This window comes from Echeneis naucrates, chromosome 17 (assembly GCF_900963305.1).
Source record: "Echeneis naucrates chromosome 17, fEcheNa1.1, whole genome shotgun sequence".
Taxonomy (NCBI): domain Eukaryota; kingdom Metazoa; phylum Chordata; class Actinopteri; order Carangiformes; family Echeneidae; genus Echeneis; species Echeneis naucrates.
Window position 1 is genome coordinate 17,530,696 of NC_042527.1, and position 61,062 is coordinate 17,591,757.

The 61,062-nt window shown below is 43.2% G+C and overlaps 4 protein-coding genes across 4 annotated transcripts; all 4 read left to right on the forward strand.

Moving 5' to 3' along the window:
- Window positions 1-1,271: 1,271 nt before the first annotated feature.
- Window positions 1,272-6,382, forward strand: tmem200cb (transmembrane protein 200C, genome duplicate b). Its single transcript, XM_029525400.1, has 2 exons — window positions 1,272-1,381; window positions 4,198-6,382. Exon 2 carries the CDS (start codon window positions 4,231-4,233, stop codon window positions 5,746-5,748), a length of 1,518 nt encoding a protein of 505 aa, XP_029381260.1. The 5' UTR covers window positions 1,272-1,381; window positions 4,198-4,230; the 3' UTR covers window positions 5,749-6,382.
- A 9,089-nt stretch (window positions 6,383-15,471) lies between these two features.
- On the forward strand, window positions 15,472-51,724 carry epb41l3b (erythrocyte membrane protein band 4.1-like 3b). Its single transcript, XM_029524479.1, has 22 exons — window positions 15,472-15,610; window positions 23,209-23,390; window positions 26,443-26,586; window positions 31,167-31,271; window positions 31,468-31,510; window positions 31,635-31,710; window positions 31,869-32,087; window positions 32,759-32,846; window positions 34,406-34,558; window positions 35,164-35,261; window positions 35,672-35,847; window positions 36,280-36,485; window positions 38,908-38,961; window positions 39,812-39,847; window positions 41,023-41,208; window positions 41,908-41,964; window positions 44,197-44,274; window positions 45,773-45,856; window positions 46,713-46,811; window positions 47,402-47,482; window positions 47,836-47,951; window positions 50,630-51,724. The coding sequence occupies exons 2-21, from the start codon at window positions 23,220-23,222 to the stop codon at window positions 47,944-47,946; spliced, it is 2,265 nt and encodes a 754-aa protein (XP_029380339.1). The 5' UTR covers window positions 15,472-15,610; window positions 23,209-23,219; the 3' UTR covers window positions 47,947-47,951; window positions 50,630-51,724.
- LOC115057390 (uncharacterized) lies at window positions 42,203-43,204 on the forward strand. Its single transcript, XM_029524478.1, has one exon. The coding sequence runs from the start codon at window positions 42,461-42,463 to the stop codon at window positions 43,112-43,114; it is 654 nt and encodes a 217-aa protein (XP_029380338.1). The 5' UTR covers window positions 42,203-42,460; the 3' UTR covers window positions 43,115-43,204.
- A 2,328-nt stretch (window positions 51,725-54,052) lies between the features above and the next one.
- LOC115057738 (zinc finger and BTB domain-containing protein 14-like) lies at window positions 54,053-56,988 on the forward strand. Its single transcript, XM_029524932.1, has 2 exons — window positions 54,053-54,162; window positions 54,946-56,988. Exon 2 carries the CDS (start codon window positions 54,969-54,971, stop codon window positions 56,139-56,141), a length of 1,173 nt encoding a protein of 390 aa, XP_029380792.1. The 5' UTR covers window positions 54,053-54,162; window positions 54,946-54,968; the 3' UTR covers window positions 56,142-56,988.
- Window positions 56,989-61,062: the final 4,074 nt, after the last annotated feature.

The window sequence follows — 61,062 nt, forward strand, 5'->3', positions numbered from 1 at the left end:
CTTCAATAGTACTCGGGGAATGACGATCAGCTGAAAAAAGTGACTGACGGGGTTGACTGGTTGGACGGATTTTCGAAACGCAGATTTCAGAAGTTTAAGATAAAAGAGTGTACATGAAGTGAATAATATACTTTTACATCTGAGCTCTGATGTGTAAACTAGCTTCAGATGTAAGTGTCCTCATTGTTTCTGCAGGACGTTGGGGGGATATCTTAGTCTCTCTCAGACCACATTTTTATATTTTGGGACAGTGTTTTGCAGGAATGTCCTAAGATGCCATAAGCCCCTGTCAGAGGCTCAGAAACATCTGTTGTGTGTCACAGTATCTTTCTATATTGCACGAGCTTAGAGCTGCACTGAAAGCTGCCCCAGACCTCCAGACCTCCAGAGCACCGGTTGACACCACGGATTAAAGGCAGCTCTTTAAAAACCCCCTCCTGGATTAAATCACAAGTCCGTGTATACATTGAATCTGACTGCGGCATGCACACTGGAGCCTGCGCCGCTCCTTCCTTTAATTTATGCCATAAACAAAACACTTTTCTGGGTCACAAATTCACAGTCAACTCTCTGGAGCATCAGCACCAAGCTTTGTTATTCAGTCCCCCCCCCCCTTCCCCATGCCCAGTGTATAGCTGCTGCCTCTGTCTCAAGAGTCACATCTCTGAAACACATCTGGACTCTGTCATATTTAATTTTGCAGAACATCGGGATGCAACGTATCAGCAATTATGAAAATGTAATCCAAGGGGGAAAAGTAGAAGGAAGGACATGATGCAAGAGTTGATGCATTTGGTAGATGTAAATTTGTCTTTCTCAGATTTCACCTTGCACTATATACAATTTCAAACCTTTAACAGCAATTGTTTTTATGCACTTTTTTTTAGGCTATTTATCACAGTATCACAAGTATGCACATGAGAAAAAGCAGCTTGTGCTTTCAATTTGTCTTGTTTAACATGACAGTTCCCTTTGTGTGAACAAAAGAAGCCTGCATAGCAAAAAATAATTCATATAAAAATAAGCAAAGTAGAATTCAGTCTTGTTGGTGATTTGTATGACCACACACAAAAAAAAAAATCTATATGGAGAGAGAACAACAATAACAAAAAGGAAAAAAAAAAAGCCAAACATCTGGAAGTGTTGGGAGTATAACATGTATTCTGATAGATGTGTTGAGCGCCTCTCGTTTTTCACGTTGCCCAATGATCAGCGCCGGTGGAAACGCAGTTGGCCCGCCCCTGCCGGTCTATTGTGGATCCGCGTTCAAGTGGAGACCGCTCTTCCAGCTTTGGCACCAAAGTGGCGCACCACGACATGCGGATCCGAGCGAGCAGTGCGCCCTCCGAAGATGCCTGACTGTCGAGATCAACAATATCTGGTGAGAGACGCGCTGTTGGTTTGTTTTTTTTTTGTGCTGTCTGGTGTTTATTTTAAGGTGTACATCACCATCACCTCCTCCTGAGCCTTTACCTCCAGCTCAACAACCGAGCTTCTTCCGTGTCTTTTTACAATCGTATCTGATTGCTGGCGGACTCCAGGGGTCCAAGTGAAAGCAGGTTTGTCAAGTCTCTCCCCCCCCCCCACCCACAACCTTTTTTTTTTTTATGTGACTGATCGGTTTTTAGTGGATTTGCAAACGGATGCATCGACAGACAAGAGTTTGGACATCGTGGAAGGCGTTGGACTTGAAGCAATACGCACTCCAGCCCTTTCACTTTCAGCGAAATGAGGATTGTGTTGAGATATTTCGGTTTGTCTTTCACATCCGGTTCCTCATCTGCCACATTCATCAGGAGGATAAAGTATAATAATAATAATGATGATGATGATGAAGGGGTAGAGGGTTGAGATCAGGGCAATTATCTGGTTAAACTTTTTTTAAGGATGTGTTGTTGCCATCAGATGCTCATTTCTGATAAGTTAGTGTGATTGCTATGCGTCGGTTGAATTGTGAGCACACAGCGCTGAGTTGTAGTGTTAGTTATGAAAGCATGGGCTTCGTCAGGCCATGAAGAGGTGTGGATGTTTGTCATCTGTCTGCACTTTGTGAGCCCCCCCCCCCAAAAAAAAAAAAAAAAAATTATATATATAGTGTTTGGCTTTGTGTTTGAGCGCGATGCGTCGCTTTGGCTCTGGATATTTTCAGCTGCTCACCTCCAGCTTTTTTTTTTTTTTTTAAATACATAGATACATATTCTCCTCAGCAGAAAGGAAACAGATGCGTTTTAATGTCAACAGTCGATTACCCATGCAGCATTGCACGAAAAAATATACGCCCCCACAGCTCTTCGGATGGACCTAACGCAAAAAAAAAAAAAAAAAACTGATCCAGGATCGTGATCCCCGATCCTGATCCTCTGATCTGTCCTGTCAGATGTGTACCTTACATTGGGGAAGCCACCGGAATAAAAAATAAATAAATAAATGAATTTAAAAAAGCCTGAGGAGTTGGCAGCTTCCTGTTCAGCACCGCAGACAGAGACACAACCCGACTTGTCCACACCCACTTCTGGTCCACGTTACACACACACACACACACACACACACACACACACACACACACACACACACACACTTACAGTGAGGTCCTCCTACGCTTTATCAGCCTCAGTGCAGGTTGACTTGCTCTCACCGTTTGAGTGCCTATTGGAGGTGATACAGAGAGGACGTGGCTAAAAACAGCAGCTCAGGGCCGGTGTGCTGTTTGCTGATCTTCAGGTGCAGCACAGCTCCGTGTTCTGGTCTACTTCCTGCTCCTCATAACTTGCATCATAAAGGGATTTGAGGGGGGCCTTCACTGACCCGGAGCAACCTTGGAGGATCACTTATTAATTGCTGCTCTGAAAGGAATTTATGAAATAAGTTATTCATGAGCCCCAGACCTTAAGTCGTACACAATTAGATGTGATTAGTCAAATTAAACACGTAGCCACCAGCATCACCAAACCAGATTCTGGCCTAATTCATCAGCCCCTGTCCTTTGATTATAATTCACCACATGTGGCGGAACCCCATCAGCAGATGTCCGTAATCAGGATCGGTGTTGGTGGACCACAGCCTCTTGTGGTTGGTCTGTGCAACGTAATCAGACAAATGCAAACAGCCTAATGTGGCAGAAAGCACACTGGAGCGTAAACACATGGCTAATAGCTCATCTTTGCCTTTACGATGTTGCTGTTACGTGACGCACGGCTGTGCTGTTTGATGGTGGAGGTGATTTGGGTGGAACGCAGGAGGGAAAGTGTTGGTGGAGTAGAGACTGACGGGAGAAAGGGAGCGTAAGGAAGTGAGGGTGAGGTGGAGAGAACATGCCTGCTGGCCTCCTGTCTGGACACATTACATTTTCAATGGCAGATATCGCACCAGCACAGCTGAATGTAGATAAATGGCACTCCTTGTTCTCTGCTGTCAACTTGGGTATTTGTCTCTGTTTTGCCTACATCATCATATTTATAGATTCAGCAGCAGCAGCAGCAGCAGCAGCAGATGGATGTTATCTGTTGCTCTTGTGTCCATCTGATGACTAATATTGCATCTGCCTTTAGCTGGATTTGTGCAAAGCAGCAATGTTTGCACTACCTGTGGGATAATCTCTGCTACAGGGCCGGATAAATCTGCTAGTGGAACATGGGGCAACAGGAGCCGTAGCCCCCCACCCCATTTCGTCCCCCTTTCTCAATACTCATATGAAAGTCTCTAAAATACCCCGACATATGCTGAGACATATGTGAGATAACATTTTTCTAACTGAGCTAATTAACCACTAACCATTTTTAACCAGAGGAAAGGGGGGAAATACAGAAGGCTCCTGCGTGAAATAACTAAAACTTTGCCGACTTTGGTAGAAACACCTGCTCTGTGATTGATTTGGGCTTTTGGGGCCTCTAAAGATTCAAAAACGAAATCGTTGTGCCTTAAAACTTAAATTTTAAATTCACATCAGTGGATGCCACAAGCCAAATTTGAAATTAATTATGATCCAACAAAGTCGAGCAAATAAAGGGCTCTAATGGTTATTGCCAGCTTTGCCTGCTGGGTAATCCGTCCGCGTACGTATTATAAATCTGGATTACATTTATAATCTCTTGTGGAATGAACATATTTAATCTGCTGCTGTTTCTATATGCCTAAACCTTCTGCCGATCCTATATATCATTAACCTAATGTTCTTCTTTGGGATTTGTGTCCTGCCAGGTTGAGTGACGAGCCTGTTGTTCCACCGCCGCCATGATAGCCACCGGTGGCCTGTTGCGCATGAACAGGCGCCAGGATTCCCTCCGCTCTAAAAACCGAGCGGAAAACAAAAGGAAGCGGAAATCCAAGAAAAAGAAGAAGAATGATGTGGTGGTGGTGAAAGGGAAGCTCAATCTGTGCTCCCCAGCAGGTTTGGTTGCCGCTGTTGGAGTTATAGTTCTGATGGTGGGGATTTCTATGGCGGTCCTGGGCTACTGGCCCAGCCAGAGCCAGCACGAGTATCAGGAGCGCCGCAGAATCGGAGCATACCACGCCAACAGGGCCAGTTACTCCAAAAGTCCGCCTGTTCCCTCCAACGCGACCCGTGAGAACCCTCCATCCAACCAGAGCCATTTCAACAGCAGTGCCCCAAACCCCTCCACCCACTGTGGCTTCCTCTGTGACTTCCTGGATAATTACCTGTACTCAGACAATCTGAAAGTCTTTGGACCATTGGTGATGGGAATCGGCATTTTCCTCTTCATTTGTGCCAACGCAGTCCTCCACGAGAACCGGGACAAGAAAACTAAGATCATCAACCTGAGGGATATCTACTCCACAGTGATAGATCTGCACAGCATACGGTCCAAGGAGTACTCCCCCCTGAACGGCTTGGTGAACTACACTCAGTCCAGGGGTGCCGAGGGCCCGTCCAGCTCCTTCCCGCCGAGCGGGATGCTCGCTCGCAGCTCCTGGCCCTCCACTGGACTCGGCTTTCAGGGGGAGTTAGGTGGGGAGGAGTTGCTTAGACACTCGTCTTTAGCCAGCAGGCCTCGAAGCTGGTCCAGAGATGTCCAGACCTTCACAGACACTGTCTACAGCATCTACAAAGACTACAGCAACAGCCAGGCGCCGCAGCCCCGACAATGGGAGACCACTTCCATCGTCACCTCCTCTGTGAACGCTTTCACCCTCCCCGTGATCAAACTGAACAACTGCGAGGTGGAGGAGTCTGAGAAAGCCAGGGCAGAGGGGCGTTCGGGGGAAGGGGTCGTAATCGAGGCCGCTGCTCCGTACATTTGCGAGGAGGGACAGGACGAGACTGACACCAAGGAGAACGAGGCCTCAGCGGCAGACCCCGCACCGCCACATCAGAGCCATGAGGACACAGCCACAGACTCGGCTGGCCAACAGATGGCGCCGCAGGCCCTCCCGCCGCCACAGTGGACCCAGCTGTTTCCTCCATCACCTGTTGCCAGGGCGATGGGGTCACGGCTGTCGCTCAACTCCCTCACGGATCAGCCCAGGTCTGCGCGACGCTGCAGCCTGTCCGTGTCCGTGTGTAGTCACGGCGACAAGGGCCGGCGCTTCAGCTGTCCTCGCCTGGAGCGCACCAACAGTAAGGGCTACATCAAACTGACTGATCTGGGGGGCGATTCCTTCGAAGCCCCCGACACAGACACTTCTTTAGTGACCACGGAACAGGAAGTAGCAGCAGACACAGCAGCAGCGGAGGAAGACGCTCAGGGAGAGGATGACCTGGTGGCACCCGGCACCTCTGCAGAATACTAAACTAAATATGATTTCTTCTTCTTTGCTAATGAGCCTCTTAAAACTCTTTGATGTCTTGTTCTTTGCTTCGTACCGTTTTCTCTGACTGCTGACGTGAAGCTGGCCATTACAGAGGAAAAATGTGGAGAGTAAGCAACTAAGGACTATTAAAACATAGCCATGAACACTCCTGAGCAAGGTTCTACATCCACAGTTCAATATTCAGATGTAATTTTTCTATTTTTTTCAATGTAGCAAGAGCAATACTAAAGACTCCTATTAAGATTTAGCAAAGATTTGTATTTAAAAAAAATCTGAACTGATGAGTTTTATGTTTTCTTTTGTATAAGAGTAGGGCGAACATTGTAGCTTGTAGAATTGCCAAAACTGTCACTGCAAACTACTGTCCAACATGTTGTACTGTAGCATTGATACATGCCGCAGAAAACGAAATAGTCTCGATATATTTCTCTACATTGTTGTGTAAATACCACGTGAATAGGTGAGCTGAATTGAATCTCAGGTAGACGATTGGTTTAGGATCAGGACCTTGAAGACGAGGTCTTCCCTATGTGCACACATGTTTATATGAAACATCCATGGTTGAATAAACTTGACTGTAACACCTCCTGCTGGGTCTTGTAGGTGTCCTTGTGTGGTATCAGATTAAACACAACGATTGTACAACTATTTTGTTTGCTTCGAATATTATTTGCATTTTAAGAGGAATTTTAAGCTGCAAATCAAGCATGACTTTGTGTGATTAAGTGGGAGGCGGACCAAAAGATATAGATTGTGTTCATTAAGGGGGAAGACTGCAGCGGTATTGATGGTACATTATCTGTGTTAACTGAACTGAGACCAGCAGCATCTAAGTGAGGAAGAACTCATCTAACCCGGACTTTGTAAGGATGTTGGCCTGTGCAAGACTATAAGACAACTTGCGTGCTCCCTTGTTTATATTTTTCAAAAGTAATGTCATCTCTACTGCCTATTTTTTCCAGGAAATATCTTCTGGTGTTTTGACGATGGTGGTGGAAATCACTGCCAAACGCATCGCTCCTAAATCATCCCAAAGGATGAAGCATATTTGGCTGAAATCATTTCATCAAATCGTTCTGTTTTCTGGATGTGCACACGTGTTTCTTCTTAGTTATTCAATCGACTCTTATTTGTAGAAATACTTTCCTAGCTTTCTTCAGACTGGTGGTCCGAATGTGGGGCCCGAACTATCCAGGAGCTTTTAAAAGTTTCAAGTGTAGCTGCGTGGTGGGATGTAAACTAATCACGTTTACTCACTTATCTCATTTCCATCGTATGCTGCTTCATATAATTACCAAATAATGTTTCATCAGACAACATTTTTTATTTGAATTATTATATTATATTATTATTATATCCATTTGATGGCTATAATTTGTTTGGTTAAAGTTTTAGATACAGAGCAATAGTGTTAGTTTGTGATGTTGTTGAACTGTATCACATAATGCAGATTTTTTTTTTTATATATATATTTTTTTGGCCTACTCTTACTGCCATAAATGGGGTTAAATATGAAACATTTCAACAGCCCCGCAAACCTCTGCTTCCAAAATGATCTGAGATAACTGAGTTAACACCCCACCAATACAATTTTATCAAACATTCATAGAGGTAGGATTTATTGTTGGACCGGTGTATTAAACTGCACCAAATTTAGCTTGGAAGAAAGAAAAGTGCTAATAGCTTACGCAGTTTGTTCATCAATGAGAAATATTCCTTTAACAAAATCGCCAGAGCAGATTATATAATGTTTGCTTTCTGACAATACAGACAGACTTGTGTCAAGTAACGTGAGTTTGATCCTGTATTTGGTTTAAATCTGCATGTTTGCATTGGAATTTGTATGAAGATCCGGATGTTTTTAATATTTAAGTAATTAAAAGAGGAAATGCAGTACATTTTTGTCAACTCAATCAGGTTCATTAGACATTTGATGTACTGCTTTTGTAGATTTTATCAGAAAGGAGTCTCACATGGCCATCTAGCGTTCATGCGACATAAAGGTCATGATACCGAACGCACCTTCTTCTCCGGCAGGGGGCGCTGGATCGATGTCTGTCGGGCTGTTGTCGTGGGCGTGCCCGTTTTGGAGCACAATGGGGGCCGTTTTGGAGGCGGGAGGGGCGGGGTTAGGTCGGACCAGCTCCGGGGAAGGTCTGCCAAAGCAGGACGCTTACAGGTGTCTGGTCTTTTCCACCCAGCCGACCCCCGAGTCCGGATCCCCGCAGTCCCAGCTGGTCTGCAGGCACTTTCTGCCTCAGGTAAACTGTCCTGGTGCGTTTATGGGATCTGTTTTCAATCCTTTTATTATTATTATTATTATTATTATTATTGTTATTATTGTTGTTATTATTACTGTGCTGCGTTCAAACACACCACAAAGTTGAACGTCTCGGGTTCCGTGTGTAGATTTTGTGTAGCTCTATCTCCACAGCCAGAATAAATTTCCCTGAATATGATTCACAGTGTTTTCTGCTCGGTAACTTTGTTTTTGTTTCGTTTTCTTTTTTTTTTTTTTTTCTACCCCCCACCCCCCCCCCCCCCCCCCCCCCCCCCCTTCTCCCCTCTCCTCCTTCCATTTGTCTTTCTGCCACAAACACGATCTTTCCAACGCACACTGACCTGCTGCTGGCTGTCAAACGGTGAGTACGAGCCTTCATTGACTGAGGAGGGAAATGTGACAACATGAAACCAGTTTGCACATGTGTGGACAGCAGTCTGAGAGTTAGAGAAGCCACATCTGATGATTTTAAGGCCACACAGAGGACCAGGATGTCATGAGGGCTTCAGGGGTCTCAGCTCCTCCTTTGTGTTTATTAAAATGGCAACAGAAGGCTACTGACTGTTCCTGAGGGCTGATTGGCTGCTATCATGGTGACATGTCCATAAGCTCCTCGTCAGCATTTTTCTTTGGATGTGTCTTAACTTTGTTTTTTGTGTGTGTGTGTGTGTGTGTGTGTGTGTGTCATAACTGCTGAGCCAGCACAGTTCTATGACACACACACACACACACACACACACACACACACCTGATCTGAAGTTTGCTGGGCACAGACCGATAGTTCGGAAATGGGAAGTTCTCACAGCATGTGTTTCCCGTTAGGCTCTCCCCAGAATAGAAATGTGAATGAATCAAAGGGGGAAGAGCATTTTTGTTTTCAGTACTCTCTTTCACGGACTCAGACGTGCACATTTAGACTAAGATTGTCTCGTCAAAACTCTTCCTGCGTGGTCAGTCCTGTAGTTCTGTCATGTCCTAAAGATCCTTATGGCTGTAATCAACACAACAGAGTGTTCAAAATGTAGATTTTTAAGATGGGCTGTTGCTCTTTATGGCTTATCACAGCATGGGTGTTTCAGTTCAGTGATTTTTATGACATTTATGAGGTAGAATGATGAAGGTGAATGTACAGGACGGGACAGATAAGGCCGGGCAAAGTCTGTGGGACTTGTCATGTTCACCGGCTGGTGGGGATGTGTACAGTCCTGCACCTTTCTCTGTGTGCTGTTCATCCATCCATCCATTCATTCATTCATTCATTCATTCATTGGCAGTTCTGATGTATGCCCCGTCGTGCATGCAGGAGAGCTGTTGTTATGTTGCCTGTGGTGAAAGAGTTGGATGTCTCCTTGAAATTGTATTCCAGTACAGTTGAAAACTCTGACGTAGCCACAAGTCAAGCAAATCTCATACGCTGTGTCCTTTTAACAAAGTCAAACATTGGCTTTTTCCGACTAACAACTGAACAGCACCTTAAATCTTGACTTCAAACCCTGATTATTCAGAGCTCTTAGAGGCAGCACATAGAAAGCCAGTGGCACAACAATGACATGTTGGTTGTTTAGGTTGATGTCGCAGTGGCTTATTTACGCATCTGTAAATATCTGTAGGAGTTGAGTTTCTTGGCCTCCAGTCATCTGACTCTGGGGCAAATAATTGACACTTTCAGCTTTCATTCATTTCATTTCTGAGTGGCAAGAAATGCCAAACAAACAAGAAAAGTTTTTAAATTTGGCTGAATCATGCAGGATCCATTCATTGTATACGAAGAAAAGGCCTGAAAACCTTCTCAGAGCTTTCGAAGATGGAATTACATCCAGGAAACTGAGACATTATTTCCAAACAAGAGGTTTCCAGGATGATGTCTCCCAGCGTGTAATCTGGCAGCACGCACCATAACGCTGCCATAAAATGAAGACTTTAAATCTGAAAGTTGCACTTCCAGTGGAGCTGGTAAACACCGTTGTATGCTGTAAGTTATGTGGTAGCAAATCTAACATGGCAAAGTGTATTTAAAAGTTGTGGGTGACCTTTTTTCTTGCCTGGTTTTTCCAAGCCGGGCCACTGGAACACAGGAAGGTTGTAATTATGGGTGAGCGGAGGGGACTTTCCAATTTCAGACTTTGAGTGGAATGTAGCATATGTACATAACTGTAGGTCCCATCAGGTGTAGAGACCGGAGACGCGGCGTAGGTGCTTAAAGACCGACATCTTGTGACCCCTGTGACCTTTGTCCAGAGGCAGAAAATGATCTCCAGGAAATTGGCCTTGGATATTTTCCCATTCCCCATTTCATACAGGATGATGTAACAAGATTAAATCTAATTTCTGTGGCTCGAGGAAAGAGTCATTAAACTACTACGTGCTTCTCCTGCACAGAGGAGGCTTCCCCCTGTTGTTACCAGTGTTGAAGATTATCTCCCACTGTTGATCTCAGGAATTTGAGTCAATATTGCTGACAGTTTAGTTCAGGATCAATAGCACTGGCACTGTACTGCAGGAGAAGACGTTATTTTACCCGCTGTGTGCGGCAGCATGAGGTATATGGAAGGGCCACGAGTGTGAGTGAGTCAGAAATAAGGGACTAAAGGTTAAAGGAAAGACTCCAGATCTCTTCTATTATCACGATTTAGTGATAAGACATGCAAAGGTTGGCAAAAACTAATATCTGGAGACATTCTTTGAATTAAAAGGGCTGAGCAAAGTGTCTGAGTTATTACATTACACCCACAACTTTCCCACAATGCACACAACACATTTTAGAAGGTGGAGCATTTTTTGAATGCTCATTGGAATAAAAGCTGACTTTTTTTTTAAGCTCCTCAGCCTTTTAACAACTTCCAATATATCCTCAAATGCGCATATACACACTTATACTGTAATCCATTTTGTGGATATTTGTTGTTATTAGTAAATAAGGTGTTTTTTTTTTTGTTTTTTTTTTTTACAGTTTTATTTGCAGGAAAATATTTTTTAGAATTGCATCCATAAAATGTTCTTAAAATAAAAAAAGTGAAAAATTACCCCCACATATAAATTTTAACATATTTGAAAATGTTGCTTTATTACCACAGCAGTTCAAATCCTGAAATATTCAGTCTATCATCATACACGTCAAGCAAAAGCATCAAACATTCAGCTCTGAGGAAGAACATTTTGATATTTTTGCTGGTAATATTGATTATCAATATATCTGCTGATTCATTTTCTCCTCATCAACTGTTTCCATCCATTCCTCACCTCTCACATCAATAAATGAAAGTAGTACTGCAGTTATTTTGACAACTGATTCAACATTTGTTGGTTTCAGCTTCTCAAATGTTAGACTTGTCTCCTTTTCTTTGGTTGTATATTTCTCATTAAATCCACTTTGGAGATGCCAAATTGTAACATTTTGATCTATTTCCTGTACTAAGCAGTTCAACTAATAACGAAATGATTTGAAGATTAGTCAATCATGAAAATGGATGGTTGTCGGCCTAGAGAGAATGCTTTACTTGAATTGATTTGAAAACGCTCACACGGTAGCTGTCTGCTCGACTGTTGGTTTAAGGTTACGCACACAGGTTACTTTTACTTGCGGGTGGACCGTAGTTCACTGTCGGCTGATGCGAGCTGAACTCGACACGTGAGCACAGTGTGATCACCAAAGCCTTCAGAGGCTGGAGGAGATAACGCGTATGACTCAATCTTGTTGAGTGGGGAGATAAGCTTGTTGGGAGTCTTGTTATCTCGCAGTGATTCCTGATCACTTGAGACCAGTGAGGGGCTGCCTTTACCTTATAAAGCTGCAGCTCCTGGGATGGCACCTTCACGGTCACATGGTATTTATAGTGGAGAGTCGAGGTCAGTCTCAAACTGGGCTCCATCTGAAGTCCTCCTCTAATGTCCTATTGCGCAGCAGAAAACTTTGCTTCCAGGTGATTTCCTTGAGGTACTGCTATGAACATGTGCTCACTTAACTGTAACCAAACCACCAAACCAAAGTGTGTCACCTCGATTTCTCATTATTACTGAAAATATGAAGCTTGGCTTTACAAAATCAAATCAGTGCTTTCGATGAAAACAAGCTGAACATTTTGTGCCCTGTTTAATGTAAAAAGACAAGAGATGGGAGCTAAAGTCCACGACTGTGCTGTCAAAAAGAAGTTAAGTGATGTGACCACTTCAATCCCTTCACACATGGCCGCTTGGGCCGATTTTTAAATCCCTCCCTTAGCTGAAATATCAAAAATATTGATGTCCACAGAAAGCTCTAAAAGTGAATAGTCAGTCTAAATGTCATCGTTGTCTGCAGGGCAGAATCACCAGGCTGCCATTTTCCAAAGGTTAGAAATGGAGACTCCATTTATGATTCCTTGAGATAAGATGTGCTTGGTATAAGAAAAAGGACAAGAAGGGAGTGGTCGTGATCCTACACGCTGAGGAAGAATGGGAGCTGTGGTCTAATAAGGCTCCATCAGGGTAGGCTTCTGATGTGGGAGATTTGGCCCATTTTGTGGTGCGTAAATCAGACTCTAATTTGGCATGTGTGTTCACCGACTTGCAGCCCTCTGGGAGTGAAGGCATTCAGAGCTGAGTGGAGCTGAACAGCTTTGGTTATTCAGAGGTGAGATACAGAACAGAGTTAGAGCCGTTGGACTTCAATGAGCATGAAGTGGAGATTAAACCTGGGAGGGCTTTCAGTAGAAATGCATGTAAACGTCACAGAAATGCAGTACACATCATCATTGTGGCTTTGTGATTCTACGTTTTAGCTAAGATTTTTTTTTTATTTTTTAATTGGCATAGGTAATTTGCCTTGTATTGTGCTGGACATGCTGCAATTTAATTATGCACTGATGAAGCGCCAGCCTGCCTGTCCTGTGTGCAGTACTGGAAATTGGATTTCTGTGATGAGGTGCATAAGGCTACCGCTTTCAGGGACTTGATAAATGCACATATTGGTACGCAACAGGTTTAGCTGTTTACAACCACAAGTTGTGCACGAACAATTTACTTGGGATCGCACAATTACCTTTTAATCAGAAGTATTTTGAAACAAAGTCATCTTTAGTAAATTGCTGTGTAAGCAGGAAATCGGATCAATGCAAAGGTTTCAATTAAGTAAGAGTAACGCGAATGTGAATGAATGCTGCGTGACAAGAAAAATGAAACCTTCGGTTTCCCCGATTATGCAAATACTTGTTAAAAAGTGGTGGATTCAAGGTTAATGAAGTTCAAGGCGAGGCTTTGCAGCAGATGAGCAGCACAGGAAGTAAGACTCTGTACACAGCAGAAAAAAGTGAAGACTTAAGCAGCCACATAAGCATAAGTAGAGTCCAGAGATCACATGTTATTTGTGTCTGGTGGTTTTAATCATTCTGCCGAATAAGGGCTGTTCTGGGCGCTCTGGGGAGTCATAGATCTGTGCTCACATTTATCTCAGTGACTTTACATACACAAGTCAGACAGCAAAAACTCAGAACGTCATGTATCTCTTTAGAAGACTGCTATTTCACTTCCTTTAAGTTCCTTAAAATCTGACGTCAGTTTTTCCATTTCATCAAATATGTCAGTTAAGCAAAATGGGAAATAAAATGAATGCTTTAAAGCTCCTTGCAACATGTTTTTGTTTAGTTTCTTTTTTTTTTTTTCTTCATAACTCTTAACTCCAGTGGAGTAGCTCAATTTTTAACATTGCAAACACATAAGAATTAATATCTCCTGTGTGGTCAGACTATTACTCCTGACTTGTAACTTAAGATTGTTTACTGCATTACAAGCGCACAGTCACTGCTCACTGGCCAGACAGGACCTGATGAGCAATGTCTGAGACGATCAGCCGGGTCATGACTGTACTGTGCCAGACTCCACCTGCTCTAAATGTAAATAGCTGTTGTTTGGCTGAGCGGAGAACCGAGTCTGTTGTGATTGCTTTTTCTATAGTGTGACTTCTTCCCCGGACGCATCGTTGTAGATAACTAGACAACATGAGCGATATTTACCATTACAACAAGGTCCCAGTCGTGGAAATGAGAATTGAAGGGGGAAGTGAGAGGATGTGCGAGAGCATGTGAAATTATTGAAAGGCCTCACACCAATGAGTCATTAAGATTAGTAACATCTTCTTTTTATTGTTGCTGAAAATATCCCATAAAGGCTCAGGTTGAGTGGAGAAAGTGCCCGTTTAAACAGCCGCTCTCAGCTCTTATTTCTCTTCCCATCCTTGAAGAATGCAGGAATATTTTGTTACATCTATTGTCAAGTCACGGTAGCTCCAAACCTCTAACTCCTTATTAAGGGCTGTTTGTGTTTAGGAATTTACACTTCCACATCAGCCAGCTGAATCACCTCTTATTCTAATGTGAATTACATGTCTTCCATGTGAAACATTCATTGTTGTTGACATTGGGCTTGTTTTACGAGCTGCGCTACAATTAGCCAACGGCTGAATGAGGAGCCAGCTGTCTGGCTGCCGTACATAAGAGCTGCACTGTGTGTTATTACATTTACCCTCTACTGTCTGCAAAGCCATGCCTGCCATGTCTCCGTTTCTATTTTGGGAATCCGCGTACGACTGTAGCCGAAATTTCTCTGAAGATGTACCTGGGTGTTTTCAATATTTGCATGTGTGCAGTAAGTCCTGGCATGCAGTGTACGAATGAGAGCATGAGCACAATTGGACAAAATAAGAAAATAAAAACAAATTAGGGAACATTTCAGGCCAAGTTCCTGCTGGGATTATTGTTATTGACACATCAACACATAAACTGCATTTTTACATTGTGGCCGTTCAAGGGCAAGCTCCTTTTAACTACCTTATGACATTGCATCATATTTTGCAAAGTCATCACATGATTTACATGAAACATCTTCATCTGCAGAGTAAACAAAACAAAAACAAGGTAAAGACATTAAATGAGACAGAAAAGGGGAAGGATAAACGTAGAAGGAAGGGGGAAGTGAACTAAACGAGGTGTGAATTCTGGGTATAGGTTTCATTTACTATTGTAAACGTGTATATTTTTATATACATCAAATGAAGAAATGACGCACATCCTCGCATTGCATTGTGCATTTTTGTGAAAATGACTAACAAAAGTTTAAATTTCCCTTTTTGGGTCATTGATCAATCAATCGGAACAGCTTTTTGCATCATTAATTAAAAAAAAAAACAAATTGCTCATTTACTCTTTTCTCTCCTGAAGAGCAGACTTGAAGTAAAAGCATTTAATCACTTTTCCTCAAGTAGAAATTAGTCTGACTGTTTTTTTTTTTTTTTTTTTTTTTTTTTTTTCATTAATTGCCACGCTGTGTGTGTGTGTGTGTGTCAGTTATTGGAGGGGGGGGGGGGGGGGGGTGTTGTGTTAAGATAATACCCCGGCTGTCCTGATATCCCACAATTCTCCGCTCAGCTGCATAGTGGGCTTTGATAGGCCGGCGGAGGGGGAGCTGCAGCAGAGCAGCACCGCTGTCAGGAAACACAAGCCCGCATAGCCGGCTGAGAGAAGACGGTCCACCGGGTGATTTATCCGCCTTCCGCCGCTGCTTTCACACCCAGACTCTGTCCGCCTCCCGGTTTGTACCGCTGCTCCCTTTATTATTATTATTATTATTATTATCATTATTATCATTCTCATTATTGGATGTCTTCTCTCTGGCCGCGGTGGCGGTGCTCGGACCTGAAACAGCCTCGGCCCGTGTCGGATAATTATCCTTAAAAACACACTAATGTCTCCACCGAAAAGTCTGCTGACCGAGCTCGACCTTTTCGAGCCCCGCTGTGTTGTTTGTTTGTCTTTGTGTATCTTTTTAAGTGTGTCGGTGCGCAACAATGTAGCGATATGTTGAATTGGGGTTATTTATTTCCCGTCTCCTTTTTTTTTTTTTTTTTTTTTTTTTTTTTTTTGCTGAATGGGCTTCCTTGCTGTTGCAGCTAAAAGTGAAATCATTTCAGAGGACCCCCCCCCCCTCTCTCTCTCTCCCCCTCCCTCTCTCCCTCTCCCCCTTCATGGTGCGGTCAGTCGGCTCCAGCTCCGAGGCAGAAAGTGGGGAGGAGAAAAAAGGAAAAATGGGCGGAAAGACATTTTTTTGAATCCAGCTGTTTTCACATCAGAGCTGAGTCACCTCGGTTTGTTTGTTTGTTTATTTATTTATTTATTTATTTAGGGGGGGGGCGGTGATCGGGACACTGGGGCCGTCTGGAGAGCACAGAGCTCGGTGTTTGTGATCTGCAGTGCGGTGGGCGTGGCCAAGCCGCCGGATGACACGGCTCTGGATCCCCCTTTAGCATCCTCACATCCTCCAGGAGCCTCCTCGGTGTGCAGTGACCGGAGTCTGACTTGACAGTTTCATTAAGATGCACAGTAAGATGTTGTTGCAGCACCGTTGGAAAGAGGCAACATCGTGGACCAGAGCTTCCTGGTTGATTCTCTTTTTTTTTGGTGGCGGGGGGGGGGGGGTGCTGTACTTAAACTTGTCAACAGTGCAAATAGTGGTCTTTGTATCCCACCATTACACAAACAACAAAAAAAAAACAAAAACCCAAACTGCTGACATCTGTGTTAGGGGAAGCTCTATCAGCAGAGTCTACTATCTGAGGCAGCGCTGAAGGCTTTACACCATCTATTCTTATTATCTTAACTCACAACAACACCTTCTATCTTTAGACTCTTGATCAACACAAGGAAAGACCCAATGGGGTCGTGCAAAGGCAAATAAAAAGACAACAGCCTTTTTTTCTTATCAACAATGCAGATAAATGTTTTATTTCTTCCTCTTTTTCTTTGTTCATAGCTAAACAGCTTTTCCTATAGTGTTTGAGGCTGACTATTTTTACTCGGACACAACAAGCAACCTGATGACATCATCCCAGGCCTCGGGATATGAATGATTTTTAATGAAAGTTATCATTACCCTGATATGAGTAAGGAAATGCTCACCAATGCGTACCACAGACATGAAGTTGGGCTATATATAAAATGGCAACAGCTTCTTTGGTTTTGTCAGTAAGATTTTGTACTATGCTAATGCTATATTCGCATATGGCAGTATGAGTTTGACTAAAATATGATTGCTTTGAATAGGCCCAACGGGGATGAAACCATAGCCCTGAGTGGTGTATGTATTTTAATTATGTTTAATTATGTCGAATGTTGCGCTGAAGCATTTGGCGACTAGCCGACTATCGAAATCCACTTTAAAAGAGAAGTACAGTGAATACCTGTCCGGGTTGAGGCCAGCAAACCAAAAGGATCATTTTCAGAAATCCAATATGCTTCTGGAAATCAAGCTTGAATGCAAACCTCTCTGCTCCTCCTGCCCCTCCCTCTCCCTGCAGCACCCAGCCTTTCGCTTACATCCTCCCTGTGTTTGCCTTCTCAGCTAATGGAGGTAATCGGGAGCTTGCCCGCCCATCAGTCAGACATCGTAACCTCCTTTAGCAGATGATACTAGTTTTGAAGCCTGATGGGAGCAGTAGACCTGGAGCCTGGGAGCTCCCAGCCCTGTTTTAAGCCGTCTCTGAGTGGTCAAATGGGTGTTGTTGGACTTACCAAAGCCATTATGAAGAAGTGCTCTATATACTGTCAACTTTCAAGTTTTATGTTTGTCCACGAGCTTCATTGCTAATCAAATTACAGCTGATTTACTGATTACCTGCAGATAATCTCATAAAATGTTAAATCCTCACTGACCACGTTATTAGCTTCTCATCAAGCTACCAAGATTTGGTACTAATCTTTTCCATTAATAGGGGATTTTGCTTTTGCCAAAGGAGCAGTACAGCTTCAGTGCTAACCCCACACAAATAAGTGCGTCAGGAATTGTGTTTTCTCTCTTTGTGTGTGTGTGCCAGGGTTTCCAGCCTGAATGTCACATAATGTAGGGCAGTCAGGTTGAGGCGGCAGTAAGTTAGCTGGTCTGTCTGTCGTTTCCCTAAATGTCTCTCAGCTCGGGATAGAAATGCTAAGAATGTAAACGAAGCAGGCTGACAGGATTTATGGCCTCCTCAGCAAAGGTGCTCTCTGCTTGGAGTCACCTTCATGCCATCAGTCCTTCCCTAATTTCTGCGGTTGCATTGCGTCTCATCCAGTTTGGTCCATGTACGATTTATTTAAAAACTGATATCAGCACTGAGTGAATGTTGGTTTCAGTTGTTGTGTGACTGTTTTCATTGAAGTCTGAGTACCTTTTTAGAAGTTGCCAGTGTATTCGTGGAATTGACCTAAAACTAAATCTAATCTTATTACAACAGCCCAGCGGGAGATTTTAATGAAGATTATCAAGTTTGGTTTTGTTGAAACTGTGTGATCAAAGAATGAGTTTGTAGTGTTGTGTTATTGAAGGATATATTTAACCCATTGTAACGATCCTTAAAAATGTGGTTGGCAGTATCACGTACAAATTAGTAAGATTTTTGACTTGTAAGGTCAACAGCATTAACTACAATATTCCCTGTGATCAGCTGAGTCAGCCCCATTATAACCTCCGTGAAAGTAGCTGGATTTGTTTGAGTTGGGCTTTCCGCATAAATTAAGTGTTAATGCAGAATACGTAATGGAAAGCGTCAGTCTTCAGATGGAGTTCTGTGTCAACGATGTTAGAGTCCATGTTTAGTTTCCGCGCTACCACAGCTGAAGAATGTTCTGGCTGAACACACAGTTGGAAAACAGTCCTGGGTTGTTTTAATTCTTGATTATTTTTATCATTATTATTTTTTTTAAGACTAACTTTCTGAAGCTGTGAAGTGTGATGTGATATTCGGGAACATTTTGCAAATGCCTTATGACAACTAAAATGTTGAGCTTTTGTCATTCTCTTGCTGAAAAAGTGAGAGTCTTGCTAGAGCCCTGCAGCAGCAGTTGGCTCCTTATTTTGCTTGTTCTTCCAGTTAATGTCGACTGACAGTCAGCCGATCACACACCAGTGCCGTTCAGTCTGTCGTCCAGTGCGGTTAAATTATAGCGCCATCCATTCTGGTTTTTCCAGTTTTGATTGGTAAACTTTGGGCTCTTTCAGTTTGACGAAAGTGTTGAATGTTTACAAAGTTCACGGACAGCACATTAGTATCGGACTTAATTATTGTTCAGTTGTCATAACTGTTAGTGATGCATTGACTCAAATATCTTCAGCTCTGAAAAATGCAGTAGTGGTAAACTCCATGCCTGCACTATAATCAGACACTGAAGTTAACAGTATATAAAGAACCACTCAGATCTACTGTAAATTTGAAATTAGAGGACGACACTCTCACGGCAACACATGTCAGTAGCTTACGTCTCTGAAGTCAGGATGTTAAAAAGACTTTGGGGATCTGTAACTTAATGGCAGAGGTGTCTGATTTGAGTGGCCGGGCCAGCCACATGGTTTCCTGTTACAGTTAGCTGGGTTTTCTGCGTGACAGCTGTCAGCCCTGCAGCCAAATAGAGGGAGCTGCATGATATACAGCCGGCCCACTCGGGATGGGCCTTGACGTGTCAGAAAACACCAACCATTCCCCTCCTTGTAACCTCCAGAAGCCCTCGGGTGGGGGGGGTAATGGTGTGGTGGAGGAAGGGGTGGCAGCGATGTGCCCAGCTGTGGTGTACTCTGGCTAATAGCACTCAGCACAGATGGCAGTCCTATATCCTCCTCCTGTGTGTGTGTGTGTGTGTGTGTGTACGCGTGCATGCACAGGCCACTTTCCAACATCATGCATAACAATCTCAAATGGACCTTAAAATGGAGATTTGCATCCACAGAGTCGCTCCACAGTGTTTCAGTATCAGTGATCAATGATGTAATGTGGCTACACACTGATAAGCCTCTGCTGAGCTTTTAGTGGAGACGTGAACATCCACCACAGTGGGGTTGTCTCTGCATTATGTCTTCATTTGATTTGATTAGCAGGTCCGTTTCTGGAGCGAGATCAGATAAACGGTTTCTGTTTGTGTCTCTGTCCGCTTTACTGAGCGCATCAGGCTCTATCTGAGAGAACCATGTCCTCCCCATCAGGTGACAGCTGACTTAAAGAGCTGTTTTCCAAGTGTTAATGTAAGAACTGCCAGTGATGGTACAAACTGCTCGTTGTTGTGCTGCCGTTTTTGCATTTTCTGTAGATGATTTCCTCACAGCTTTCATTTCATTTGTCATCACGTCTTCTTTTTTGGTTTGTTTTACTTAAATGCTGAGTCCCTCCTTTTAATAATTTACTAATGCGATAACTGTGCACATAACCTTTGTAAGAGGTTTGGATCTGGAAGAATATTCACAAACATTAAGCTCAGATGCTTTCCAAGCTCTTTTCAAACATATTATCTGTTGCTGTTTTTTTCTGCTTTAATTAAAAAAGTGATAGCAGCAGTTTTTTGTTTCGTTTTTTTTTTTTTTTTATATATATATATATTGGACATGAATTGGGTTGCTGTGTAGCTGCTTTTCTTTCTCCACCAGCAATGTTGATCTTTATTTCTTTATCCATGAGTTATGTCAGGTATCCTGGTTCAAAAACTTGGTTATGATTCCAAATGCAAAAGCTAACATGTAAGACTGAATCTCAGATAGCCAAAACGAATCAGCAACGGAGCTGCAAAGCAGGTTTATCTGTTTAGAAGTATCACAGATGATCAGCGTAAAAAAAAAAAAAGACTTATACTTAGTAGGACAAGGCTATATTAGCACAGTTATATCCCAGGAGTAATCCACAGCAAGTGAGCTGTGAATACGGCTTTCTGAATGCATAATGTATGTGCCAGTCCACGTTGGGGGTCACACACAGGGCCACTGTGTGGGCTGTTGTGTGGCCCTGTGAAGAGTGCCTGTCACCAGTGACTGAACGTATTCTTCCTACATTTCTATGGTGCTAAGATGTTCCTTTCTTCCCTTCCTAACATCGTTCCTGTTTCACGGGGTGCGTGTTAGAAGAAGCAAAGGTTAGCTGTGCAGGCATCGTGTGTCAGCTGATTACTGAACCGCACTTCAACTTTGCCTCACATGGCGGAATAAAGTCTCAGCAGATCTGTTTTGACAGGATTCTGATTGAATTGGGCTCAGTGGGTTTTCTTTTCTCTTCTGTAAAAAGCCAGTGGTCCCAAAAGTTCGGGTTTCGTGACTACATCACTTTATTCACATTGCTTGCCACTCAGCCCTTTAATCCAGTCTTGGCAGTCTTTATAGACATTTTATTGTACCTGAAATTGAATGTGAAAGTGTTTCATCAGCACGTCATGGTCAGTGACCCTTGAAGCTGTCACACCACTCCTGATTTATTAGGTTTTTTAATTCTTTGTGAAAGTGAGCATCAAAATACTGAAAAAAAAAAGAAAGCTTCCATCTGTTTTGACTCATTTCTTAGTCCAGGTTTCCTGGGCGCCAACATCATTTTGATCCATTTAAAAAGTAGTAACCGTCTGTTTTTGTTTTTTGCTCGGGAAAGCATGATTTCACTTTAAATTGAAATTTGTTTTTAAGTAGCTACATGTAGATTCAAACCTGCTCCTCATTAGGTGAATTACCCTTTTGCAGTCAAAAAGTAATGTCCTACTTATCATTCTGCATTATAATGAGTGGTAGTTCACAATGATACTGAACTATGAGGGTTTTTTTTTTTTTTTTTTTTTAGTTTGCTAGGTTCAAATACTAGTAATTGCATCAGAGACAAGAAAACTGTGTTTTGAAGTAATAGTGTTACAAGGTGCAAAATGAACAGAACAACATCCAGCTGCTAATAATCCTGCTACAAGCCTGCCAGCACTGTTCACAGCAGGACACATGGAGTCAGGCATGTGGGCCAAGTTTAGTTCTTTTAACAGCCAAGTTTTCTGGTCACCTTCTTCTTTTAAATTGTAAAATCATTTATAGTTTATAGTTGCTGCATTTATGGACAATTGGCACCTAGAGTGTTTCTTTGAGTTTAGTTTATGTTAGAGACATAACTCTCTGCTGTGCGTGTTTCAGCGGTGTAGAAACATCTTAGAAGTTTGGCGATCACCTCAGCTCACAGGGTAGACTTTGTCGATCCAGAGGCTGCTGTCCACAGCCATGGCTTCAAGTCACAGATTCCCCCCGTGAATCATCCCACCCCGGAGTAAACACGGGCCTATAAATAGAGTTCAGGGAGAGGCAAGCCAACAGCAGAATGACAAGCATCTGTACTACACACCACAGACTCACTGCAGAGGCCCCCATGTGCTCTCCTGCACAAAATGCCCTCTAAATCCCACATTCCCAATGTCAGAGTCTGTGGCACGGTTAACCCGAGGAGGGCTGGGGGGGGGCTCCAGTGTTATCTGTTCTAGCTGTCATCTTTGTTTGGCAGAGCTGGCCATTAGATGTTTCCTCTCATTACGCAGTTTTAGCCTCCTGGGACCACAACTGTTGCTACGCTGCTGTTCAGGGTGGGAAAAGGTCACGCTATGAAAGGCTTGCATGGGTACTGTGCAGATACTTTGGATACGTGTGTGTAAATACTCTACAGAGGAACTGGGGGAACCGTGGTGCATTCTGATTAATGACTCGGATTTTGTCACTCAATACTAGATTACTGTTTTTCAAACAAAATTTCGCATTCATATGTGTGTTCTCTTTTGTTTATATTTTGTTGAGTTTACATTAAAAAAAACATGCCTCATCATGTCTCTCTCTCTCTCTCTCTCTCTCTCTCTCTCTCTATGTGTATATATAGTTTTAACTGTAAAGTTTGAAGTAACAGAAAGATTCAGTTTTTGTTGGTATAGGACACAGATGTTGGGTTTTCATTTTTAAATTGTGGAGTCAATAATAAATGGATGCATTTCTCGTTTAATTTCCTCTTAGTCTTGTGCCTGGTCTGATTTGAGTGAGACAGGTGAGACGATGTAAACGGTCCTCAGTTGCAGCGTTGTCTGAAATGATTATAAACCTTTATAATTCAGTGTGTGTGAAAAAACATGTCAGAATTATTATAAGCCAAAGCAACAGAAGTCACTTCGCACTTACAGCACTGAGATTATTGAGGAAGGGGTTTGAGTGCACCTAAGCCACTTACGTTGATCTGTCTTTTTTTTTTTTTTTTTTTAATTCTGCTGTCAAACAACATCCACAGCTCATTTGCATTGGAGAGGCGCTCGGCACGCTTACTTAGGGCTGAAAAATCAACTGCACAAGTCAGCTGATTCATGTCTGTCCCCTTTTTTATCCTTTCCCACTCTCCGCTCCAGTGTGATTTACCATGACGACCGAATCAGGCGTCGACTCGGAGGCCAAGCAGCCGCAGGAGAAGGGAAACGCCAAAGCGGCATCCCAGCCCAGCCAGGCAGCAGCCGAACCCGCCTTGTCCCAGAACCAGCCGGAACAGCTGCTAGACGCCGTCGGACACAGCACCCCGGCCCGGAAAGAGCAGGTTAGCCTCCTTAGAACCACATTCACACCTTTTTTTTTTTTTTTATTTCTCTCTGAGCTGGCCGTTCAAAATATCCACACAGCTGTCATACACATCTGGAATTTAATGAAATACAGTTCAGCCTAATGAAGTCTTTAACATGCCTTCCTGTTCTTTACCAAGTTTGTTTGATACCTCTGAGTATTTTTTTATTTAGGAGGAATGTTCAAGCTGTACACACAAATATAAACAAAAACAATGCAAGCCATTTAATCCTTCTGCTGAATGAATCGTATCTTTGTGTGAGAAATGGAAGCAAACATGGGCGGGGGTGGGGGGGTACCACATGGCCTCAGTGTCTGAAGGTCACAGCTTCGACAACAAGTGCATCCGTTGGTCAGTAGATAGTCCTTATCACTCCTGTCCGCTTTTATTTGGAAATGGGGTGGAAACACAAATTAAGAAACCTGCCGACAAAGTCTGGATGTTTTCTTTTCCGCCGTTGAGTCAGCTGATTGGACTGATTAGCACAACTTCGCACAGCGGTGGGAACAAAGAGTAAACCGAGCTACTGCAACACTCAGAAATGTGTTTTAGTTGTTTGATCGGCTGAGATCTCTTGATTAAGGAGTTTAATTAAATAGAAACAACAAAATCAGTTTGTTTGTTGTTTTTTTTTTTCTTCAGTTTGTAAGGTAGTGATAAGATATGTTGATTGATTTTTTTTTTTTTTTTTTTTTTTTTTTTTTTGGAGTGGAAATGTCACAAAACGTATGTGAGTATTTTATATTTTGGTGCAGCAGAAAACCCTGTTTGGGGTTTGTTGTTTCTCTGTCCTGAATATACGAGCTTGTCCATGTGTTATAGAGGCAAACTACCCGGGTAGCCTCTGATGTTATCTGAACAGTGAAGAGCGAGTCTGGACATTTCGTTCCAAGCAAACCCTCCCCTTTTGTAGATTGAATTTCAAATGTTGTTACACACTCAGACAGATTTTTTCCCATTCCCCGATTAACTACCTGAAAGGAAAAACATATCAGACGACTGCACGTGCATGCAGCTTCTATATGGGAAGCCACAGCAGTCACAAATTTGTTTCATGTGGCACTCAGGGCACTACTTCATCCCAAACAAATCACTTACAATTGAAGTCTGAATTACCCAAAGCACTTCAGACTGGAGTGGCTTCACGGTGCGTTGCTGTAAAGAACCCGTTGTGCAGAAAGCCTGAAACCAAAGTTTTGCTGTAGGACTTGTTTACTCACAAAATGAGTTCAAAACTAATTTTTGGTTTGTTTTTTGTCAGGTCAAAGTTGCTCTGTAGATTGTTCTAAGTTTTAAATACAAAAACATTTTCAAGTCTAAATGAGAAAAGGCTGTAAGAGCTTTGGCTGACTTTTGCTGTGTGTAGGAATCTCAGACAGCATTAGAGAAGGGATTAGTTCTGGGCTGTCCTATCTTCTTATTTTTGCTTTTGTGAGACGTTGCAGGTTTGAGGCTGATAGTTTTATCTGACAACAGCACTGCATTAACTTTAAACTTGTAAAACTCTGCCATTTACACAAAACCAATCTTTGGAGGTCAGAAGTCACAGCGGCCTGATATGGAAGTGTTGAGAAAAACAGAGCTGGTTTTCAGATGTTTCACCTCTTTGATCTGCCTCATGTTTGAGCGTTTAACTGCAATCTGAGCACACATGTTCACCCCGTTGACCTAGAAGTGAGGCTTATATCATAATGTGGAAAAATGAAGTGTAGAAATGAGCTGTCTGAAGAAGAGAGGAAATGGAGCATGAACATAATGTGCTGTAATGAGAGGCAGGGGAAGGTGATGGGTTGATTCATCATGCCCTAGACAAGACAATATTGTGGGGGGAAAAATAATTAAACATACTAATTATGAAAGCTTCATTTGCATGGCCAAGAAAGAGCCAAATGATGATTCATTTGTGTGAGATGATAGACATTTGCAAGGTTTTGCCATTGTTTGTCATTTCCTTACGCTGGACTGTCCACGTTTTTGTTTGACACACACATTTTATGTAGTGCTGTGTTAGTCTGTGCTGTTAGTCTAAGCTGAATGCTAAGATCAGAATTCGATGGTAAAGCTAAAATTAAAATCAGAGCAGTTTAGTCTTTCTTTCTTTGCAGTTTTTGAGATATTTCAGTCTTGACTGAACACACTGGCCCTCGAGCAATGACAAAAGCTTGGTTAGGATGTTTATGCAATTTATCCCTCGAAATTAATTTATCATGTCTGAGCAGCTGTCATCACGCCAGGCTGAGGGTGATGGATGATCATCTTTCGTTTTCAGACCTGTGCGAAAGGCCGAGAGAAGACGCAATGCTCTGACGCAACACTGTCCGTCTCTGCTGTGAGGGAACACTTATGAATGATGAGGCCGCTGTTGGCAGTCTGCGCTGCTGTGATTTCACACGTCTGCACTACTCACCTATTGGTCCTCAATCATCCGTAAATGTTTCAAATACATCCTACTTTCCTCTATTCAAAGAGAATGACGTCTAAATTACACTGTTACTTTGACGCCCATGCGTGGTAATTTTCTCGAATGGCTGGATCTGATTGAGTCCGGAGGGAGCCACAGATGACGCTGTGGGTGCAATGTGATGGAAATAGCCGGAAGAATAAGATAAGACATTTTCAATATATGAATGAAAGGAGGGATTGAATCCACTTTGTGAGTGAGATGGGAAGAAAATGTCTGAGCCATGGGCTTCTTTTTCGACATAAAGTCACTCAGGAAGGCTTTTGTTTTCAGCCAAGTGGAAAATTGGATTTTCTCTTTCGAAGACAAAATGGCGGTAAACCTCCAGGCCTTCTCAGTGGGACTTGATTATATTCACTCAGGGTCCCGGTCTTTTATTTTTAGGTTTTAGACATGTGACAGAGCTGGAGTATTTGTCAAAAGTGGCCACCTTTAAGTAACTGACATCCAGTGTAGTGTGGATTTCTAATTCATCTAGTCGAATAATCTTCAACATTTTGCTGACCCGTTCTTAACACGCAAAAACTCATTAGTGTTGTTGAGTGGCACTTGTTCTCTTCCCCTCAGGAGCAGCAGGAAGAAGACCAGGTATCCCACAGGTCGTCCACCAGTCGTCTGTCCAAGTCTCCTTTGAGAGGAGTGAAGAAGGTGAAAATCATGCAGTGTAAAGTCACCCTGCTGGACGGCTCCGACTACACACTCAATGTGGAGGTGAGGTCTCTTGTAGCATTTTAACACAACACAGAAGCTCTGTCCTGTCCATTTGTATAATGGTTATAATTGAATAAAGGCTGAAAGCTCTTGCTTTCTAACCAGTTTATATCCAAAGCAGGTATTTTTAAGTTCAACCGTGCATCATAAGTGATGCAGTTTTCAGTTTGCTTTATTCTATTTATTTCGTTTTTTAAATGGCACTGTATGAGAGCCATACTTTTTTTTTTTTTTTTTTTTTTTTCCTTGAGGGGGAAAAAGGGAGTAGTAGGGTTCATGTAAAAGTTATTTTCACTTCAACAACCCAATAATGCAACATGTGGCTTCAGTCAAGCCTGCATTTTTTTGAAAATGTAAAGATTATTGTGTCCCCAGAGGTCAGTAACTTAAATTTCTGTCCTGACATTTAAATACAAATACATGTACCGCAAAAACTTTCTTATACTGACTTTGTGGCTGCATTTTCGTGTTTGTTAGTCTTATGAGGCACCGCCTGCTGTAATAAAATAGAATAAATATGTTCTGTTCTGGCTTTGCTTCTTAGAAGTAGGGATTGCATGGATTTCTCTGTGCATTTATATTTGCATTGTATTGTGTTCGGGGGATTTGTTTTTCCCTCCAAAGCTTCTTCTCTATGTAGCCTTGAGAGAAAGAAAATATTCATTTAATGCGCGTTAAAGGTTCAGTTCTTACTTCAAAGCTCACACGCTACACAGAAATAAACCCTGAGAGGAAAGGAGAGCCATCCATCAGTGAAAAACATGTCATTGTGTTGTAATGCTTATGGAGCTTGCAACCCAGCCATCCCAGCAGTGTGCTTTTATCGTCATGTGGAAAAATCCAATATGCAGCTGGGTTTTTAGTGAGGAGAAGAACTAGAGCATGAGTTGGATGTTAATCATCGTGGGTTAGAATGAGAAAGCTGGCCGAGGTGTTGAACGAAGTCATTATTTCCTGAGCAGGAGAGTGTAGCAAAAGTAAATGTAATTGACTTAATTGTGTTGATGTAGAGTTGCAGAAGGTTCTGACAGCCTGGATCAAGTCTTGTGTGGTTATGATAGTTTTCACCCCACATTTACAGTTGTATTGTGTCAAATTGCCTTCAAAAGTTATTTCTTTTCCAAAGCAGCTTTGTGTAGCCTTGACCAAAACAATTCATGTAGAGGCTCAAATCAGAAAAATGTCTTTTTGTTGTAATCAGAGTTGGAGCTCAAAAGCATAATGGCTGTCCCCTGCCCTCAAAAAGACTTTCTTTCCGAACATTATGAATTCAGGAATTCTGAATAAATTGAATTCAGGAATAAATGTGACCCGTGAATTTACATTTCACCCCTGCATGTTTCTTTCCAAGAAAACAAAGTTGAGCATTTTCTCATAGTTATGAGACTCTCAACTTTGTACTTTTCCAAAAATGTGTGCGGGCTAAAAAGGAATGAACCAGACACTTCCGCACAAATCTCCTTTGAGCAGATTCCGCCCCACCGGGGGGTTGGATAGGAGGATTAGCCGACTATTTGGGTGTTGGTGGCGGAGTGTTCTGACCGTGAAATGGGAGCATTTGTTGGAGGTAATCGCTGTCAGTGACTCTGTGAATGGACGTGATTACTGGATGTCCCACTGTGGCCAAGGAAAGATTCTTGAGGACATTGATCTGAAAATGAGGGTCTGAACTTGTTACCCTTGAGACAAACTGTGAGAGTGTTTCTGTTGTGTTGTTGGCTTTTACAGTTTTTGCCCTGGGAGATGTGCTCATGTTCTAAAAGAAGAGTTATATTAGAAGAATTCTAAAACATTTGATTGCATTTTCTAGGCCCTCCTAACAGTGTTTTTAGAGACAGTCAGTAATGTCGTAATGCAAAGCTAAATAACAGTTAACTATGTTCTCACTGCGCAATCAGTTGAAGACGTGATACTTCCTTTTCATCTTGACTCTTCTGCCGTCGAGCAGAAAGCAGTAACTGTCTCTTTGAGTGCGTCTCTAATTATTTTAATTTCTGGGAGAAGATATTTCTCGGAACGGAAGTTGATTAGCTAATTATCCTGTGGATATAGAGTGAAAACTAGACTACATTGTAATACAGACACCACAGTGAGGCTCCTACTGTATCCATAACAACTCATTGAATTATCATTCAAAGATAAGATTATACCTCTCCAGGGCTTTGTCCTTTCATATCATCAGTCTGACTAATCTTCAGTAATGTGTGACTCCTCCAAAAACAAACTGAAGAAATGTAAACATCGCCATTTACGGTGTGTGCGCGTCTAATAGCTGAGCTATGTGCCATCTGTTTGTCTAATCTCCAGAATCTGCCCCACACCCCCTGCCAGGGCAGCCTGGGTCTCACCCCTCCACACCTAACCTCGGATTAAAGTGTGAGCCAGAGAAACTGGACTGACTGAGTTTGTAACATCCCCAAAATGTATGCTCATGCAAGGCCCAAGAAAAAAAGTGCAGTTTTTTTTTTTTTTTTTTGCAGTTTCTACATTTTTTTTCTTTGTTGGACTGACCAAATGATAGTGACAAAATGACCACCAGAAGTCCGAGGAGATGTCTTCAAACATGTCCTTTCTGCTGATCGACAACAGCAATGCAGAAAATAAGATGGAAACTGTGGCTCAGAACTGTTAGCAGTTTGTACAACTAACTGTAAAAGATTATTAATAACTGAGCTAAAAATTGCTGAGTTTCTAAATGCACTTGTCTCACCTGCTTCTTCGCACAGCTATCACAGTCAGTCACCTCTTTTTTTTTTTTTTAAAGAGAAGAACGATGAATAATATCTCCAAGTATATTTTCTATTTTCAGCGTTGTTATAGGAACTAGTACTGCTTTCCTCGGAGGGGAAGAAGTGCTTGAACAGCGAGGGTGAAGCCCTCTGAAATGAAATGGAGGAGGTTCAGCGGCTCAGTGCCACAGAAAATGATAAGAACCGATTAGTGGAGACATACCCGCGGCACCACCACGCCTCCCCACAGGAGAAAATGAAGTTGAGCCGGAAAACTACAAGGTCAGGAGGATAAGAACGTCAAATCTCGACATTCTGGACCAGCTTCAAATGAGACTGGGAGGGATGAGGACTCCCTACCAATTATCTGTGGATCCACTGACCTCAATCGTATCGCTGTGTCAACCACCATCAGCTGACCTTATGAGTCACAGCCTCTTTTGCCAATCCTATTGTCTTTATCTGTGGTTGACTAATTTGCCACTGGCTTGAAATTGCCAAAGATTCAGTTTATATTTCTCTAAAAGGGGAATTGGTTGGTTTCCAGAAAACTGAATTTCTTTTGGTCTTTGAGCTTAACAAGGAAAATGTTTAATGATTAATAATGATTAAAAAAAAAGGGGGGGGGGGGGCTGCAGGTTAATCAGATATTACGACGACTGTTAGATTATAGACGAACCTTAAATACAGGTTTGGTTTGGATGCAAGTTCTAGTTCCTTCATAAAATCATTATGAATCTCCGCTCTCTCTCCAGTTTCCCCTCAGGGAGGGCAGAGTACACGCCAGATCAGTCAGCTGCATCTGTTGCACTCCGAGCATATTTGCTCTGGTTACCATAGTCATATCTGTTAGACAACTGTGTGACTAAGCCCCGAGCAGAGGCTCGCAGATCGCAATCTGTCTTGCACGTCTGTGGAGGCTCTGTCAGTGAAGCTGGGGGTTAAGAGTTGCATTGAGAAGACGCTTGTCACAACTAGGCAGCAGCAGTCTGACATGACTCTGTTAATTCCCTCTGAGATGTTCTGATAGGATTAACTCCCTGCTACTAGCAGCTTCACGGCTCTGTTTTAAAATCACTCGCATACACTCAAGTTTTCTCCTGAACAGAAAGCGTGTAAGCTTAATTTATATGTACTGATGTGGCATATGTGTTGCTGCTGCGAATTGTGTCACACACCTGCCAGACTTGTGGGTTTATACCCATGTGGGCCTTCATGTAATGGACTATGCGGGCTCTACTGGCTGCCTGCGTGTAAATTAAAGGCGTGTTATGACTCCTGCTGTTAGAATGTGGCAGTGTGTCCCGACGCTTGTGTTGTGGTACTGCGGGGCGTAAAATCTCAAACAAATGAGTGCGTTGGAATAGAGTTGGTAGGGGTGGTCGATCTCCAGATGATGACATCCGGTCGATCAATGTCGAGCCTTCATATCGCTGATGTTCGCCCTGACCTCAGGAATTTGAAGGTGTTGCTGTGAAGCTTTACAGCGAATTGATTCTGAGTCGGCCGGCTGATCGAAATCCGGCCCATGAAGAAAACGCTCCATCGTGCATTAGTGGAATCTGCTCCGTCATTATGCTGCTATTGTAACTGGAAAAATGACACACTGCTGTGATCTAATTTTCATTAAATTGTCTCAGGATAAATGAGAATCTGTTGTCTCAGCAATTCAACTCACTTCCTTTTTAAATAAATTATTGAATGAGCTTTTAATGTGGTTGGATTTAACAATCCCTGATCTTCTTTTGATGTTATAATCCTTTTTAAAATTGCACTTCCTTTATTGCACAAACTATCAGTGTACTGTCACATAACACTTTTTTTTTTTTTTGTCCTGTCTTCTCTCCACAGAAACGGGCAAAGGGACAAGTACTCTTTGATAAAGTGTGTGACCACCTCAATCTACTGGAGAAAGACTACTTTGGAATCACATACAGAGATGTTGAGAACCAGAAGGTAATCTTTAAAAAACTGAAACTCTCCATGGGTCTTTCATTAACAGTATCTTTTCATAGGAAATTTGTAAGATGAGTCATGTCTTTGATTTTTTTTTTTTTTTTTTTTTTATGTCCCTGCACGGGAAGATGTCCAACTTTTGGTTGTTGCAAATTGGTGATGATTAATTATTTTCTTCTGTGGTTGTCTGATGTAGAATTGGCTGGATCCCTCCAAGGAGCTGAAGAAGCAGATTAGGAGTAAGTCCCACAGCCTGATGAAGCAAGTTTTATCCTTATTTTGAGAGAGAGGTGTATTCAGCCGAAGAAGGCTGTTTTGAACGATGAAATGTTTTTTGTTTTTTTTTTCTCCCCTGCACTTCAGCTGGTCCCTGGAACTTTGCATTCAACGTGAAGTTTTACCCCCCAGACCCCTCCCAGCTGACTGAGGACATCACAAGGTGAGGACAGTTGGAGAACATTTATATCAGTCCGTCTCATAGGCCAAATATCTTAATGGTTAATTATGTTGATAAAATTATATCAAAAATACTTTTATGCTGAAAATGGCTCATTATTCTCTTCTCTCTCTCTCTCTCTTTCTCTCTCTCTCTCGCAGATACTACCTTTGCCTGCAGCTCAGAGATGACGTGGTTTCAGGTCGCCTGCCCTGCTCCTTTGCCACCCACACTGTGCTGGGCTCCTACACTGTGCAGTCTGAACTGGGAGACTATGACCCCGAGGAACTGGGCAGCGACTACATCAGTGAACTCCGCTTTGCACCTAATCAGACCAAAGAGCTCGAGGAGAAGGTCATGGAACTCCACAAGAACTACAAGTCAGTCTCAGCATACTTGAAACGATTTATTTTGAGTTCAGCTTCATATACAGTCCAAGTATTTCTCTTAAGCATTAAATAATAATGGTAAATGTAATAAAATTTATTATTATTATTATTATTATTATTATTATTAATCCTCAAAACTCACTAAATGTGCTTTTATTAAAGCTTTGCATCCAAAACAAGGCAAAAGATTTTGAATTCACACAAGCCCCTGTTGTTCATAATCTGAAAATGATCGGGAAAATGTGTTTTCATCCTGAAGCCAGCCAGTCAGGCTTCCTGATGTTAATATGTATTGGATTTCTATAATTGGATATAGCTGCTCGTGCTCTTGTCTGAGCCCCGCCGTTCTCCCTGTACCTCAGTGATTTTTGTGTAATTTGATGCAATCACATCTCACCCGGTGAGGGTGGCAGTGACATTAACAGGATGAGGATCCGTCTAATAACCGTTTATGCTAAAAATGGGTGCACTCATACTGCCCTGTGGCGCCTCAGTTAAAAACATCCATAAAAAACATTTTCCGAAAAAGCCTTTATGCCATGGATCTATGAATCTCTCTTGTTCAGAGCTCATTGGACTCTGAAACATTCACAAAAGCATCAAATAACTTAGTACTCGCTGAAATTATTTATTTATTTGGCTTATCTGACTTATTCTATCAGGGGGATGACACCTGCTGATGCAGAGATGAACTTCCTGGAAAATGCTAAGAAGCTGTCCATGTATGGTGTGGACCTCCACCACGCCAAGGTAACAAGTCACCACCTACTTCTAACTACTCCTGTAGAAGCTAAGCTAAGCTAACCATCTTCAGGGAGGAGATTTATATTTTCATATGAGTGGCAAACAGTGATATCAATCCTCTTTGTCAGTAGTTGAGCCTGAGCTGTTCCTTTTTAAATGCTGGTGAGTGTTCAAGAGTTAGTGGTTGAAAATGTTTAGTGTTCTCTCTGTGAACTGAAAAAGCCTTTTGGATGAGAGGTCTGACTTGGAAGACAGTTGCCCTTAATTTAAGAACTTAAGACAACCATGACCTCGACAACTGAGAACCAAGACATAGATACTCTGCAAAACTAACACATGCTAATCATGCAGTCAATTGTGACGCTTGTCACCACAACACCGCTGCTTGAAAAAACATCATGGCTGCCACAGAAATGCCTCCGTTTGACATGCCTCTGCTGCACCGCTGATTGACTGACATTATATCACTGCTGCCTCTGTGGATTCTGGGCTGAAGGCTGGATGGATGATGGGGGGGGTCTGGAGTCTGCCAGACAGATGGGATCAAACGGATCGTTACAGCGCAGGAAGAAAAGAGAGAGAGCTGGAGTGCAAGAGCAGGACCGCTGTCATTGTAAAACCAGAATTACAGTCATCAGTTTTGATGCGAGTCCAGTTATCAAAAGCACTTTGAAAGTCGAAATGGCTCTAGATGTAAGTGACAGTGAGGATATTGCTTTTGCAGATTCAAATCAGAATAGAGGAAATGACAGAGACAAGGAAGCGGCCTTGATCAAACTGAGTGGACTGCTCAGGACAAACTGCTCAGTGTTGCTTCTGTGATTCATAGTTTTGATACGCAAGAGAAAAATATGTACATATCAGACCAGCATCCCTCTTTTGTCTTCTCTCTCTCGTTATTGCAAAGTTGGTAGGGAGTCTCTATGAAAGCTTGGCTCCAGCTGAGGGAGAGGTAAGAGGCTGCTTCAGCATCACATGTGCTTACTCCAGTGAGTGTGTGTGTGTGTGTGTGTGTTGTTTGTAGTTGTGCATGGTAACATACAAACGATACATATGTTTGTTTGTTTTAAGACTGTCTGTTCCTGCTTTGGACCAGCATCCCCTCTAAAAGCGTCCCCATTGGTTTTCACCTACTTATCTCATGCTTGGTGCAGTGAGGACCATCGTGTTGTGCTTCATCCAGAGCTCCCTGAAACCTCACTGTCGCTTTTGCCACTCTAACTCACTTGGCGTCCCCTTTTGCGTCATTGTTCAACATGAACACAGCACTGCACACACAAGATTAGAGTATGCCTGATTCCACTTTCCACCTGCCTGCTTTCACCCTGTTATTACCAAACACCTGACTCTGTTTACATCTATCCTGCTGCGCGCTGGCTCCTGAAAACCATCCACACAGTATCTGCCTTAGAGTTAATGGAATAGGACTTTTATGTTCTGCACAACATGAAGTGCTTAGCAGCTCCCACTTTGAGGTTGCCAGGGATTTTGAAGGAATTTCGACAAACTAATGTTTTATTTTTGTTTTTTTGTGTTGTCATTTTCTGTGTGTGTGACGTTCCCAGGACTCTGAGGGTGTGGAGATCATGTTGGGAGTGTGTGCAAGTGGCCTCCTCATCTACAGAGACAGGTTGCGGATCAACAGGTTTGCCTGGCCCAAAATCCTGAAGATCTCCTACAAGAGGAACAACTTCTACATTAAAATCCGGCCCGGAGAGGTGATTCAATATTGAGGAATCGTAATTTTATTTACAGGGATGTGCAGAGCTGGTCTGCTGGGTAAACACTGTGCTGTCAAATTCCTTCTTTTTCAGCAACATTTTACAAAACCGCCACACACCACGTACTGCAGCTGGCGGCTGAAAGTTTAGGAAGTTCTGGAGATTTGGAGTCTTGCTTATTTTTTCCTAAAATATCCTAAACTAATATTTCTGCACTATCTCCCTACTCTTTACTGACATTACAAAAAGGGAAAACCGTAGTGCAGCAATATTTTCATTGTGTAAAGCTGTCAAACATCTTGTATATAATCTGTAGGGGCTTCGTTAAGACTGCAGCTGTGTGCAGAAAAATTTTAATATTGAATTGAGACATGAAATCAAGAGATGAACAAGAAAAATGGCAAGAGGAGGATACTCAGATTTCAGTATATATTGCTGTAAATAAAGTGGTGACACTTTCTATAAATTTGTGATAAAAAAAAACTGTTATTACTCAACTAACAATGCAAAATAAGTTAACAGAAAGTTAAGTAAGCATGCATTAAAGAAGGTGAAGTTGACCGATATGGGGAATTTGACCATATTGCGTTGTTCTGTTTCAGTTTGAGCAGTTTGAAAGCACGATCGGTTTCAAACTACCGAATCACCGTGCTGCCAAAAGGCTGTGGAAGGTCTGCGTTGAACACCACACCTTCTTCAGGTGAGAAATCATGGTGGAACCTTGACTGTGACTACTTTTTCATTTGAAAAATTACTGCAACAGCAAAGAAGTACTTCATGTCTCCCAACAGTGAGTGACGTTTCTGTATCCGAGTCAAACACAAGCTAGTTTGATTATCGATGATCACAATCAACCTTGGAAACAATAATTTATCTAGAGTCACATCAAATGATTTAATAATGAAACCTTGTTGAGGCTGTTTCTAATTGTTGCCATTTGGATAGCATGCTAAGTCCCTTTGTGTTGCTTTTAAGCCAAAAACATTCTCCTGGGCTCTTTCCCAGGCCCAGCCTGCAGGCTCAATAGAGACAAAAAAAAAATTGTGCAAAGCTTCAATCCCCGTGTTGTTTATGCTGTCATTAATGTGAGCTGTGTGTAACTTGCGACAGGCTGGTATCCCCTGAAGCGCCCCCAAAGAAGTTCCTGAGCCTCGGCTCCAAGTTTCGCTACAGCGGTAGAACGCAGGCTCAGACCCGCCGGGCCAGCTCTCAGATCATCAGACCCGCTCCCTTCTTCGAACGCTCGTCCAGCAAACGCTACAACATGTCCCGCAGCTTAGATGGAGGTGAGGGAGCGGAGCCGGGGGTTGTGATTAATGGCCATTCAAGTGGAGGGACTGGAAGGTCCTCCGGTTATTTGTGCAGTTTTTTGACAGCTGAACGATTAGGTCATTTTTAATCAGACAAAAACGCTCTTTGAGCAAGCAGTAACTCAGCTGTCGTGTGTTTCTGAACATCTTTGGTTAAAAGAACCTTTTTGTGTGTGAGGCTGCTATTTTAGCTGAGAAGTGAAATTTTTGTCCCTACTGTATTCTGCTTATTCTAAAAAAAGGTCTTTCATTTCGCAGAAGTCACACTGGATATTATTAACACAGCAATGTGCAGGTGCAAAGCACCTTTTTTTTTTTTTTTTATTTTTATAAGCTCTTAGCTGATCATTCAGAGCATCGGTGTCTATAAAATGCTATTGATTTCTCCCCCTCCCCTGCCGTTTCCAGCTCCCATTATGGAAAACCACGAGACTCTGATGAAGGACAACGCGGCTGACGGGGCGGCCAAAGTCGTCGCCAAGGGAGACATCATCACCACGGTAATGGCAGAGAAGAAAGCGGAGGAAGAGAAGGCGGAGCGAGAGGACGCCAAGATGGACGCTGCAGGGACACCGGAGCCCCTTGCCACAACACCGCTCAGACACGACACAAAGGTAAACCACTGTCCTCGGACGCCTGTAGAGGGGTCGCATCTGCGTTTAATTCGGATAAAAGAACCTTTCTGAGGCTTTGATGTGTTTTCGTGTTTGGTTCAAAGAGAGGTAATAAATGTAAATATGCTGCCAGATTTTCAAAGAAATGGTTTCCTAAAAGCTGCTGCATCTCTGTCTTTCAAATCCATTTTGAGGTTTTTGGTTTGTTTTTCTTTCGTAATAATCTTTTTTTTTTTTTATTAAGAATTCCCAGTTGCTTTAAGCTTAACCTTCTGCAGTAGACTAGGCCTAAGTGCTTTCATCTTGTGTGCGCTTTACTAATTAGCTTTTCTTTTCTTGTCCTTCCTTTGACCCCACACTACACTCGTGTGTGTGCTCATGTGTATTTGCCCCCCCCCTCCTCCATTTACACACACGTCATCCGTCCGTTGACATTACTCTCCCATCAGAACTCCCCTTGTGTATACGCAACCGACCCCCTCCATTCTGAGCTTTCACTCCCCTCATCTCCTGTTTCATCGACTAAAGTACGGCGAAGGCGCAGGGAGAACACGCGCAAACGGGCCTCATCAGTCAGTCCAGCCAAGAGCAGCGCTGGGTGCCGCCGCCGGCAGGCCCACGCGGACCGCAAAGCCGCCCTCCTGGAGGAGCAGGCGCTGCTGCTCTCGGCCCGCAAGCAGAGGCTGGAGCAGGGCAAGAGCCGCGGCGGCACGCTCTTCTCCTTCTCCCTGCACCTGCCCGACCTGTCCTCCATCCTGGATGAGGATGGCTACCTCACCTTCCCCGATCTGTCAGAGATGCGCTTCCTCCCCGAGTGCGCGCAGAACTTTCTCCCCATTAAGTCACCGTCACTCATTCCCTGCTTCCTCTTCATCTTCTTCTTCTTGCTCTCTACCTCCTTCTCCGTCCCCTACGCCCTCACCCTTTCCTTCCCCCTGGCGCTGTGCCTCTGCTACCTGGAGCCCAAGGCAGCCTCCCTGACAGCCTCCATAGCCCAGGGCTACCATGACCATGACAGTTCAGAGGAAGAGGAGGTGTGTGTGCCTTTATGTTCCAGTACCCGCCTCTGGCTTAGAAACGACGGATCATTATAGCGGTTAACCCCCTTATCCTGTCCTGTATCTCGCTCTGCTGTTTCACCAGTTCAGAGCCGACCTGGAGACTGTGTCTGTCCCAGTGTCTCTCAGTCCTCCTACTTTCAGAACCTCATCTCTGCCCAGTCACACTCTCATCCTGTAGACTACATCCCCATCAACATCAGCAGTACACAGAGATGAACCTGCAAGTTTCACCATTTCATATTTGATTGGCTTGTACGTACTTCACCTTTTTATGGGAGGGTTAGACACAAACAGTGAGAACTTGAAATCTTTTTTTTTTTTTAACATTTTGTCACCAACAAATTGCCATGAAATGATTTATCATGCAAATATCTAAATATTTGAATGAATATTATTCGGAATATAGAGGATTTTATGAAGTCTCCATAGTGCCAATTATCCCAAATCACCAAACTTCATATTTAAATACAGCTTTGTGCCTAACCCATCTCAGTGTGATCATCTACATTCACATCTTTATACTGTAGCAGTGTAGAGGTCAACACCCAGCTGCATGGAAACACGTCCATACTTATCTTAAGCACTCAGTCTCTCTGCATTGCAAGGTGACTCAAGCAAAGCAGCACAAATTGAAATGAATCATTTAAACAAAAAGTCGTGCTGAAAAGGCTCTTTGCGTTTTCAGTGAGGATGCTTACTGCAAAGTGTGATAGCTCCCCCCCCCCCCTCAAGCAACGAGCCTTTGGATTCACACAAATCCATTTAATGTAGCGCAGCCTGTGACGCAGAGAGACTGTGACACTCAAATCACCTTCAGTGTCAACATGCATGGAGAGGAGGGGGGAGGGCCTGAAAGTCAGGTTACTGTTCGGCAACAAACCCATCGAACCAAATTTTTATCTGTTCTGACAACATCATCAAATATTTTATCTGCCTGGACTGAATTTCATTGAATCTCCACAAAGAATCTGCCTCGTTCAAACGGACGGCAAATTGAATGATATATTCCCAAAATGTCAAAGTGACTGACCAAAGGTTTCAACTTCCTCTGAGTCTGTTTTGCTTGCTTACTTTGCGTTTGCTTTGTTTGTGTTTTTGTTTTTTTGTTGTTGTTTTTTTGTTTTGTTTTGTTTTTTTTTTTTTTCAATATATATTCCACTTCTGCTAACCTTATTTATACTGTTGTATGATACTGTAAGGTGAAGCTCACAAAAACAACCAGTGCATTTCCATTCGTTCCATCTGTGGTTATTAAGAATATCTGTGTAGATGAGTAATGCCTTTTCAAGGGTTCACAAACTGGGTTCTTCTCGTTTTCTTGCTTGCCGCTCGGAACCGTTTCGGTCTGTTTGTGAAAGCAGACTGACAGCGAACAAACTGACTTTGCCTTTGATGGAGAGCTGACTGCCACAGAGGTTGGTACATCTGGGGAGGATGTGGTGTCTAAAGATTACAGCTGGGTTGTGATTTGGAAGAAGCTGTGCGTTTGAAAGTCTGCACGTTACGTATGCCTGCCGTCCGGTTATGCCCATTGAGCTCGTGTTTTTAATTGTTATATTTTACCATCAGCACACTTTAAAGGTTTTAGCTGTATTTTCTGCCCTTCTGTCTTTACCACTGGCCTCACTGCAGTTGACTGTTTGCAAAGCCCCTCTCCCCCTGAGCACATACCAGTTTTCATCCAGTCGAGACTTAACCGACATGCAGGCTGTGAAGAGCTTTTTTTTTTTGTGTGGTGTTTTTTTTTTTTTTTTTTTTTTTTTTTTTTTTTTTTAAGCATACCATGTAACTCTCAGATGTAATGCAGAAAGTCTCCACACATCTTCTAGGTTTGCTTCCAGTGCATTTGTACTTTTGTGTTTCCTTGTGTTGTGCTTCATCGGCTATACATTATGATACCATCGCACAAACGTGAAGCTAGTTAGCTGCATGTACTAATATTTAAAGTTTATGTTTTACCAGACAGAGTTTATGCTTCACATGACCCTTCACACTAAAAGCAAACTATCACTTTCATTAAACCCATGTGGACAAAGCCAGATCTTGACAGGTCTGGTTGCTAAGCTGTTAGTGGGCAAACACGGCTAATGAAAGGGGTTTAGCAAACAGTCCTCTTCCTTCGTCTCTGCCTGCCATTCCTTGTTGCTGATTTTCTTTCCTGTTCCTCATCTTTGATTTGATTGGTACTCTTCGTCTCTTCTCTTTAATGGCTCCTTTCCTCCTTGTCTCACGCTCTCTGTGCTCTCCATTTTTACTTGCTGTCAGTCGGAAGCAGATGAGGACTCTGAGATGCGGACTCAGGTACACTGGGCTCGCTTCATGGCCCTGCTCGGTGCATCACACAGCCGCCACCACCAGATGCGCTGAGCCACTCAGACATCAGCCATCATTCACTTTGTGTGCTCCCTCCGCCTTGCCTTGCCTGTCGCTGCTGCTGCTGCTCCTGCTGTTGTTGACACACTCACTATCATACCACACACCAGACTGGCCATTCACTCTCGCCTGAATTCACTTCACAGACTGCCGCCGCAAAGCTGTCACTGCTTCTAAACACACCATTCCAGCTCATTTCTCGAATGCTTTGGTTTGTAAATGTTGGCGTCGTGTTCCAATTTCTTTTCCTTCTGCTACACCCAAGAGTCAGATTTCAGAGTTTTCAAGGTTTTTTTTAATTTTTTGCCATCATGTCACTGACAGTCAAAGCTCCCAGCTCAAGCTCAAGAGTCTAAATTTAACATGCCACAGCAACTTTAACTGCAGCTCCTCTCCCCTCTTTCTTCTTTTACAGTATAGTTTCATAAGACGAATAAAAGGGGAAAACGTTTTTATCAGGCATAGCAATCTGATGCTAGAGGTTGGTAAGAAAAAAACTGCATGACTGAAATATGCACGCAGTCATTCGCTATGAGGAGAAACAGGATTTATTTACTTCTGTCTAACCTGCCAGTGTTAGATACTGTTTTCTGGAGTTGGTGTGTGAATGGGAGTCATTATTACACACTTGTCTAACATGTGTGTTTTGCTGTGAGCAGTTTTACTGAGAAATAAGACAGCAGAAACTTAACTGAATTAAGTCTGTTTGTAGAGACCTTAACTTCTAATGAGTTTTTGGGAGTGTATTTGCCTCATTGAACCTGCAAAACTAAATCTGCAGATAAATGCATGATGCCATTTTTATTTTCACTGAATTTAAGCTTCTCCTAAATGCTCCCTCAGCATTTAAGCAGAAGCTGCTCGTCTTGTGGTTACAGCTGCCGTGTGGGTGGAAGTTTTTCTGTTTGTATGAGCTGGTATACAAGTAGCCTGCACAGCCATCTAAACAGGCCTGTGAACAGGAGACCTAAAGAATTATGGGGGGGGGGGTAGTAATTAATTTGATATGCAAGCTACCATTGCATACATAAAGCATGGCCGTCGTTCTCGCCGCGCTGCTCCTGCCCTCATCTCTCTGTATCATGGTTGACCGGATACTGCAGGACACTGAGACTCCAACTGAGATGGTCAAGCACCAAACCAACATCAGCGAGTTGAAGCGCTCCTTCCTTGAGACCGGCGGCAGCACGCCGGGCCTGACAGAGTGGGAGAAGAGGCTCTCCTCGTCCCCCGCGCGCTCACCCAGATCAGATGAAGCACCAATGATAGAGCCTCTGGAGCCGCAGGATGTAAGCTGCAGCCCACAGCTAACTGAGTGTCGGCGTTTGTGTGTATGTGTGTGTGAAGCATGACATCACCCAGGAGATTTTTGTATCAACAAAGACATAAATCTTAGGAGTCATCTTAACGAGTCATAGCAGAGCCAATTCACTCACTTTTTACATGGTAGTTAGTGTGGTGCAGTATATTTACACTCCAGATGTATATTGAAGGAGAATCTTGGCACCTTGATGGAGGAAATCAGTTCGGAAAGTCCTTCAAAGTTAGTATAAAGTTGTGCAGTTACTCCAGTGAGTGCGTTTCTCTTTGCCGCTTTCACCTTGTCTTCACCAAATCATCAGCAGCTGATTAACATATTAATTTGTCCCGCTAATAGATGGTGAAGTCGTTCATCAATAATGATTGTTGTGCTCAGTGAAATTACTTCCCTTGTTTTTTTTTTTTAGTTTTATCATTAGCTTGTGTTGTGTGGCAGTCTGAACTCACACAGGACTGAGTGATTCTAATCGAAGCCTCTGGAGACGATTACCTGGCACCGAGCGTGTCTCACCGACTGGGGGGTAAAAAAAAAAACGGAAGCTGATTCTTTGGAGGAGCTTTGGTTCCCAAATCTTGTCCATTTGGACATTCAGCCTCACCGGTCATGTCCTTTGCTCTTCTCTTCTGTCTGCATGTGTGTGACATTTTGGTTATTTTTTCTTTTGCAGACTACAGATGAGCAGCCAGATGGGCCAAAGGAGGATATGGCACCTAAAGCAACTGAGGTAAAATTTGTCAGTAACTGTAACTTTTGTGGCTGTGATGCGGATTGTTTCCTTGTTTTCCTGGCTCCAGACATATGTGGATACAGATTTCTGCCATGTTTCATGTTTCTTAGTCACACTTTTTCTCAAAGCTCATAGGAAGAAAAACAAACCAATTGAATGTTAGTCTTGTTTCCACAGTTAAATGATTGCACTGCCGCCACTGAGCAGAGAAACTAACGGATAAAACCAAGATATTTTCAAATGGTTCATCCCTGTTCCAGTATTTTTGGAGCTCCTTGTGTGTGTGTGTCTTTCTTACATGACTTTTCTCTCGAGCTTATTCTGCCGTGTATTGGCTATGTGATGCCCTCTGTTTATTAACCTGAACGATCCATTTCCAATAAGCCAAGTGTCTCCCCAGGCCACTGGATATCTGGTGAAATACGTGGCAGATAGTTTCGTAACAGACGGGGCCACTTCATCAGGGCCTCACGGGATTAGTCTGTCAACCACTATGGACGATGACGTCTTTATGGACGGGACCCTCAGGGAGGTGGAAGAGAAGATGCCTGACTTCCAGGAAGAAGTGTCTGAAAGGTCGATTTTGAAAGTCAGCCCTGGATCTGTGAGACAGGAAGTGTCCCAGGCCATCACTGACAAGAAAGGGATGCTCATTATCTTGAAGGAGGCGGAGGATAAAGTGGACACTGAAGGCAGCGAGATGAGTTTTTTGGATGAAAAAAAGGAGCTTATACTTCCAAGAGAGGCTGAAACTGAAGAGAATGATTTATTGTCTGCTTCTAAAGAGGAAGAAACCTTCAAAGAAGACGGTGCTGTAGTCACAGAAGCCCAAACCACAGTAGTCAAGACACTGAGTCCGAAGATTGAGATAAAAACTGATGACATGGGTCAGATTAAAGCTACCGACTCGCCCAAAAAAGCCATGGCATCATGGATTTCTGAGGAGGTGAAGCCAGCAGCGTCGGAGGTCTTTGGTGTGTCTGCGAAGGAGTTCAGAGAGATGAAGATGTGCGGCGGTCTGCAGCAGAGCGATGAAATCTTCACCTTTGAAGAAGTCCAGAGCAAACAGTCCAAGTCCAGCCTGACTCAAATTACAGTTTCTGAATCTTCAGCCTCGACCTTAGCAGTGGTACTGTATGAAAACTAAAAATCAACAACTTGGTATTCGCAGCCTCCCTCCATATATCCACCCCCGCCTGCAGCCTATTCCCATTGCCAAACCAGTCTGACCAGTATAATAAAGAGCTGTGCATGGCTAACGGCCCCTTAACACCCAGCGTTTACTCTCACACCTGCCAAACCGCTGATTTGCGTTGCACTAAAGCCCACCGCTTCCTTTATTTCAATAAAAACGTGTTGGCTAAAACAACTCACCTTAGCAGCTTCCTCCAACAGCTTATATGGAACAAAATGTTTTTTGTTGGGGGTTGTTTTTTTTTTAATTTTATTTATTTTTTTTTTGGTTTGGTTTTGCGGTTTTCTGTTTTGCCACGCCATCCCTTTCTTCAGCTGAGGGGCGACTTCATAGCCATGGCTTAGTGCCGCCGCTGCAGCTTTCTGCACACCATCATCCTACAAAGTCCTGCTTCTGCCTCCGTAACAAGTCAGGAAACGAAAATGTATGGGTCTACCTGGGGAAAAAAAACAGATTTCATTGTCCTTGAGGAAAAAAATTTTTTTTTAGACGCAGGTTATCTTAAATTCACCACTGCTGTCTAATTCAGCAATTGTAAAATCAAATTTTCACTTTTCGGCTTTCAGATTAGGCTCGTCAGGTTATAGATATATAATGGTATTCCCAGCATTCCAGACTTTTCATTTCCCCGCCATCTCTCCCTTTTGCTCTTTGCTTAGTGTTCATTGTGACCTTTGACTGTCCTCTCTTGTCCTATCTCTCTGTTCTTGTCTTCGTCCATCCTCCTGTCCTATCAGTCTACGCTGGGATGGTTTTCCTCCTCTCAAAAGGTGACCACTCTTCTCTGGTCCTCATGATTTGTTTTTGTTTTTTTTTTTATGTATTTGTGCCTGCTAATGTTTTAACTGTCAGGTCATAAAGTCTCAAATTGCTAACTGAAGTTTTTCTCCATCAGGTTTGATGCGATTCTGCTCTGTCTACGTGGATTGTTTTTTTTTTTTTTTGCTTTGGTTTTGTTTTTTGTTTTTTGTTTTTTTTCCAGGGTAATACAAAAAGAAATCATCATAATTTAATGGTACAATTGTCATTCACAGACACCAGCCGATCCAGGAGAGAAACTGGTGGTTGCCACGGCGACAGAGACAGCACCAGCCGAGACAACAGGACCAACGGTGAATATCCAGACCCCGGAGGCTGCAAAGGCCAAACCGGTGCTCAGAGTCAAACCAATAGGAGCAGAGCCTGCAGAGGGAGACCGTGCAGCTTTGTTACACGCTGAAATTAGTGTCAATAATTCTGGAGGTCCACCAGCTGACTCTGTTCATTTAGAAAAATCTGTTATTCTTGGCTCTGTGCAATCTATAGAACAAGTTTGGCCGCGTGCATCTGTGAACGCTGACATGCGGCCAGCAGCAACAACTTCAGGGTTTCATGAGGGTCCATCTGACGATAGCGCTTTGCCAAAGTCTGCAGTGCTCATCTTATCAGCAGAAAAGCAAAATAAGGAAGCGGTAGATGAGCTGGGAGAGGAGGCAGGTGTTGAGGGGGAGGCAGCGATGTCGAGAAATGAAAATAACGGTCTCGGTGTCTCTATTAATCCTACCTTCCTCAGCGGTTGTGAAAAGAAAGGGAGGCGGTCATCAAGAGAAGAGGAATCCAACATCCAGGTAGCAGGAGAGAGTTGTTTGGAAGATGAATTAACAGGTTCAAAATATAAAACGCAGGGAAAGAAAAAAGGAGATGCCAAGAGAGTCCAGTTCTCAAATGACGTGCAGTATTTCCAGGAAGAAAAGTTCCCAAGAGAGTTAGACGGTGGTATTGAGGAGGTGGATGAAGAGGTGGATGAATGTTCAGGTCGAAACACTTCTCCAGACGTCTTGAGACCTTTACCCTTCGGAAGAGAGAAATACTACCACGCACAGATGGATGGCTCAAAGGATGAAATCCAGGAGGAGGAGACAAATGCAGAAGAATTGGCGGCTGGAAAGTCGGATCTGATCCCAAAAGAAGATACCGTTGGTGAGAGAGCTTCAGAAGGGACAGATGTTAAGGTGTCGGAAGAAAAGGAAGATTTGAAATCCAGCCTGAATGAACCTCCTACCTCTGCCCACCCCCCCACTCATGTCCTGCTGCAGTCGGAGGTAACCCCAGCTGCCTACACCTCGGCCCCGTAACATCACCACCACCCTCTCCTCCTGCTGGCACAATCTGCCGCTAATAATCAAGGGGCGAGACTCCACCAAAAGCATGGATGTGCATCTCGACTTGCTAACCAGTTTGTCACTCATCAGATCGGGGGACCTCTTTATATGATGTGGTGCACACACTTGATCAAAACCTTGTGATTTGGGGTTCTCCGTTTTGTTTTGCTTTGTTTTTTTTTTTTCCTCCCCTCACTGGATTAGGGACTCTAATGCATGACTGCATGCTCGTTGATAGACTGCATTCCTTCAGTGGCTGCCTCTGGTTTGTTTTACCAGAAAGATTGCATCAATTTTACGTAAGACATTGCAGTGTTTTCAGAATGAAGCTGCAATATTCACAGTGAACACCTGCAGCAACTTGTTTCAGACATGACATCTAATCCGTCTCAGAGCACAGATGGATTTAGTATACTAGTTCTCCCTCTGCATGTATTAAGTAGTGTCTGTTTTTCCTTTCACCCTCCAGAGTCTTGAGGCCAGCGAGGTGTGCACCAAAGAAATGCCTGTGATCCACACGGAGACAAAAACAATCACCTACGAGGCTGCAGAGGTACACGAGAACAAACTTAATCACCACCTCGTTTTACGTTTTGTGCAGATTTTATTTATTTATTTATTTATTTTCAGGAAAGGACTGAAAAGGGGATTCTGATTAAAGTCTTTCTCTAACCAGAGGAAATAATCAGCCAACAGTTGAGATGATCTTGGGAACATAATTAGTGATTTACACCCTCAGCAGATGCAGCACAGCATGAACATTTAGTTAGACACTAAATTTGATGTCCACCTGGTAAATGTAGGTCTGATACTGAGATACTCATTTATTTTAGCCCTGTTTTGGTCTCCTGATTGGTGATTGGGAAGGTAGTTCAGTCTCCAGAGCTCCTTCGCAGAAAACAGTTGCCTGAAAATGAGGTTTAATAAGTGGCAATGAATCAAAACGGTGCGACTGTGAGCAGACAGATCTTGTATGACACAGTAAGTCTGAGGTGGCCTGCAAAGATGATGATTTTGTGGAAGCGCTCGATAGCTTTTTTTTTAGCATGAGGCCTAATGGCTCAAATTACTTTAATAGTTGTACCATGAATATTTTCATTTGTAGGTACACAGCTAGCATTACACTTTGCTGCTATCTTAACTCTACTGGGCTTCTTTTAGTGCGTTGTTTTTGGATTTGAATGCTTCAAAGTCAAAGATATTATTACAAACCACACTATCCACAGTAGCTGGTATAAAAACTCAAGCAAAGAGCCAACTCTTTTCCCCTCAGGAGAGATAAAGGAGTTGTGTCTAAATCAATTGGTTCATGCTGCTCTCAACTTTAAAATCCATCAAATTTTCTATTGTGAAATTTTGGACTTTGAGCACAGATATCATCTCAAAAAATGCGTTTTGTCCATCAACAGGGTGAGACTAACGGTGACGCAGACCCCGGGGTGCTGCTGAGCGCCCAGACCATCACCTCGGAAACGACCAGCACCACGACAACCACGCACATCACGAAGGTTAGCGTTGGTCGATCGTCCCTTTGGCCTCCTAACTTTTTTTTGTTGTTGTTGTTTTTTTTTATTTATTTAGTTAGTTTTTTTTTTTTTTTTTTTTTTTTTATTGTTTATCTTTTTTATTATTATTTGCAGTTAATTAAAAACAGAAGTAAAATAATAAGGTAGAAGGGGGTCTGGATGTGGAAAACTATAAATGACAAAGTTTTTGACCTTTAGGTTTGTGACTGACCACATCCAACAGGGGTTTTTACTGACGTTTAAGTTTTCACATAAATTCTGTTAAATTATCAATCTTTTTCTTTCAGTCATCCAACTGATTCATCGTTTCAGGGCTGTAATGAACTTTTACTGCTACCTGCCATTTAACCTGCATCATATCTATTGATGTATATTTTGTTACCATTTATGGGTTGAGAGCTGCCTTCATGGAGCGTTAGGTTTCCATCGTTAAATTTCCATTTGGGAAAGTGGATCAATCACATGAGAATACTGTCTAGTGAAATGTATAATCTGTTTAGTCAAGCTTAGTTAATATTCGTTGCCACATGATTTTTGTGACTGAAGCGTGTTTTTTGCTCTCTGCTGGTCAGACGGTGAAAGGAGGGATATCGGAGACGAGGATCGAGAAGAGAATCGTCATCACAGGAGACGCCGACATCGACCACGATCAGGTCTCTCTGAGTTTTCATCTGTTCATTCAATATTTTTGGATTTGCTTTTGAAGTCGGTAAATTGGATTTAAAACGTGACTATGAATAAGTAAAGCTCTACTTCAGAGCGAAAAACTTTCACTCTGCGAACGTAGCTCAGGCACAGATTGGTCTAGCATGTGACATTTTCAACAAAACAGTATTAACATGTGATGTGACCTTTTAACAAATACTGGAAGTATGACAAGTGTAACTGAAAGTGACTTCCCTGTTGGCATACTGACTTACAATCCAACATCCCGCTCCCTCCCTGCCCTTCCCCGTTCTCTGTCTCCCCCTGGTGATCCCTCCTGGCACTGCACTCCCGTACATAGGCTCTGGCTCAGGCCATAAAGGAGGCTAAAGAACAGCATCCTGACATGTCAGTGACCAAAGTAGTGGTACATAAAGAGACAGAGATCACACCAGAGGAGGGGGAGGACTGACCCAGGTAAGACCACGAGGCCCCAGTCCTGGTCCCCGCACTGTCCGGGTTTAGTCTGGTCTGGTGTTGGTTTTGATGTAGTAGGACTGGGCTTTTTTTTTTTTTTTTTTTTTTTTAAAACCTAGCTGGTCTCCATACTCGGGCATGCTGCTTTTCCCATCAGCACTTCTTCTCACTGCCGCAGACGGGCCAGCTTCTGTAGCACTTACAGCTAATGCATCATGCTGTTTTCATTCCAGCTCCGCTCCCCCTGCAGGGAAAAGGTCGGCTGGTGCGTGTGTGCACGCAGAACGGATATTACAGTCTCAGCTCCTAATGACAAGGCTTACAAACCTTTGCAGTAATGCTGCTGGCATTCTCATGCAATCTTCTGTCATTCTTGCTGCATCACTCCCCCTGCTGGAACGAATCACCTTATTTATTAGAAAGAGCTGCTGTGTTTGCTGTAACCGCTCTTACGTAGATAATTGATTTGTCTTCGAATAAAATTTAAAACTTCTTCCCTAATAGAAATTTATTTTTATTTAATTTTTTTTAATCTGCTTAGCACAGAAAAACAAGCTTCTGAAATGGTTACGCTTTCATGTTGTGCACTTTCCATGCATTGTTGTCTGCATTATGTAGCCACACAAAAGACAGAGGCAGCGATGAGTGATTAAATACCAGCTCAACCAGCTTCTGTTTCTCAGAACACTCAGTCTTCTGCAAGCATGCCCGTATGGACTGAAATCTGATCTTGAGTGTGCACAGATGTGCTTCAGTCTATTTTTGACTCTGCTCATACAAGAACATTGATGTTGTTTGATTCCTTTTGTTGGCAAAGTACACAAATGCTGTGCTCCAACATGTCGCATGGAACATTTTATCCAATAGAGTTTAGAACAATAGAATCATAAATATTTCCAGATTTTAAAATGGATATAATAATATTCTCCAAATAAAGTAAAACTTCACAAAGCTGTGTATGTTATGCTGTTCTTATCCAGCAGCATGCTGCTCCTTTCAGTTGCACTCTTCCTCTGTGTGTGTGTGTGTGTGTGTAGGGGGTAAATAGGTCAGCAGTCCTTGTATCAGCACTTCCACAAACGACACAAATGCAGCCATTTGTGTTTCAGCTTGCCCGCTGTCAGTAATGTCAGGGTTGTATCAGGTATGGAGCTACAGGGGGGGAACTGTTCTCATTCCACAGCATGTCTTTATAACCTCACCACCTTCTCTCTTAAGCATAGTTTGTTTTGTTTTTTTGTTGTTGTTGGGGGTTTTTTTTGTGTTTTGTTTTGGGTTTTTTTTTTTTTGGGGGGGGTTAGTTTTTTGTTGTCTCTGGAAAACACCACACCATCTATTATATTCTAATTTCACCTTTTGGATCTGAAGCTTGTTGTGTTTTAAGCTTCTGACTAAAACGATCCCAAGGTGCAGGGTGTGGAGATGAGCAGGCGTGCATGTGTCTACTTGTGGGACTCAACAGAAGGGAATGCTTGGCTTTGTTTCAGCAGCCCTGCCCTCTATAGTGTGTGTGTGTGTGTGTGTGTGTGTGGTGTGTGTGTGTTTCTGTGTGCGTGCTCTCTAATAGCTTTACCTGTCTCACACAACGTCTGCCATTCTGAGAAGCACTTTGAATGTGATACTAAATGTTTTTCTCTGTTTTGTTTTGTTTTGTTTTTGGATGCTCGTCTCTCACGACTGTAGATACACACAGATTTGTTGATCACAGTCAGAGTTGCATCATCCAGGATGTCTTAAATATCCAAGTTCTAACTCATCTCAAACACACACACACACACACACACACACACTAGTGCTACACTCACTAAACTCCATCTGGGATGTCTGGAGGAGTCAAAATATATAACTCATTGATCAGTCATGTGGCTGATAACACACAATAAATCAATACTGTATAAACAGAATGACATACAAAAGTCATCTCATGAGCTGAAAATATAAATAACCAAATATATCTGTAGCAAATCAAATCCTTTACCTGAGTTCAACAGCCACTGAAAAGGTTGAATATCATATTTCCCTGTTCAAATAAGGAACCAAATGGATCCGTTTAACCTCATTAGTCAGATAATATGTTCAGCGTTTATTTTTCATACTGCAACAGCCTAATTTCTCCCATCACTCATCATTTCTGAGTAAGCCAAGCTCATTTTAAAGTTTGGCTGCATCTGACCTCAGCACACCCATCCATGAACTACATTTCCAATTGTTCTCAAAAGATTCCTGCGATATGAGCTCAGATCTGATCCAGAAGACTCCCCCTGGGGCTCGAAGGGCCCAATTTAGAAATCCAAAATGGTCTCCACCCTGAAGGAGCAATTTGTCCCAATCAATCTCCCCTCTCTCGCTCTCTCTCTCTCTCTCTGGTAGTTTGGTTTACCAGAGAGAAGTTGTGTGATGCGTTTTTAATTCGAGTGAAAACCAAAATTCAAAACCACACTGTTAGATTAAAGTTAATAAGTGCAACGTGCCCCGGAAGCCTGTGTGTATCTATGGTTGTGTATTAGCGTCTCTGTAACTCAGTAGTCCCTCAGTGCATCTTTTTTCTGGGCACAAAGCTGCCGTAACCTTCTATCAAGCTCGTTTTCAGTCTTTGGCAGGATGTTCTGTGCCACTAAAGGTGCAGATCTGATTACGTACGCAGGATCCGCTGACTGCCATTTCCTCTGCTCTTCCAGGAGTAGCGCTGAGAAGGGCTGTCTCTGCTCACCCTCCCACAATCCAACATCCAGAACTCCTCATATGCCCGCCGGGACTCTCAGAAGACTAGAAAGGCTCCTTACTCTCCAGATGCTGCAGCTCGCCGCTCGTCGCAACCATCACCTGCAGAATAAACAAGAGCATTTTGCATGAGAAGGACGCAAACGTCGCATTATCAAACAAATGGCAAGAAAACACAGAAAACCATACGATTTTAAAAAAAAAGGTTCTCGATCCATCTGCACGTGGAATCCCTGTGTGCAGCAAGCAAACCTTTTTGCTTTCACTGCCTTATGACTTTGATGCATTTTTATGATTACTGAGAATAATTATTGTAGCAATGTTTTATTTATGAAATAAAGCCATCACTCCAGAAACTTTAAATCGCTGTAGGCTGTAAATGTTAGAGCATTACACTATTTAACCTTGCTGTAGAAGTGCCAACCTCATTTGCCAGCAAGCATCACCTCACTCACTCAAGCTACACGATGATTTTCCCTGAGGTCATTGAAACAGAAATCACTATGACCTAGTATTGTACATATCAAGGCTTCCTTAGGAAAATAGCAAATTATCTTTCCGAGTTGATTTTTGTCACGTCTACTTGAATAGTGATTTCCTTTTTATGATCATTTCAGTATTTTGTTGTTTCTCATCAACTGATTCCAACACTCCCAACACTTTTTTTTTTCTTTTTTTTTTTTTCCAAAGTCTTACTTTGGCACATGCCAAAGAATCAAGATTTCTGTGTGAGAAATAGATTTTAATGTGCCTGTGCAGGCTTTGAATGTTTCCCCCGGGTGGATGATTGGCTGCAGGACAAGTCCCAGGTTTGTGTGACTGTGAGGCAAAAGGGCTCAGACTGCCAAACTAGACGCAAAGCCAAATAGAGATCTGTCAATCCCTCCTGATCATGTCAGCTGTATGTCATCTGTCATCTGTTCAACTGTATCCGGATAACCACGTATTGTTCACGTACAGCCGTGTTTTCCTCAAAATGGTGGAATAAAAGTGGCAAATGCATTTGTTTTTAATTTGCTGTTTTCTTCTATAATAATAAAATGTCAACCACAGTGCTGAAACTCGAGTGTTGTTCAATCAGTGCTAACACACATTTTGCAAAAGAGGGAAAAAAAAACTAATTTAAATAAGGGTTTTGTTTACTAGTTCTGAATACTAAATGAATGATTCTGAGGTTTATATCCCAGTAGTAAATTGTACAGCTGCGGCGTGTGGCGGTTTGGGGTTGCCATGTTTAATTTAATCATCTAAATTCTCGTGAAATTGCTGAATCCTAGTTGAAAGATTTTTAATTTTATTTTATTTATTTATTTATTTATTTTTATGGGTGATCATATCTACATGCCCTGGCAGCCTGACCTTTAAGAAGAAAATCAGGATTTATATCCTCAGCTGTGGCTGCTGAACAGCTTAAAGACGAGTTAAATAAATTTACTGATGGGAGAAAAATCAGCAAACTGCAGTAGATCTATCATTCATCGAACCAAATACCAGAAACTCTTAATTGATCTGTTGATGGGAGCCCCCCCGGGTAATTAAGACGGATCCGAGGTGCTGCTGGTAATTATGTTGGATAACTGAGGCCCGACGAGCCACGCCCCCTCCGGGCCACTGAGCGTTTCCCAGAGAGGAGCCAAAGGAAAGAGGTCTCACTTTGTCTCTGTTGCTGGGCGGGAATCACATTGAGTCCTGATAGAAAGAGTTCTGAAATTATTATTTTTTTTTTTTTACTTTATTTTATTTTTGTTAATCTGGCTGTGCTGAGAATTTGAAATATTGCATCACTTGATTGGAAACATTGGTGGACTCGATTTGAACAAGTATGAACAAAGTGCAGCACAAAATTAAAAACCTGCAACACATCAAAATCCAGGAACAAGAAGTTATATATATAAGTACACATAACAGAAGTTATCGGGACAGCTCTCTCAATGCTGTTCTGACATAGACACATTATTTAAATAGAGAAAATAAGATTTGTTCTGTGCCATAAATGGCTTTTTGAAATTTAGTGCGGTGACCACAAGTCCACTTCTGGGGATTTCCCTTCCAAGATAAGTTACCACGTCATGAACTGACCAACCGTGAAAGGCGGATGAGTGTGTGAGGATTTGCTTACTCGTATTAAACTGTTGGCCTTGTTCCCCAGAGGAAGAAGAAAGCTGGTAAATCTGGTGCTGATTATGGTCCCACAGCTGGCTCATAGGGGGCCTGCTTTCTCTCTTTGTTAGTTTGGGGAATATGAAAGCAGTTCAGACTAGATTTTAATGAGATGTGACATCACTTCATGATGCAGCATGTTCTTTGGTTGGTATCTTATCAGAGCATTCTTCCTCACATGTGACCTGAATATCAAATAAAATGTGTGACCATGGCTGGAATAACCTCCTGAGGGGCCCTGGGGCAAAGATTATTTTTGGCCCCCTCTGTTGACCTCTATACCTGACGGTTTAATCATTTGTCCTGGAGCCAAGAAACCAATCAGTGCTCTACAGCTGAGCAGATTAACTCAATAATTGATTTTTAAAAAACGAATCATTTAGATTCGGAAAGAAGCATTAAGATTTTTTGGGTTGGTGAAAAAACATTAACAAGTTAATGCCATTTTATAAATGTGGATATTTCCCACTTTTGACAGTAAATGAAACAGTTTGGGGGGTTTTAGCTTCTAAAAAAATGAATGTTATGAATGTGTTTACTTTGAATGTATTGTCACTGAACATTTCACAAAATATTGAAGTCAACGCGTCTGATCAGCGGTGGATTTTTACACAAGGCTCATTTATTTGCAGCTTTACAACAATTGATGAGTGAAATTATATGGACATAGATGACAAGGAGCATCTCTTTCTCTTTCCTTTGTCCTGTTGGTAATAAGGTAAATCAGATGTCAGAGTCCTTCAGGGCAGCCCTGAGAGGTCACGGCAAGAATGGGATCATTTATTTGCACGATAATTCATTACAAGGCTTTTTTTATTATGTTCGGCTGTTTTCTAACTTTTTATTTTATTCATTATAACTCCTAATATCTTCTGATGGAAAGATGGAATTTCATTGATTCTGCATGTTTTGGTTGTTTTTACTGGACTTTCTTAGCTAAAAGTGCTCTGAAAATACAATAAATTATCGTAATAATTATCATCAAATGTGGAAGGATTTTGTCACAATCTGTGATAAAAGACGTGGAGACTGTTGGGAGCTTTTTTCCCCCTCTGCAGGGCTCTGTTTAATATTTTTACGATTTATTTGTATTTTTTTATTTACTTATTTGCTCCAGCAGAGCGGCTCATCTTCCCGCACAGAGACGATCTGCGCGCCGCCGCCGCCGCCGCCGCCCTCGCCGCTCCGGTGCGGTAGGTGGCAGCAGAACAATGCGGCGCTTCCTGTGCAGCCTCGCAGTCACAACAAGAAGAGGAAGAGGAAAAACGACAGCTCTGGATCGTCGTCGACTGCCTTGCGTGACAACACAGGGATCGCGTTCAGGCTTCGGGTATTAACATTTTTTCATTTCTCTCCTTGTCGCCGGCCGGAACGAAATAAGCGACGCGGCGGTTTTTTTGCGCGCCCGCGTCTCCGCACGTCCGCCGCCGCCTGTCGGCCCGCCGCTGCTGGCGGAGCCGCTCCAAAGCCTCCACAAACATGCCAATGGAGGCTTGCTGACCAAAATGGCTGGGCGCAGTGAAATGTGAAATATTCTTGCTCAGGTTATTCGTTTTGCACGCGCCACGCCACTTGTCACGCCAACGCGGCGGCGAAAACGCGCGAGTCAAGTCCGGGTGGGCGAAAAAAAAAGTGTGTCTGTCTGTTTGTTTGTTTTTGTTTTGGTTTGTTTGTTTGTTTGCTTCTGCTGCTGTTTTGTATTTTCCTGAGTAACACTGCTGCGGCTTTCATCGCTGTTGGGGCCCTGTCGGATCTTTTTTTTATTTATTTTTTTATCCCCCCTTTCCCACAAAAAGGTTTTCTGCTTCATTAATTTGGACACTATGGTTTTATTTTTTTCATTTTAATTTTTTATTTGTTTGTTTGTTTACTCTTGCTTTTTTTTTTTTTTTTTTTTTTGCGCGCGCGCTAATAAAAGATAAAAGTGACGTCGTTTGCATGTCGCTCCAAAAAAAAAAAAAAAACAAAAAGTTGATGCAAATGTGATGTTGGACAGTTGAACCTGTGTGTTATGTCGGAGGAGAGCAACGAGGGCTCCACCCTCAGCTGTGCACTTTAACTACATCTGCTACATCTCCAAATATCTGACTCCTTCCTGTGCTTCCCTCCGCAGGTTGCTCCTATTTGACCTGCAACATGTCTGATTTACTGAGATATATCGACTATGACCACAAAGCCACCTTCCTGAAGATGCTCAACCAGCAGAGGATGGAAGGTGAGCACTGTGACGTGGTGGTGGTGGTGGAAAACATAGAGTTCAGGGCTCACCGCTGTGTCTTGGCCGCCTGCAGCAACTATTTCAAAAAGCTCTTCAAGAAGCAGAGCGACGAGGACAACTCCATCGTGGAGTTGGACTTCATCCGCTCCGACATCTTCGAGGAGGTGCTCAATTACATGTACACAGCCCGGCTCGCCGTCAGGAAGAAGGACATCAATATGATGATGTCGTCCGGCCAGATCCTGGGGATCAACTTCCTGGACAACCTGTGCACCCAGAAACGCGAGCTGACCAACATGAAGACCCGGGAGAACCAAGCGCCTGGCGACCACGGGATGAGAGCTCAGGACGCCATCCTGAAGGAGCTGGCCATGGAGGAGGTGAGGAAGAACAGCTTCTATGACCAGGGGATGGACAGCATGGGGCCCGGCGGCTCGCACGTGTCTCAGCCGCACAACTACAACACCAACATGGCCAAAGACCCGCACAGCCACGGCTGGGGCTCCTCCTCCTCCAGCGACATGAAGCTGGAGTACCTGCTGTACGGCCACCGCGACCACGGCTCCTGCCAGAGCACGGGAGCGAAGCCCATGGACCACAACGCCAAAAAGGAGCGTCTGCTCACCGCCAACCGCCCGTACGGTTGCGAGCACTGCCCCAAAGCCTTCACCACCGCCGCCCACCTCAAGGAGCACCTGAAGATCCACTCGGGCTTCAAGCCTCACCGCTGCGTGGTCTGCGGCAAGGCCTTCATCCGGGGGCCCGACCTGAAGAGGCACGAGAGGGTTCACAGCAACGAGAGGCCTTTCGCGTGCCAGCTGTGTGAAAAGGCCTTCAAGCACAAGTCCCACCTGAAAGACCACGAGCGGCAGCACCGAGGCGAGCGGCCATTCAACTGCGGCTCCTGCGACAAAGCCTTCATCAAGGCGTCGGATCTGAAGCGCCACTGGAACACCATGCACAGCGGCAACCCCCGCAGACAGATGTCCCTGTCCCCCGCCGCCTCCCAGCACGGCCAGGGGGACGCCGCCGACCAGAGAGACTGGAAAATGGAGACTGGGCCACATTCGCACAACTCGGGGGACTGTTAAATCTGCAGGCGCGCCGAACACGCACACATACTGACACACAGACACGCACACTTAAAAACAACAACAACAACAACAACAACAAAAAAAAAAGTAAACACACTGACACAACCACAACCCCGTGACGGGCTGACGGCCTGAAGTCACACGGACAGTGATCGGAGTGAGTAACGAGATCAGAGCATGTTCATAGACTGTCGGGCTGTATTATTATTATTCCTTAAAGAAAAAAAAAGTTATGTCAAAACAAAATGTTTTTCTTTCCACCTGTAAAATCATGTAAATGTTTAGTTCACTCTACTATACATATATTTTTCACAAAGCATCCTTGCTATCTAGACTGGGGGGTTCTCATAACATTATCCTCTTTTACTTTTATGGGATATGTAACATTTAAATGTTTGTTTAACCTTTACTGGATTTTATGGAGATTACAGAGAGCAGCAGAATTGAAAGGGGGCGAGGGGAGGGGAGGGGGGGGAGATTTTTTTCTGCATAACATTTGTTGCATTGAGTATATTCATGTGGATGTTTTTAATGGATGTGTTTAGTTGTATTGATTGATATTTACACTGTAAGAGTAAGAGTCACCATTTTTGCATTTGAGACAGATGATACCAAAGTCTTGGGCCTTTGAGGGATTGTCTTTCCGGACTGTCCTGCCCAAGCAACCGGCCAACTAGATTTACTGTTATACAGTATAACTGTCATCCAGCTATCAACAGTTAATGATAGATGTCTGTATATACTGTAGCTTAGTTTGTTGCACAATTAGAGTACACAATAAGGAATTATGCACATATAACATTGTCCTACTCCTACACTTTGACAATAAACACCATTTGCTGTGTTTTATTGTTTTTTGCACAGTTTGGTTTTTGTTGAACTCAGCTTTTAGTATTGCCTGGAAAAAAGAAAAAAAACAAAAGAATCTTGGAACAGCTGGAAACCTGCTGTCAAGTGTTAGATTTAGAAAATGTGTTTAATTTGGAAAGATCCAGTGTTTTTGTGGAGATTAGAGGCGGTCCGAGGCGTCAGTGACTCCTACAGGGGCCCCGTCTTTCGAACGGAGCTCGTAGTTTTGACACAGAAAACAATCCACAGGTGAAGTTAGTGTCCAGGCGAGCGGAAGCACAAGAATACAATAAAAGCATTATCTTGAGCTTTGCACGTTTGCGTTGCATTTGAAACATTCGAGTGAACTTTTTCCACTGTTTATAGTGAACAGTCAAACACTGAGGTCAGAGAGGAGCTGCAGGTGTTTGTAGCAACAAAGACTGTTTCAGCAACTCTTTCATGACTCGTTAGTGAACGTGAAATGTCTGAACTGAAGAATCTTAAAGCTGCAGTATCGACTTATTTTGTTTTCGTCCGAATGACCGCATTGCAACAAAGATCCACCAAGGACAGCAGTCTAATATAAATACCAGGTGTGGGGCCAATGAAAGTTCCCATCAGTGTTTAGTATGCAAATTATTTCTTTGCTTAATTTTTGTTTAGAAATTGCACCAAGATGAAGTCGTGAACTGTCCTGCATCTGCGGAAAATCCTCACCTTTTGAGATTCAAATTCTTCTAGTGATCAAAAATAGTTTGGAGTAGTTTCATCTTGACTAAGTGATCACTAAACAATAATTACTGCAGCTCTGCTAATAAAAACAATAATAAATAATAATAACCATAATTACAGGAACTGAGCTGAAAACAGCTGAAGTTTTAGTCGTACTTCAGGCTCCAGTTCAAGTTGCTCCGAGCGGAGCTGCAGCGCCTCAGGCCTTGGTTTGTTTATGGGCCTGGTCTATGCAAACAATCAGCAGCTCTGCCCACCCCCACCTGACCCTGACCTCCACCAGGCTACACCTTCAGGTCTGCTCGGCCTCGCTCAGCCCCTTCGCTCTGACTTCGAAGTGAAATTTGACCTCTTGTTGACCTTGCTGTTTCTCGAGGGGGCGAAAGACACAAAAATCCAGTGAGACAGGCGCCCAACATGGCTGAGCTGTGTTCATCTGGTAAAAGTTTCCAGCAGCACTTCTATACTCTGCATGCAACACTAGATGGTGCCCTGTTCACAGTGACTGACCTGCTGCTGCCCAATTTGACCCGCTCACGCTGAACTGTCCAGGGTTAGGGTTAGATGATACCAGTTGAACCAGCGCAGTAAAACTTGCTGGGGTTTTTGTTCATGGAAATTCGAGCTCGCCGGAGAGCACATGTGGCGGCTGTGTCAAATATATGCACTCTCACACCTCTGTGTTTTGCATATGTTAACTTCCCTCTGAGTCTAGTGGTTGGAGGGAGGCCAGTGTAGTATGAGGGTTCTCTGTGTGTTGTCTGTCAGATGGAGATACTCTGGACCGGGTAGAAGGTCCCCAGATCTGGTGCTGTGTGCCGGACGTCTCTTACATCCATCCATTCCTCAGTGTCAACAAAGGAAGAGTTTGATCTCCTGTAATTTGGGTTGAAACAGTTTGGTGGAAAACTGACGTCAGTGTCTAATGGAAAAGGCTGGCCGTGCCTGACTGATGTCAGTAGATGCCTGAGATCTGTTTTCTGCATTTCCTGGCCCTGCTGCACTCTATGTGTGTGTGTGTGTGTCCATTAAAATCATTGAATGATGCAGGATATGGGCTTCATATGACATTGTTGGACTGACGGGAGCTGGGTGTGTGTGCCTTTGTGTCGTGACTGCCTGTGCATGCTTTGTGTGTGTGTGTGTGAGTGTGAGTGTGAGAAGAAGGCTTGAAATGTAATGTCTGCATTTGTGTGAGCACCATGGGATTTGAGTGATGTGGGCTTATTGCGTGTGTGTGTGTGTGCAAGTGCATTTATATGTCTGTGCATGCATGTGTGCGTGTTTATGCATGTATAATGCCTGGCAGCAGGGGGTGGTGATGGTGGTGGTGGGGGGGGGGGGTGTGCACTCATGCATGTGTGTGTGCGTGCATGCATCCAAGAGTGTTTTCGTGTTTGTGGGTTCAAATGAACACTATATGCATCCACAATGAGCTCTGTGTTTGCGCACGCACACCACTGAGTGAGTGACAGGAGGCAAGTGAGTGTGCATTCATGCATGGGCCTCTCTGCGTGTTCCCATCCGTGCCTGTGCCTGTAGATTGTGCATCAGTCTGGAGGACTGGGTGTTTGTGTGTATGCCAGTCCTTATTTGTTTTATATATGCATGAGTTTGCACGCATGCATGTGCATGCAAATGCACATATCATCACTATTTAGGGAATTTACGTGTCAGCAGGCTTAATGCTATAATGCAGGTAGTCATTGGAATGCATTTGAATATAGTGTGTGTGTCTTTTTTTTTTTTGGGGGGGGGGGGTGGGTTATTAGAGCTGTGTGGGCCTGTGTGTTCAGATTCAGATAAGATTTTGTGGCTGTGTGTGTGGGTGCAAATGCATGTGCACAATGCAAGCACAGTGTGCGTTTGTATGTATGCGTATATATGTGTAGCGTGAACACCCGGTTTCCATTAACCCGGCCGGCGTGGCTCTCTCAGCCAGACCACAAACCTCCTGTCTCCACTCTGGCTCCACCCAGCGCTGCCACAGGCTTCCCAGAAAAGAACAGCGTCTAATTAAAAAACTTTAATTACATCCATCTCATCTCTCTCTCTGTCTCTCTCACACACACACACACACACACTTGGGGAGAATAAAACAACTGTATACAAACAATTCCATGTGATAAATGGCCATGAAAGGCAAAGCCAGCAGTTTTTTTTTTCCTCTGCTCCTCCTCCCAGCGGAGCGGCTTTTAATCAGAGTTGTTGACATCCATGAGCCGTATAGTCTCCTGTGATGTCGTCCTCCACTTAAGGACTTTGCCATTATGGTGTCTCTCCACTCGGCTATCTTTTTTATGTCTTTGATCTGAACTTAAACCTAAAAAAGGCTAAAATCTCTCATAAATCTACAGACAAATGAGACGACAAGACCCTGGGCACAGATGTGCACAAAGCCCTGACACGACACAACAAAACACAACGCACAAGACTTCTCAGTCTGAGAGACACAAAATGGTCACTAACGAGGCTCTTATCTTCCTTTTTGTCTCTTGATATTTCCATTCTGCCTCTTGATGGTGTTTTGTGGCTTTGTTTCTCTGTGTCACAGAATTTATCATACTTTTGGGTCTCTTTATGTCTCATTTTGTGCTTTTTCATAATCTTTGTGTGTCTTCATAGCTACTTTTTGCCTCTCTGCATCTTCTTGTAGTTGTTTTACTGCTTTTGCATTGAATTTACATCTTTGTAGTTCTAGCTTGGCATCTCTTTGTGATTGAATGTCATCTTGTATTCCTTTGCGGTCATCTTGTATTGTTTTGTGTCCCTTTATTTTAGTGCTTTGTGTCATTGATCTCATTTTGTGTCTCTTTGTAGTCACTTGTTTGTTGTGCAGTCACGTGGTTTCTGATGAGCGCATTAACTGAACCACCCATGTGAATATTTACTGTATAAAGAGGCAGTCAGGCCAATGAAGTGATTTGTGAGGCAGCACTTGAAGTATGACACAAATAACTCTGGATTAATGTCTCATCTTCAGAGTGATCGTCACGTTAATGAGGGATGTTTTTGGAGGTCCAGAAGGGTTTTCATTCACCACCTCACACACAGGAACTTCTATCTGCCCGGCTTCTTCCTTCCCCATCAGACCTCAGGAGCCTGTTTGTTAACTGTGACTCGTTGCGTCCACACACAAGGTCCGTCTTTGTCGACGTGCGTGGCGTTGACCTGCAGCCTCGGGGTTATCAGTCCATCTCCTCAGGTCCACGAGACAGCGGCTGGATCGCTGCGATCTGCCCACAGGAGGCATAATTCAGGGTCCCAGCCAGATGTTCGAGCTGAGAGATTGCAATCATATCACTCTTCAGCGGGGAGTCCAGGTCTGCTCACCCCCCCCAAACCTATCTTTTGT

Coding starts and splice junctions, on each gene's coding strand:
- tmem200cb (XM_029525400.1), top strand. CDS start 4,231: ATGATAGCCACCGGTGGCCTGTTGCGCATGAACAGGCGCCAGGATTCC.
- LOC115057390 (XM_029524478.1), top strand. CDS start 42,461: ATGGACGATGACGTCTTTATGGACGGGACCCTCAGGGAGGTGGAAGAG.
- LOC115057738 (XM_029524932.1), top strand. CDS start 54,969: ATGTCTGATTTACTGAGATATATCGACTATGACCACAAAGCCACCTTC.
- epb41l3b (XM_029524479.1), top strand. CDS start 23,220: ATGACGACCGAATCAGGCGTCGACTCGGAGGCCAAGCAGCCGCAGGAG. Junction 32,088..32,758: donor GAACTCCACAAGAACTACAA/GTCAGTCTCAGC, acceptor TTATTCTATCAG/GGGGATGACACCTGCTGATG. Junction 36,486..38,907: donor CGCTCAGACACGACACAAAG/GTAAACCACTGT, acceptor TTGTGAAAGCAG/ACTGACAGCGAACAAACTGA.